General features: G+C 40.4%; 1 pseudogene; it reads left to right on the forward strand.

Moving 5' to 3' along the window:
• Nucleotides 1–10,163: 10,163 nt before the first annotated feature.
• Nucleotides 10,164–50,623, forward strand: LOC147449879 (uncharacterized; annotated as a pseudogene).
• The last annotated feature ends 21,466 nt before the right edge of the window (nucleotides 50,624–72,089 follow it).

Consider the following 72,089-nt stretch of genomic DNA (forward strand, 5'->3'; position numbering starts at 1 on the left):
ATGACCATGATGCAAGATTTCGACTTAGTGTTCTTGGAGGTGAAGGCGGTCGTGATCGTGGACGTGGTAGCGGAATGGCCCGGACATGTGAAGCTCATTCTAATGCTAATGCGGGTCATGGACAAGGCAGTTTTGAACCGTAGAGAAGATTCATTCTTACTTGTTATAATTGTGGTGAACTTTGTCACATCAGCACTTATTGTTCAAGGCCAACAAGGATGGGAGGTGATATGTTCCCACTCCCCCAGCAGATTCCTAATAGGGCTAATGATTATGCATTGGATATACGGGGAGATCAGGGTACTGAGCAGCAAGAAAATCAGGCCTCAACCTCTGGTGGTCATGTGGGTATTGTGCGGGTTGAAAAGAAAGAAGCAGATGTGCTGCCCGTGGGCAAAAGAGAGGGGGAAGGCTATGCCGCGCTTGGGCCTAGAAAAAATAAAGGGAAAGAGAAAGAGGGTGAAGATGCAAAATCCAAGAGGAAGAGAAGACCTCATAGACGGTTTGAAGTGGTAGATTTACCTTTGGGAGAAGGCCAAACAGCTTACAATTTAAAGAAAGACCTGATTGGGAGGAAAGTAGATTGTACTTTTGGACAGTTGATGAGTATGGTGCCCAAACTCAAGAGACAGTGGAAGTCATTAGTGAATCCAGAGAAAGAGCCAAATCATGGACAAGTTAGAGTGTTGGCTATGGGAGAGTTACCCGATATTTTTCTTGTGGTGGTGACCGCTTGGCATGTGGGAATGGGAGAATCCTACATTGATGGAGGTGGTCAAGTTTGTGTTATCACACAGTTATGTGTCGAGAGACTGGGTCTCATTACATGCGGAAGCTCTGGGTTGCGAACTTGACTAGCAAACCATGCCAAAGTGAAGTGTTTGGGGATGATTAAGAATTTGGAAGTTGAAGTCTTTAATGTGAAGGTTATAGTAAACTTTCATGCTATGCAAAATGGTCTGGGAGCTTTTCCTCTCATTTTGGGATGACCTTGGTTGAGAACTATTGGTGTTGTGCAAGTTTGGGGCAAGGGCACAATCTGTGTGTATGGCTGAAAGGCAAAAAGAGGGTGTTTGATATGACTACCAAGCAATCTATGGCACTAGAATATGTGAGTGAGAATGATGAATCCGAAGTTACCAATGAAGATAGTTCTGAAGATTCAGAAAGTAGCTCTGTTTTCAGTTCTAGTGATGAAGGTGAAGTGTCATTCTTGTTATTGGACGAGGAGAAGAGGGAAGTGGGTGAAATACTAAAGTGCCAAGGAATGTAAATGCTTCAAGCCGTTTAGAGAAACTTGAAGAGTTGATGCAACCTAAACAGGAATTGCCAGTGAAGAGAGAGTTTATTCAAAATATGTTGAGTACTGATTTGACACAAAGAGAAAGAAGGGAGTACTTAGCAATGTTGGACAGGTTTCCAAATCTTTTCATCATTTCATAAGGGGTTTTGTTGAAGCTCCTGTGAAGATCAAGCTAGTTGAAGGAGCAAAACCAATACGATAAAAATTAAGAAGGATAGGTAAGGAGCAAATGAATGCTTTAAAGGAAGAAGTGGATAAACTTTTGGATACAGGCTTCATTGTGCGGATGGATAATGCTGAATGGTGAGCCCTATAGTGGTCACTCCAAAGAAAGATGGACGTTGGAGAGTTTGTGTTGATTACAAGCCATTAAATGTAGTGACCAAGAAAGGTCCTTACCCTTTGCCTTTCATCGATCAACTTTTAGATATAGTGGCAGGTTTTGTAAAATACACTGTCTTTGATGGTTATTCATGATATTTTCAGCTTATCATTGCTCGTGAAGACCGGAAAAAGACTACTTTTATCATATCATGGGGTTGTTTTTGCTTTTGCTGCCTTCCTTTTGGGTTAACAAATGGACTTGGAGATTTTGAAAGAAACATGGATTGGGTCCTTACCCCGTTTTTTGGGAAGTTTGACAAAGGATTCATATATGATTTCTGTGTATACAGTTCAAGGAAAGAGCATGTTCAAAAGCTTGAAATGACTTTTGCAAGATATGATGAATGCGGGGGTATGTTGAACCCTAAGAAATGTCATTTGGCGCAGCCACCCACGGGTAAAGCTTCTTGGACATGTGATTTCAGAAAATGGGATCAAAGCAGGTCCAGAGAAAGTGGAGGCTATTTTGTTGCTGTCATCTCCAAAGGATACTAGATAGTTGGCCACCTTCATATAGAAGGTTAAATATCTGTCTCATTTCATACCTTTGGCATCACAACTATTGTTTCCATTGCAGCAAACAGTTAAGAATTATCCCTTGGAGTGGTCTCGTGATTGTGACAATGTTTTTGACAGAGTCAAAGAGGTTTTGAGTACACTACCCATTATGCAAGCTCCTGACTGGGAAAAGGAATTTTATGTTAACCCATCAATGGAAGATGCTGCCATTGGGGCCATGTTGTTGCAAAAAGGGAAAGAATCTCAGTATATGAAGCCTGTTCATTATGCTAGCAGAAGATTCAGACACTACTTGCTACAAAAAGTCATTCACCTTTCTCACCAGTTATTCATTGCTTCCCCAGTTGTTTAATAATTTAAATATATAAAAAACAGTGATGAGATGGGTTATTGAACTTCAAGAGTTTCAGTTCACCTTTTTGGTGGAAGAGAGTACTCGGGCTACCCTAGTAGATTTACTCACGTATAAAGACACTCCAATTTTGTTTAAAGAAGAGGTGGTGCGAAAGTAGAAATGTGAGACTCTTGCCATCTCTAATGCTTCACTGTTATAATTTGATGGTTCTTATCGAAGAAGTCATGATGTTGCTTTAGGATGCATTGTTATTTATGATGCACAAGGGAAGCTTATAAGAAAGCAAGGACTAAAACTTGATGCAAAAAGCAACAATGAAGCATAATACATGGCTCTTGAAGGTGGTTTGTATATCTGTTTGCAGTTGGGGATTAGACACTTACAGATCGAAGGAGATTCCTTGTTGGTCGTGAAGCAAGTATTGGGAGTATGGAAGAATAAGAATCCTAAATTGAAGAATTTATGCTTCAAGGTGAAATCATTGCTCAAATAGTTTGAAGCATGGAGTTTGCAGCATATTGAGAGGTCTCAAAATGAAGAATCTCATGATGCTACACAAGAGATGATCACTTGTGTGTTTGTGATGAAGGCAAATGCCCCTTTTATTTGGTTCAACTCCCGGTCTTCTGGCAGTTGGTCCTGTTCCGAGTCCTTCAAACTAGTCTGGTACTAGAATCTATGACTTCAACTTTGTCGGATAGATCTTTGAGGTCTCTTGGGATTGGTTCTACGATGTTAAAATGGGAGGGAAGTCTTATCAAAGGAGATGGATTTCCTATTTGACAGGTGTCCTACCTGAAGGTTTACCATCTTTCAAAAAGTATGCATTTATAAGAAAAGCCAGGAAATAAAAAATGCTTGATGATGTGTTTTACATGAAAGGAAGTGATTTAGTTTTGCGTCGTGTGTCCTGGAAAGAGGAAATTTACAAAATCTTGGAAGAAAATCATGAGGGATCTTGTGGAGGCCATTTTTCCATGAAGATCATGTTGCATAAAATTTTGCAAGAAGTCTATGTATGGCCAAGCATTCATCGGGATGTTAACCATTGGTGCAAGTCGTGTTTGCCTTGCTAGAAGATGGGAACAAAAATTTTGAAACCCGAATTGCGACAAACAATTCTAGCTTTTGATGTTTTTGAAAAATGGGGTCTTGATGCTATTCGGCCCTTACCTATGACTAGCAAAAGAAATGCTTAAAATTTGACAGCAGTGGATTATTTGTCACGATGGGCAAAAGCCAAGGTTGTCAAGTAAGGAGATGGGGAAATTTGTTTATGAGCATATATGCTGAAAATTTGGTGTGCCCCTAGAGTACTTTCTGATAGAGGACCAGGATTTAGAGGAGAACTCTCTGATTTCTTATGCAAGAAGCTCAATATACAGCATAGGTACAGTTCTCCTTATTATCCATATTGCAATGGTCTCAATGAGAGGTTCAATGGAGAGTTAATAAAGATCTTGACAAAGATGACCTAGACACATGGGAAGACTTGGGATTCATAGTTGCTTTGTGCATTATGGGCCTACAAAACTGCTATCAAAACGAGCACAATATTTTCTCCTTACCACTTGGTTTATGGCAAAAAAGCTTTGTTTCCAATTGAAGTGGAGATTCATGCACTCAAGTTATTGTCATTGGGAGATAAAAAGAAAACAAATGCTTAGCAGAAAAGGTTGTTGGATATAAAAATGTTTGCAATTGGACAGAGTTTTAGCTTTGAGCTACTATGAGGAAGTGTCAAAGAAGGCTCAGCTAAAAGTCAATCAATGCGTGGAGGATAAGAAAATTGAAAAGGGTGATGTGGTGTTGCAATATAATAGTAAGTTGGACAATATCTTTTAGAAGAAGTTTCAAATCAAATGGGAAGGTATTTTTATTGTTGTGAACAAATTTGATAATGGCACATATCAGTTGGCCGATTTGAGTGGTGCACAACATAAATATTGTGTTAATGGTTATAGACTAAAGAAATACTTGGCACGTTTGATGACAATTGTGACAGATAAGATGCTATCAATAGAGGAAGACACTGTGGAAACATCTAAGGATGTAGGTGAGGTTTCTGGGGATGAGATGCAACAATTGTTCACCATAGGAACCTTTGCTTGTCATGAATGATCAAGCAGGCTCGGAGGGGTTGGCAAGCTATGTCAAGAATTTTTTGAACGAGCTTAAAGTCACTAGGTCATGCCAGGAAGCTTGCCCACTAGTCTCATGTATATACATGTACATAGCCTTGCAAGTCTTGCATGTGACCATGTAAAAATTCATGTACAAAGGTGTGATTTTTCCAAGCTTGAATTCTGATGTCTTCAGTTGTTCAAGACTCCAAAACATGGTTTTTAATAATAAAAAAATCAGCCATTCTTTATAGCTTGTGAATCAGACTTGTACATAATGAGTTATGAGCATCCAAAGCAGGCGGTCTCAACTTAGAAGGTGATTGCGGGTGCACGTGACGAGGGAAACTGGGCCAACTTGAGAGTCTAAGATTAGAAATGCTGAATTTTTATATTTTTGGAGATAGTCAAGATGATGGACCTCGAGCCGTGTGTTACGGTGCATCATTCGGTGACCGGAGCAGTAAGTTATGCCTTGGGGAAAGTTGTCAGAGAGGTCCTCCTGCTTGGGGGAGAAGATGGGAATTGGTTGGGCTTGAGGGAGTTGGGAGGAAGTTTCCATGTGGCATGGGGATTACCCCACATGAGAAGAGGAAAGGGAAAGTGGAGGGTACATACGGAACTTTGGGAGCCCACTATAGGTGTATCAAAGGTGAGAGGAGCTCTCTCAAGGCTTGGCTATGGGGGCTCGTGGGCTCATAAGGAAGGAGATGGCGCATTTTTCTGTCCACACTCAGCTACCCAACTGCATAGCTTCATTTTTAGTCCTCTGGCCACTTTCCCCCATTCCCTGGAACAGCAAGTCATGAAAAATGACCAAAAAAACATGCAAACGATTACTCAAGTCCAATGTTCCAAAACACATGATAAAAGGGCCACATTTTGAAGATTATTTGAAAAAATATCATATTATTTTATGACTTACTTCAATGTTTTTAAAAAAATACCCACTTTCAGACATTATAAAATTCACTTAAGGAACAAAATAAAAAAACTTTAAAAAAATCACTACATTAAAGGGATTACAAAACCTTCACACTTCATTAATGATTCCAAGACAAAATAAATTACAATAATTGAAAAGGAGAAAAATTCCCCTTGTAATGTCTAGGAGAGATCTTTGACCTTTTGCTTCAACATCTCAATGGTTGTTCTGCGTAAGTGACCAGATTTCTTTAAGTCAAACCCATACACAAGTATTTCCACATCCTCTAGATTAAGTGTATCCACACGACGAGAACTTCCTGGTTTTTTTCCCTTTTTGCTTGGTTTCACCATCTCGGGATCATATTTTCCTTTCAATGGATCTTCTGCAGTTGTTTGGTACCAATGCACTTCCATGCCATTCAATACATCATGCTCTCTGAAAACTTTTGTGACTTTTGCAAGCCAAAAGGGATGATCATTTTCATCGTTTGTGGCAAGAATTGCAATCATTGTGCCCTCTTTTATCTCATATACAACAAATTTGCTGAAATCTGCACATTGTTTACACCACTAGCCACAACATTACCACTCCTTTTGCAAAGACCACCATGGTGCCACACAAATGCATGTTCAAGTTGAAATGTGTCATCCTTGAGCTCTTCAACCAGCTTCACCTACTTTGTAAAAAAACTCTCCCACCATTCTAGAGAGCTTGCTGGGAACCATGTATTGTCTCCTTGATCTCATTTAGGCATTGTAGAGGATCAATAGGGCGGTTTTCCCTCTCAGCTTTTTGTGTCTCACTTGTTGTAAAGAGCAACATGTACTTTTCTCGTTGAATTTCACAATCGAGAACAAACAATAAGAACTTCAATCCCTCCACTGGCAACCAATCTTTAGAGTTTGAGTATTTTTTACACCACATGAGAGTCTGCTCCTCTACCTGCTTGATTCTAAATTGACGTTGAAAACTATGATCATTGAGATGTGAAAATGATGGCATGTTAGTGGCGGCACCAATCGAAAAAGACCTAAAATCATATGTTTCTTCCACAATTTTAATGGAGGGCTTGGGAACATAGGCATCTTCCAGCAAGACACACATTTGTGAAAGGTCAAATGCTATTTTCTTTGCCAACTTAATCGAGAACCTGCTAAACATTTGGTCAATTTGGTCATGTGTGTGTCCCACTAGTAAAAATTAAACCCAAGCTTCACTTTTTTGAATATCTTCGTATGCAAGGAGAACTTGGTTTTTATTTTCTCTACTAGTGTTATCAAGTTGTAAGTAGAGGATAGGTGGTAGTTCACCTTGCCATTCTTCAATGATTTTTTGAATGATGGTGATTGTCAAATTAGGATCATTATGAATATTTGGAAAATTAATAAAGATCCTTGATGACATGACACCATTGAAAACTAAGGCTCCAACAACATGAAGCTGGATGAATTTTTCCTCTTTGAGATTCTTTGGAGGATGCATAAAATGTGGCAACAATGTTTTCTTTTGATACATGCCATCGATGACTAGGCCTAGATATTTGTCTTTCTTCTCTAAACACTTTTTCCTGTGCTTTGCTAGCTTTTGGCGCTCTGTACTTTGCTTCTCCCTGTGAATTTTCAATGCTTGTAGAATGGGCACTGTAAAAGAGTTTGAAGAGTGTTAGATTTTTGAAATTTTTGAGAGAAGTAATTTAATTTAACTAACCAAAATAAAATAACTTACATTTCTCCTCCGTAGTCTTTGCTGTGTCTCGCTTTGCTTTTAACTCTGCACATATCTGGCAAACACCCATCCTGCTCTTCTTGGGAATTTTAACATGATGAAATTCTTGTCTCCAAATTTGCAAGAAAGATGGTAGCAAAAGAGTGGAGTTTAGACTATCTTTTTGTGACTCCACATATAAATTGTATACCTCTTGCTTAGTAAATTTGTCGGGTAGATGTGTGAATTTTGAGTTAGGTACCACTTCTCCATTAAAGGTGATGAAATTTCCCAACCATTGTTTGAGGAAACAATATTGGGGGGTTTCATGTGTGCTAAATGCTAAAGAAACACTTTCTTGGCTCACATTTGATATGATTTCTTAAATTGCTTATGCCAAATACCTTCAGGAAACTCGCTCTGCAAACAGCAACATCTGATACAACATATTTTGTTGAGGAGGTGGAGCAACGTATACATGACCTCAAGAATACATTTTGTGGACCCCTCTTTAAGTTGAAAAAGTTGCTACGCTCTTGTTGGATTTTCTGAAACCCTAAGCTTCTCAAACAGTTTTTGGCACAACAAAACTCTCTAGATGTTGCTCGAACTTCTCGCCTTGAAAGAAGTCGTTGTTTTCTCTGACCTCTTACCCCTTGAGTTCGTCGTTGCTCATGGTATGTGTTTTTAACTGCTTCATTCCCATGAAGATGCTGTAGTTCTTCTTCCACCACATCAAAAGAAACTCTTCTTGAGCACCTTTTAGAAATTGGAGTTCCCTCACTAGCAAGAAAAGTTGTGTTTATAGAACGTGTTAGTGACATAGAAGGACAAAAAGGTTCTACATTACTAGGACTACTTAGAAGCTCCATTTGGTAGAGTGTGACAAATAAAATGAACCAACTTGCATGATAATAGCTCTAAAGGGGGACTTAATAAAGGATTTTTAATAATATTTATTTTTTAAAATAATAAAAGTATATTATATTAAAAAATAAGAGGCTTTAAAAGGGGACGGAGGTCTCATTTTTCACATGCAAAAGTTGTATTCCAAGCTCTAGAGCACTCATCGCACTCGCTTGCAATTGTGCTTCTTTTTAACAATTCCTTTTTCAAGGTAAGCAAGAATTTTTGGATTATTCAATATTTGGAGTATTAATTCAAAGGTTTTAGTATTTTTAAGTTTTTAAAATTCTGAATTTTAGAAATTGACGTTTTTAGGTTAAATTGTAGAAAATGTGAAAAACAACTAGGTCACTTAAAATTTTTTAGTGCTAAAACAAACTGCGTTTTTTCATAAGTAATTTTTTCAAAAAGTGAAGCACAATATAATGACTAAAATCTAAAGTGGAACAAAAATTTGGATTCCAGGATCCTATTGTTTATTTTCATAAAATAACAAACTTTTAGAATATTTTCAGTTAAAAAAACTAAATTGTACAAAAAGACATGTCTTATTGGTTCAATATTTTTCAAGAAAGACAAGAGTAGTATAACTTCTTTTAGAATTGGAGCCTATGATAAAGTTGTATTCTAGAATCCAACTTTTAAGGCCAATATTGCATGTGAAATGCAACTTGACAATCAAAGTGGATTCTGGAATCCAACTTTGTGCAATCTTAAGTGTTATGATTGCAAATTTTTAGAAACATGGATTTTAGAATCCAATTTTGTTAAAAAGAGGGATTCCAAAAGCCAATGTTGTCAAAAACTGGATTCTGGAATCCAACTAAGAGGATTCTAGAATTTAAGTCCATGGACTTTGGAATCCAATTTTTTGCAAAAGTGGATTTCAGAATCCGGTTTTATGAATGAAGTAGATTCTGGAATCCAATTTTTTGTAAAACTGGATTCCAGAATCCGTTGTTACAGAGATTCTGGATTCTAGAATCCGTTTTTACGTAGATTGTGGATTCCAGAATCCGTTTTTACAGAGGCTGTGGATTCCAAAATCCGTTTTTACCGAGACTTTGGTCTCCAAAAATCGTTTTTACGAAAATTGTGGATTTCAGAATCCGTTTTTACAGAGACTGTGGATTCTATAATTCGATTTTCAAAAATAAAAGGATTCTGAAATCCAAAAACTACAACGTTTAAGGCAAAGAACGTACAAAGACACACCCCTCTAGCAAACGTGACAAGACAAGAGAAGCAATAGCGTCTAGAGCCACAAACAGGAAAAAAGGTACGCAATTGGTTTTTTTCAGTAAAAGCCATGCACAGATGATGAAAAAGAGAGCGCTTTGGTGGTGCAAAAGGAGAAAAAACAACAACAGGACAACGGTGAGGGCATGTTGTCTCAAATATTTTTTCCAGAATGAACATGCACATGTCAGATCCATCATGCCATCAAAACACTGTCGGCCTCGACACACGCCACAGCCACAAAATCGCGCAGTATGCACTCACCGTCGTCCTGTTGTCATTTTTTCTCTTCTAACATTGACCAATATGCTCCATTGTTATGTCCCCTTCGTGCTTCTTTGGTATTCCAAATGGATTCTACAATCCACTTGAGTCTAGACGTGTTTGTAAAAATATTTGTTTATTTATCCTTACCATAGATACTATGAAGTTCCAAACCATCGTTTTTGTTACTTTCTACTAAGTTCTAGATAGCACACAACACTTTCCTGTGTGGGGAGATTCCACAATCCTAAACTCTTATCTTGTTGCATCTCATGGATTCTAAATTACATTTCACTCTTGATATGACTAAAAGAGGCTCTTTATAAACCCAGATTCTACACCTTTTATTTCATTGCTTGGCATCATAACGCATTCTTATACTTTATTTTGCCTATATGCTAATCTTTCTTTGTCATGATTGTGTCTTTTTTGAAGGTCATGGCATCTCACTCACAACAATTTCAAGCAAGTAAAAGGCTTAAAGTGACTTCAAAGCGGAAAACTTCCGGTCAACCTCAGCTAGGTTCAAGCTCAGGGGGGCACTCAGGTACATTAATGTCTTCTCAGCAATTTCCTGCACCACGAAGCCCATGCCTTCAAGCAACACAGCTTTTTAGAAGTCCTCCTCGTTCTTCTCATCAGGAGATTCTTGCTGCAGAACAATTTCTTCGTGAGCCGTCGACTAAGCTCACTAGAGAGAATCACCAGAAGGAGCCAAAGGATAAGAGTATAGAACCCACACCTTCAGGAAAAGCAATAACCCTTCAAAGCTCAAAAGAAACACATATTTAGGGTAATGTTCCTGCAAAACCCAAATATGAGCACGCTTGGGCATTTTGCATTGTTACCATATACATGTGGTAGTGATGTGTGTGAGCACACTAGGACCACCGGGGCATTTTTTCCCTCTTTAGGAGGTTTTTTCCCCCGAGCATTGTATATACTCCCATCACTCTAGGGCTATCTATCTTTCCATTGCACACTAAGTAATACACTCTCCAGTGTGTGCCTTGAGCTTCCTTCGTCTTCTCCAAGCTGTGTGTGTTTCTCTGCAACCCTAATTCCAACAATTGGTATCAGAGCAGGTTGCGTCCTCTTGGGCTTAGTCGCTAGTTGCTCCAATACATGCCTGCTCACTTTCTCCGATTTCAGTGAGCTTTGGCGAGCGTTCGCAGGTCGACAAGTACTTCAGGCAAGCTCGTAGAGCTTGGTCTGCTCAGATTTTCGATTTGGGCTCATTTCGGCCTCCGTTTCCACTACAGGCAGTACTGCATAGGCTATTTCGTCATTTTGTGCAGAATTTCTGCCAGTGCCGTTTTCTGCATAACAGTTGCCTTATAGTCTTCTACAGTTTGTGCTATATAGCACAGGTTGTTCCCGTTCCGTTTCTCCTATTTTCGGGCAGTTCTCACATCATGTGCAGCATTTACCATGGCTGACAACAACAACACAAATGTGTTCAATATGTTTGCTGCTGAGGAAAAGTTGGATGGGGACAACTACCCTATTTGGGCTTATATGATGCAACATGTTCTTGTGTCAAAGGGCGTCTGGAACATTGTGCAGGGCATTGATGTACGTCCTGGTTCTGAGGATGTAGGCAATGTTGAGGATGTTGCAGGTCTTGCTGCAAAGATTGCTGCTGTTAGAGTTGTTTTGCCTACCACAGAACAAGCTTGTTGGGATATAAAGGATGTGCAGGCTCATGCATTGATTGCGTTGTCTGTGAAGCGCACCATTGTTCCTCACATCCGTTCAGCAAAATCTGCAAAACAGGCTTGGGATATTCTAGCAGGTCTTTATGCAAGCCGCAATGAGGCTAAAATTTCTTTGTTGCGTAAAGAGCTGGAGTCGAAGATTATGCATGAGGAAGATGATATGGACACTTTCCTTGCTAATGTTAAGGATATCAATGAGCAAATTATTTCTGCAGGTGAAGTCATTTCAGACAGTTCCCTTGTGCAGACTGTTCTTGATGCCTTACCAAATTCCTACCAGACTTTTGCTAGTACTTGGATATTGATGACCCAAGGAAATCCTGAAGTTGTCAAGTTTGATGCATTATGCACATTGCTGTTGCAAGAGTCACTTTCTAGAAAAAACAGGACTAGGCAGCGTGCAGTTGAACAGGATTTTATTGCTTCTCAAAGAAAGGGTGGTAACAGTAATGCAGCCATTTCTTATGGTTCTGCTGCGAGTGGAAAAAATTATGTTCCTAATGCTTCTGCTGGCAGCAATTCGTCTGGAAAGTCTGGTGATAAGGGCAAAAAGAAGATGCGTTGCCATTATTGTAAAGCTAATGATCACTTGATCAAGTCGTGTCCTAAGTTGAAGGCCAAAGAGGCTAAGAAGAAAGAAGGTGGTTCCACTGCAAATGTTGGTTCCACTACAAATGCATCCATTGTTGAGTCTTCTGTGAAAGGAGACTGTGATGTTGATGTTGATGCAAAATGGGCTTTTAGTGTAGAGTGCACTTACAATCCTGATGTCCATGATGCATGCTTGTCAGTTTTGCTGCAAATTCACGTGTGTGGTATTTCGACAGTGGTGCTACAAAGAACATTACCTCACATCGTGAATTGTTTACCTCTCTCGAGTCTGTCCCTCAAATGAATTCTGTCACTTGTGCCAACAATGCCTCTTATCCAGTTCAGGGAGTTGGAAAGATTGTGCTTACTGCTGCTAATGGCACTTCTTTCACACTTGTTGATGCACTTTATGTACCTACAATCAAGAAGCATCTCTTGTCTGTATCCGCACTTGCTAGACTTGGAATTGTAGTCAAATTTGTGGATGACAGATGTACAGTTCATGATCTCAGTTTTGGTGATGAAATTGTTGCATCTGGCCTTTTGTGTCGTGGGCTGTATAAGCTCACTTTGTATGACAAGTGTGGACAAAATTTTTCAAATGCTGTTGCAGATTTGAGGGCTATTTCAGATGCAAAACTTTGGCATGCACGTTTTGGTCATCTGAATTTTGCCAGTTTGCTACGTTTGCAAAAATCAGATATGGTTGCTTCTTTGCCGCCTCTTGAAGCACCTGTCAAACATGTTTGTGAAGGCTATATTTTGGGTAAGATGCAACGTTTTAAGTTTCCAAAGGATGGTTCAGTTCAGGCTACATGCAGGTTGCAGCTTGTGCATAGTGATGTTTGTGGGCCCATGCAAACTCCCTCCTTGGGCAATTACCTGTACTTCGTGACTTTCATTGATGATTACTCCAGGCATGCATGGGTATTTCCGCTTAAAGCGAAGTCCGAAGTTTTTATGTGCTTCAAAAAATTTCTGGCTATGGTTGAAAATGTCTCGAAATGTACTATGGGCACCCTCCGTTCTGATCGAGGGGGGGAGTATATGTCTCATGAATTTAATGCATTTTGGCTAGTCGAGGGATAAAAAACCAATGTACATTGACTTATACACCTCAGCAAAATGGTGTTGCTGAGAGGAAAAACAGGTCACTCACGGAAATGGCACGATGTATGGTCAAAAGTCAAGCTTTGTCGCATTCTTTTTGGCTTGAGGCCATCGTGTGCCACTTATGTACTTAACAGGTGTCCTACGAAAGCTTTGTAGTCTATTACTCCATATGAAGCATGGCATGATAGAAAGCCTTCTATTGAGCACATGCGTGTTTTTGGCTGTTTGGCATATGCTTTGGTGCCACAAGTGCAACGCATAAAATTGGATGATAAGGCTCTCAAATGTATTTTTGTTGGTTATAGTGCTGAAAGCAAAGGTAAGAGGTTGTATCATCCACAAACAAAACGTATTCTGGTTTCTCGGGATGTAGTGTTTGTGGAAGATTGTGTTCAGCCCTTGCTATCATGTACTAGAGACAGTAATGTAAGCTCACAGGACATTTATGACACTTTGTTGCGTCTTTTCAGTGGTGGAAATACGAATGTAAGTTCCAATGAGGCAAATGTACAGCCTATGGGGGTTTCTAAAAAATTTCTAGATCAGCCTATTACTGATGCAGATGTACATGATGTACTTGATGAGGAAAGGGCTGAAAATGAGCAGGCTAGAGGTATGCCAAAATGGTTGGTGCACACTTTGCGTGACAGTAAATTGGATGCACCTTTGTCTAGTCGTACCTGTTTAGGCTCTCGCCATGCATCTTATGCATCAGATTGTTATGCTTTGGCTGTGTCTAGCTTACATGATGTTGAGGGGCCTCTGTCTTTTGATGAAGCACAGAATTCAGAAAATTGGATGGCTGCCATGCAATCAAAATATGATGCACTCATAGAAAATGACACATGGACTTTATGTGATCTGCCTCCTGGCAAAAAGGCCATTGGTACAAAGTGGGTTTACAAGTTGAAACGCAAGCCGGATGGTGAGATTGATCCCCATAAGGCTCGACTTGTTGCAAAGGGTTATGCACAGCAAAAAGGCATAGATTATGAAGAGACTTTTGCTCCCACTTGTCGTATGACTACTTTGCGTTTTCTATGTGCATTGGCAGCTCATTTTGGTTGGGATGTACATCAATCAGACATTGTTACTGCTTTCTTGAATGGTGACATATTTGAGGAAGTTTTTGTAACGAAACCTCGCGGTCTTGTCATAAAAGGACAAGAGGAAAAAGTGTACAAATGTAACAAGGCTTTGTATGGGTTGAAGCAATCTCCTCGTGCTTGGTATGAGAAAGCTGACACTCATTTGGTCAAACAAGTCTTTCGTAACAGTCCAACAGAAAGCACATTGTATGTAAAGCGTGAGGGTGATGTACTTCTCATTGTGGTTCTTTATGTTGATGATTTGCTGATCACTGGACCAAATGAGAGACATATTTCTGAATTTAAGGCTATTTTGAATGCTACTTTCAAGATGAAAGATTTGGGGCTGTTGCATCATTACTTGGGTATACAGTTTAAGCAGTGTGATGGTGGTATTGCCTTGTGTCAGAAAAGTTACATAGAGACATTTCTATGTAAGTTTGGACTTGAGGATTGCATACCTATTGCCACTCCCATGGAAACAGGTTTGAAGTTGAGTCTACATGATGCTGGTGATCTTGCTGATGTCACTCTTTATCAAACTATTGTTTGCTGCCTCATTTATGTATGCAACACGAGGTCGGATATTCAGTTTGCAATCTCACAGGTCAGCAAATCTATGCATAGCCCAAGGTCTAAGCATTGGCAGGCTGTCAAGAGGATTTTCCGCTACCTTAGTGGCACTTTACATCTTTGCTTGTTTTATCCCAAGGGGGGATCATTGCCGCAAGACTTACATGCTTTTTCGGACTCAAATTGGGCTGGTTGTTTTGACACGAGAGTGTCCACAAGTGGTTTTTGTTTCATGCTTGGCAGTTCATGTATATCATGGTTGAGCAAGAAGCAACCTACTGTGGCCACTTTGAGTTGTGAGGTTGAGTACAGGGAAGTCTTCACAGCTACGGTTGAGTGTGTATGGCTCAGACGCCTTATGGTTGATTTGGGTGTTGGACAGGACACTGCCAACACTATCTACATTGACAATCAGAGCGCATTGGAAGTTGCGAGGAACCCAATTTTTCATGATTGCACAAATCACATTGAGGTGCATTACCACTATGTGACGGAGAGGCTCTAAGCAGGAGAGATCAGCTTGGCTTATGTGCCAACACAGAACAACCTTGCAAATCTTTTCACAAAGGCATTGTCTCGTGAGAAGCTTGAAGCTTTCCGCAAAGCTTTGGGCTTACTCCCCTTTGTGGACTGATCATGTCCTTAGGGCATGGCACTTCCCTTTACTCATGTGCCAGCTCTCGTTCACCGCATCACTCCAGGGGCGATTTGTTACCATATACATGTGGTAGTGATGTGTGTGAACACACTAGGACCGCCGGGGCATTTTTTCCCTCTTTAGGAGGTTTTTTCCCCCGAGCATTGTATATACGCCCATCACTCTAGGGCTATCTATCTTTCCATTGCACACTAAGTAATACACTCTCCAGTGTGTGCCTTGAGATTCCTTCGTCTTCTCCAAGCTGTGTGTGTTTCTCTACAACTCTAATTCGAACATGCATTGGGTGTCATGGGGATCAAAAGCACTTGATTGATTCAACAACTGCCTTTTTTAATTGTTACGAAACATAAAGGACCTTCAAGTGATGTCAATAAGTTTAATCTTGCTAGGCGCATCGATAAAGTACAAGAGCAGAAAGGAAACAACAGGATCTATTTTCTTGTTCAGTGTAAAGACTCAAGTCTCCTTGCTGTTCTTATTCTATTGAAAGACTTTGAGATCACTGAAGTGAATTCTGTAAGCACAAGAGACTTGATGATTGATGCCATGCAAACACGAGGCTTGGTAAGAATTAAATTTTTATTGTTTCTTTTTTATCTTTTGTGTTTTAGCTTGAAATATTCAAGGAACTTCATTGTTTATGGTTGTAGACATTTGGGAGAGCCTATACTGAAGTGATGGAGAGCTTTTTTGGCTTAGAGAAGACATCTTCAAGCGACTACATAGAAGAAGAGGAGAGGAGGAAGAAGATTCAAGCTCTTCTAGTGATGAAGAGGTTCAAAGGGACATGCCCCCCTCAACAATGATGCAAACCCTTGCTACAAGAAATAAACAAAGCAAAAAGTCAGGTAAACCAAAAGAGTTTAAGTTTCTTCCTGAATCAGAGATTGTTCCATCTGGTCCTGGTGTCTCTTCACCTGATACAAGAGGTTCAAGCTCTTTAAATGTTTTGAGAGAAAGGGTTAAACAAAATAACATGGTAGATCCTTTGTCCATATTTATGCCCATAAGTGTAATTGAACGTCCACCTGCGGATTCTTCCACAGGAAAACGACCCTTAGATGTTCGTGCAAGCCAAATTAAAAACAAGCCAAATGCCATTGTGTTACCTTTGCTTGCTTTGGTGGATAGACAACAGTGTCCTACAAAACATTATTGGGTAAAGGCCAATGCTGAGTCCCATACATATTGGGTTCTTGGGGGCACTCACTCTTTGATTGCGAAGCAAGAGCTTGTGTTAAGGCGGTTACGCCGCTAGCGGAAGCTAAATAGCGAGAACTCAACCAACAACAGAATTTGTCAGACGAGGACGAAGCTTGACCCGCAGGCGCATGGAAACAACTAGGTGGGTGTCAAATCACCTACTCGACCTTCTAATGACAATCACTACTAAGGAAATCAAATCTAAGTTCTAAAACACGCAAGTGACTGAAATCCGTACTACGAACGAATGCTATACGAAACAGGATCTAGAATCATTGAATCGATCTCAAACTCAAGGGGAAGTCTATACACTAGGTAAGAACAACACCCTAAAGACTTGAACTGTAAAATCAACCTATAACCACTCCGTGCGGTAAACGCGTATGAAGACAGGTCGAAAAATACAGGTGACCGAAACTTGACCCCGATGATACTAATGTGTAGCTCTACTCGTTGTGGTTCTATAGATATGTTGCACGCTCTATTCCGACACACGAGTTGGAAGAAAACTCACACCGAAGCTCGTAGGAACTTACCACATGTAGAAGCCGATAGCGCGCACTCTTGGTATCTGTGCGTAGCTCTCACCGTTGCTAACACAATGGCGGTGTCGCTTCTCCAATGGCGGTCCCGTAGCTCGCGTAGCAAGGAGATAAGACTCTCTCTCTCTCTCTCTCTCTCTCTCTCTCTCTCTCTCTCTCTCAGACACAGTCACGGCGCTCAAAAACTCACTTTGATTAATAATTGAATTCTCTTAGGTTACAAAACTTTGGCTTATATACCTCCGCTTTGGAGGTGAGAACATCTCTAATTATTTACATCAACAGGTGAAATTACTTCGGGATTACAAGCTGGAAACTCAATTGAGTCCCGTTACTTAATGAATGGCTCAAATCAAAATTAATGTCGGAAAGACATTTATTACAATCAATGGTTACAAAATGATGGGTGTGAGCAAAAATGCGGGTGTGATCCTCTGCTGGCTTAACACTCCCCCCCTCCGCGTTCATGTCGTCCCTGACATGACTTTTAGGCTTGATCAATAGAGTCCTGTCGTCTTGAGCATCTGCAAATGTGATTCGTAGCGTAGGTTGCCGATGGTCAAGGTTGGGCCAAATATTTTGCTTTCGTGAGTGAAAAAGCCGGTGTAGAAAGCTTCTTCGAATGTTTGCATGTGGAAGCTAGGTAAAAACATAATTCTTTGGTACAAGAGATGTAACACCTTTGGTGATGGTTGCAATGAAAGATCATACATCATATCCGTCACTGTGTCGGCCGTCGATAGTAGACTCGAGGTCGTGGCTTTATCTGGCGCGAACACTTCAATGCATGCTAAGAGAGTCCTGCAGATTTTCTTTAGCATCTGACACGAAAGGTCAGGAGAGCCAGTAAAGAGTTTGATGGTGCCCGTTAGGGTTTTCACCATGTAGGCTTTACCTATTCTCTCTCCTTCCTTTGGTCCTGGCATCCTTGGGTAATTAAGCCAATTTGGCTTCTTTTCTGCAATCCTGCCATGCTCTTTCCAGCTTCTGACTCTTGGCACCAGGCAGAAGGTTGCATCCTCCCGAATCTCCTTTGGAGCCTCTACCAAGTAGATGAGGTAGGCTGGGTATTTGTTCAGCCAACCTTTCCTCCATCTAGGTTGAGAATCTACAATCTTCTTTGATTGTTCATCCTTTGTGATGGCGCCTTCGTAAAGAGCGACATACTGCTCCTCCTCTATTCTCTTTTTCGTCTTTATCACTTCAAATTTCATCAGAGGGAAAGGCAGGCTGGGTTGCATCCACTCTTCATGGAGCACTTTTGTGTCTAAACCTTGAAGTCTAATGGAGATGAGGAGTCTCCTTTCCCATTCCATTTCCGCCTTGGCACTTTCCTCTGTTGACTTTTCTATTTGGTCCTGGAGCCTTTGTTCTTCTTCTTCAGAGATTCCTGAAGTCGAGGCCACTTCTTGAACTGGGGCTGGATCTTCAATTGTGGTTGCCTCTCCAGTTTCAGGTAGCTCTATGGCTGCTCCCCCTGCTTCTTCTTGTGGTGGCTCTGTTTCTCTTCTTTGTTGCTCTTGGAGGTCTTGGAGCTGTTTGCGGAGGGTCTCATTTTCTGTCCTTAGTGTTTGGTTTTCTGATGTGAACCTCTCCTCTGCAGCCAATGATCCCTCCGCCATGTGCAATCTTTGTACTTGCTCTAACCTCAGCTCTCTTTGCAAACTTCTGACCTGCTCTTCCAGAGCTGGTACGAGGTTTCCCTCTTGTTCTGTTCCTGCTCTGCTAGCTCTAGGGGTGGTCCTGAGTCTCGTGATTGTCCTTTCTTGAAGTTCGACTCTTTCCCTTAGCTCAATGAGCTCATCCTTGGCTGCCTCCAGCTCATCTTCTATTCTCTCCTTTGCTTCCTGTGAACTTGTTACCTCTCTTGAAGCTTCGGCTAGTTGGAGTATCAAGCCGTCTCTCTCGTTTTCGGCGTCGTAGAGTGATGCTTTATGACTTTCAGATTCAGTCATAGCATTCTCTAACTTCTTCTGCAACTCTGCTTCCTTTTGTTTTGCTGTCTCAAGTGCTACTTCCTTTGCTCTGGATCTTTCTTTAATCTTGCTGAGCAGTTCATGCACCATGTGCATGTCTTTTTCATCTTCATCTGTCAACTTGACAGCTCTTTCTGCCACCACCTCCAATGGCTTCGGCTCGTCCATTTTCTCTTTACTCTCCATTGTACCCTTTGTCTTTTCCTTCGTCCCTTTCCGATCATCTTGTTTCCGTAGGGATATCCCATAAACTGCCTCCAGGGCCTCTTCTTCACTGTATCCGATCGCTACCAGATCCTCATAATCATCTTTCTTTTGCTGAACTAGATCTATCTCCTTTTCCTTGGTCCTGGCCTCTGGCTTTTCCATAATTTCTGTTTCTATTTCTATTGTGGTTTCCTCCACAATAATTTCCATCTTCTTCGGGCTTGGTACAACAGTAGAAGAGGGCTGATTGTCCTCAGTCATCTTGGCTTTCCCTTTGTTTGCTTGCCCGTCTTTCTCTTGAGGTTCAGTAGACTCATCTACTTTCTTCTTCCCCTTGTCGTCCTTTTTCAGCTCAGCTTTTAAAAGTTGTACTTCCTCTTCAGTATAAGGCTCGACAGGTTGCTGCTCAATTATGGCCTCCGACTCCTCATAAGCTCTAATATATTGATCATATTGATCAACATGTGGCCTGGCTGAGCTGGTTCCGACTTTACTGGGGTCCGGCACCCACATTTCTTCGAAGTCCCCCTTTAGAGCTCTTTCCGCTCTAAATTGCTCTACCAGCCTTTCCATTCTTGCGGCTTTTTGACTTTTGGTTTGCTTGGGATCGGCCTTCTTCTTCGCTTTCTTCTTGAGCGGCTCGTCCACAGCCTCTTCATGTTCTGAAACTATTTCTAGTTTTCGGCGTGCTCTTGTGGACGCCCTCTTGGATACTTCTTGCTGTTCTTCCTCCTCATCGGCTTCTCTAAGCCACTCATTCTGGGAGGGAATCCGTGGCCCTTGATCTCTAGCTCCAATAGCTTCATAAGCTATTCTTGTTAGGATTTCTCCTCCTCCTATGTACTTTGGTTTCTGGTTGTGCATGGCGATTACTTGCTCGTGGATGTATTGAGCATAATTCACCTCTTTTGGCACGTTGCTCTTCAGTGCCCATGTGATGGTTGTCGCAATGGCATGGGGTGGTGTAGTATACTTCTGTGGTCTTTTACTGCACACATGGAAAAACTGGTTGTATAATCGGCAAAGGGTTGCAGCTCGTTGATCTGCCATATCTCCGTAGGTTGTATTTTGTTTCTTTGATCCATAGACCTCTATGGCCTCCCTTCTTTCTCTGACAGAACTCCCTTTGTTGTGCAGCTTCAATGCATCTGCAATGAGCTGTGGAGTGATCTGTACTTCAACTGTTTCTCCATCCATGGCTGTCAACGTGGCTTTCCCATCCTTCTGAATGGATGTTGCCAACTCATACACTCTTCTTGTGTCTACACCCGATGGTCTCGAGGTGAAGAACCTGTGTAAGTCAGCCTTTTCCAGGTATCTGCTGATGTTCTCTGATCTGCTATAATCCACTAATTCTCGTGGGATCATAGGCACATCGACCGATTGCCCTTGAGGATCTTTGAAAGTCCCCTGGTAGATCTTTATTCCCTCTTTTTCTAGTACTGCTTCCTCCACCCAAGTCTTGGTTGGCTTGAGGGTTTCTGTTGGAATATCAAAAGGTTCTGCTTCTGCAAGAGCATCCTTGATGGTTGGTCTTTTTCTCTTAGTTGCCGATGACTTAGCGGAATCCATGGATCCTGTAACTCCAATTTCAGAAGTTAGCGCCTTTTTAGTACTGAAAGCCGAAATGAAGCTTTTAACTATTCAAATGACTTGAAAATTGAAACATGAGCTATTCAGGGCCTAAGGATGCAATGTAGGTGAAAAAATATGCCAACTGGGCTAAAAAACATGCTTGAGACATCATACGTGTATGATGTCTTTTGTGTCAGAATGACTTCATATTGGTTGTGCTTGTAGCTGATAGTGTATACATGAGTGTCATATGCTTGGATTTGAGTTTGGATCCCATTTGGTCAAGTTTTGGCCAGTTTAGTCCAATTCAGGCTCTTGGCAAAATTTTGAAAGGGAAATGGATTTTATGATCCAAATTGGATAAAACTTGGTGGATTACTTTCAAATGGCATGTAGAACACTTCTGTTTGGTGGTTGAAGCCCTGAGGTGCCAAAATCACATAGTGAGACATCATACGCTGATAGTCGTTTTTTCGGCTCTTTGTAATTGCCACAGTGAGTTACCTCACCCTACCAAAATCACCCAAACACTGTGGCTATCCCTACCATTTCACTGTACATAGGCGTGCGTGAGTCACGTGACTTTTCCCATATCTTCTTAAAAACCCTCAGCTAGCTAGTCACTGGGCTAAGTGAGCCAAAAAAAAAATTAAAAAAATAAATAAAAATAAAAGTATACTATGGCCTCTTTGTGTGTAAATATTTCATTGTATATATGGCCTAAATATAGGGATTTTTTATAATTATTTTGGTATTTTATTTAAATATTTCTACTTAGGTGTGTGTTTTATTAAACCTATGTACACCTTCTTTCATCCTCTTACACCATAATTTTATTTTTTTGCCAATATGTACATACTCTAACCTCATATTTTTCCTTTATACAAATCACTCCCACATTTTCACCCTCACCCTCGTGAAAACAAAAAATTGATTTCTACTCATTGGTTACTTTTATTATATTATTTACTTGCATACATTTTCCTCTTTTACCCAAAATAATTCAAGGAGGGACCATATCATATGATTCCAATATCTTTCCATATCCATAACTCCTCCATATTTTTATTATTATTTTTACTCATTATTCTAACACCATGTGCTCATTGAGCTAAAGTCCATGAATAGTCCATACACTAGTCCCACCATGTATATATTTCTTATTTCACCAATAATCCTCCTCCATGCATGGGTCAAGGGCAACTTGAATGCTTTGTATTATAATATGACAAAGGAGGGGCTCACTCTTGGATGCATTGTACAAATTCAACAAAGGAGGGGACCACTAAAAGACTTTTGCAGGCCTAAAATACAGGCTTTTTGGTGAGAATTTTGGCACCTATTTCCACTCTGAATTTGGAGTGGTGGTGAAAAGAGAAAATGTAGCCCACGCTCTGAATAATCACCCCAAATTTTTTCATGATTTTTGGAGCTACCAGATGTGAGCTATGATTTTTTTAGTGGACCCCAGTTTTCCCATGCTATGCAGCCACACTCTCTCTTCCACTTTATCATTTTCCTCTTTCACACACACTTCTCCACTCATCATCCCCATCTCTCTCACCACTCCTCTCTGCACACTACTCACCTTCTCCTCAACCTTGAAGAATAAGAGAAACCATGGTGAACTCATACCTCCCACACACAATTCCATTCCAAAATTGACCACCTAGTCTCATTTTTCCTCCTCCAAATTACCCATATCTATCAAAAAACCACAAAATTCAGCCTCTTCTCTTAAAAGACAGCATCATGGTGGTTGATTACTCAGCTTCAATTACCTTGTCTCTCAAGGAAGGTCAAGAGTGGAGAAAAAATGTACCGTCAAAGCTAGTGGACCGTCAACAAGCGTCAAAATTGGCCCTACTCAAGACACTTGGAGCATCAACCTTGTAAGAAATCCACCTTTTCTTACCTCTTAAGAGTTTTTCTTCCTTATTTGTATCCTACATGGATACTCCCATTGTAAATATTCAATTCCATTTGTAAATTAATACTAACTCTACTAACACTAACCCACTATGAAAAGTCCTATCACCTCCATTTCTCTCCTCTCTCTTTCCCCACCAACTTCTTGATAATTCCAAGCAAAAGAAATTAGATAAATTGCTGAAAATCTAACCCAACCATGGTTAGAGGAGTAACCCTAGCCTTCAAAATTGCTATAAAAGGAGGGTGTAGCTAGCATAAAAGGGGGGAGCCATAAGCAAGAGCACTATGCTATAGCTTGAGAAGCCAAGCTCAACCTCTCTAGAAGGAGCTCTTGAGTGGAAGCTCATTGTCTTATGCATGTGTTGTAATAGGGGATTAGCAAGGGAAATCTATGCCATTGTAAGAGAGAGAGTGATCATTCAATTGAGAGTAGGAAATCTATCATTTCTCCTACTAGTGTAAGCCCAACATTCGCTGAATCAAGGAGGGTGGATTTGGACTAAGCTTGGATACTTTGTCTCCCTTCCAACGTGAAGTAATGGACAACAATGATGCGTAAGTGTCTTGGTGTTTTTTTTTTGTTAAGTTCTTGATAGCTTGTCTCTGGTGTTGTCATCAATCTAGCCATAAATCCCACATACTGTAAGAGGGCGACAGGGTGGAGAGGACTCCCCTGGCCTTAAGACAGTGATTGGGGTGGCTTTTCTTGTGATGTGTTGTGGTGAAATTTATGCAAGCTATGTTGAACAAGTACTAATCTCACTTTGATTTGTCATGACAGATTTGTAAGAAGGTATTAATGCAACAAGCACCCCCTCCCCCTTTCTCTCTCTTTCTTAAATATATAATTGTGTTTGCTTGATCATCGCCGATACGTTTCAAAGCAGCCCGATCACTATCTCTCTCTCTCTCTCTCTCTCTCTCTCTCTCTCTCTCTCTCTCTCTCTCTCTCTCTCTCTCTCTCTCTCTCTCTCTCTCTCTCTCTCTCTCTCTCTCTCTCTCTCTCTCTCTCTCTCTCTCTCTCTCTCTCTCTCTCTCTCTCTCTCTCTCTCTCTCGTGTTTTAGTGTGTGAGAGTATTCCATTGGTGTTAGGGTTAGTGTAAATTCCTTGCTTGTTTGTGGGTTGCTCTAACGATTCTCCTCTTTTGCGTCCTAGTTCGCTCTTAAACTAGGTGGTGCCCTTGTGTAGTTGGGATTTGGCGGTGGGTTTGTTGTTTTGGTTTGTGTTGTGTTGTGCCCCAGCCCCATTGAGCAGCACGGGAGCCTTGAAGGGTGTCTAGAGGCCACTCTTCTTGTTGCCCGCCCCGGACCGCCTCAAATTGGTGCCCCCACTGAGGACGGCTTGTGTATTTTTGTGTAGAATCAACCTTTAGCATAGTCAAGTAGTTTGCATGAATCACGAAGATTTGTATGATCCCTTCATTCCCATTGCAAGGCAAAAGGTACACATAATTGTTAGTACTAAGTTGCAATTTCAACGTGTCATTCGTAGAATTTTAGGTCCTCTTAGGTTGGCCGAGATAAACGTTTCAGTAAATCCTTTTATTTTGCCTCTCATTAGGTACGACCTTAGTTTGCACGTCTATATTTTTGTTTTGTTTTAAGCATTAGGACATGCATAGTCCATGGATAATGGCCCAGGAATAGAGGTTTTTCCCTTTCATTTTACTCCACACATTAGAATAAACGTTGCAATTAGTAGAAAGATCCATTTTCAATAACGAATGGTGTTCATGTTTGGTGCCCAAAGAGCAGGAGAAATTCTTGCATCACCAAACCCTGTCATTCTACCTCTCATCAACTACCACACTTCTTTTGATGTACATGTGTTCATTTTATTTTAAAATGAAGTGCAGCCCGGCAAAGTAGTGTGTATGTTTGTTTTTTCTTTGTCCAAGTTGTTACAAGAAACAAAAAAACGATCATTTGTTCTAACTGGGAATGTGTGTGCAATGAAAGTTCAATCCTTAGAGATCTAGCTCTATTACCAATTGAGTTGCAGGAGCAAGTAGTAAGGCGTCTCCCTCATAACAAGAGGGTGGTGAAGTTAAGACGGAAGGTCCTACGCGTTGATTCCATTTTCCTCTTGTTGTTGGGCACTAAGGAAGACCGCGCATTCATCCAACTAGTGTGTGCCCTAAGATTGGTAAATAGAGTGAAATTTGGCGTTTGGCGAGTGCATTTCACCATTGAGGAAGACTCTTCAGGAAACTTGCAGCCAGAGTTCATGCTTCATAGACTCACATTTGGTGAATTTTTCCCTCATTTGCGTCTTATTGATAGTCTTCCTTTCGCTTTCAACAAAGAAGATAGGGAGCTATTCAGAGCTTGTCTTAATAAAGAGAGCATAGAGAAGATTGCAAATTTGTATAAATTCTCATCCTTCTCTACTTTCTATGACACTTTGTTCATAGAGACATTGTAAATCTCTTTATGCTTTTGAATGATTTAACCATAATCCTAAGGAGTTTTTGTCCAGGAATTTTGTAGCACAAGTGGAGTCTTTAAATCTTGCAAACTTGATTGGACTTGATGAGGATGTTCTTTATGAAATTGTGAGAAGGTTGCCTCACTCCGACTGTGTGGAACTCGAAGGAAAGGAGCTGGTAGTCAATTGCTACTTTCTCACGGCCTTCGACGAGCATGAAGATCTAGTTTTTATACAAACCGCTTGTGCATTGGGAATTGTAGAGCAAGTGCAATTTATCACTTGGGACGTGGTTGCTCTTTTGGATCCAGAAAATGAAGTTCTAGAGATTTCTGTTTATCGCCTTAGCTTTGAAGAATTTCAACCCTTCTTAGAGCTCATCAATAGTCTACCCTTTTGTTTTGATCAAACAAATCGAGACCTTATTGAAGCTTGGATAGCTGAAGAAGAAAACCTAGAGTGGTATTTTCTCACTTCTTCATTTGCAGGCGAGTGGTTCTAGATCTCTATTGTATCCCTTATTGTAACTCGTATTGTAATCTTTCATAATAATGGAGAGCCAACGCCAAATGTCTGGATATCCTCTTTTCTTTGGAGAGCCTGGAGAGGATGCAGAATTATTTTTAGCAAATTTCAAGATGTCTTGCCGTATCAAGAGGATAGTAACCGATCAAGAACGTGTAGAAATGTTTGAGGTGGTCCTTAGGAAAGATGCTAGTACTTGGTTTGACTCTTTGCCTGAGGAAGTTAAGGGGAATTACACAGAAGTTTTGAATCGTTTGAAGAGATACTTCTTTGATCCCCAAAACACTCAAAAACTATGGCAAGACATTGTTTCTCATAAGCAAAAAGACTTAGATGACTACTACTTGTACAAGCAAGAGTTTCTACGTCTTTGGGCTATATGGATACGAAATGTTACTAACCCTGGTGATGGTGCAGAATTTTTAAAGAAGGAGAGGTTCATAGCCGGACTCTTTCCTGACCTTAAGGTAAAAGTTGAGGCGGGTGCACCTGCTACTTTTGATGCAGCTGAAACTAGGGCTGTTGAGAAGTATAGGAAACTCAAGTGCTTAAGGGGAGAGGTTCCAATAGAAGGTCTTAGACCCAAAGGTAAGTCACAAGCATCAACATCGAGGGAGCTTCCTGAGGTAACGGCGGAAGTAATTGAGAAGTTAAACGAATCTTTAAGCAGCCTGTCAATTCACCTTGCACAAGCTGTAGGTCCAAAGGGACAAGCAAAGAAGTCTGAAGAGCGAGATCCACGACCTAGGAGAGTCTTGCAATGTTGGAATTGCGGAGAGTCTGGACAAGGGATGTATAATTGTCCTTGGCCCCGTGGGGAGCCAGGGAGGCCTAACTTGAATTACCCAGTGATGAATGCAGGTGAAGGAACTGGTCAACAACCAAGGCTTCTACAAAGGCCAAATGGACCAAGACCACCTCCACAAGGGGTAGAAGGAGTTCCACCTTTGCCAGATCCAAATGTGCATGTGGTAGAGGTGACAAATTCAAATGAGGTTGACATGGAAGCCAATGGAATTAAGCGTGGCCGAGGAAGAGGTAAAGAGAAAGAAGGAGTCACATCACAGAGTGACCATGGACAAGGCAAGAAGGCAAAGGGAACCAAGGAAACCAAGAGGACTCGACGTCGTATCAACCTCCAAGACTTCCCTCTTGGACATGGTATGGCTCCGTACAACTTGTTGGAAGACATGAGAGGTAAGGGTCCTGATATTTCATGGCCTCAATTTCTTGCATTATGTCCATAAGCTAGGAGGGATTTAACAAGGGCAGTTAGCACTAGGAGAAAGGTAAAAGAGAGTGTGCCTGTTGTAAAAATTGCACAAGATGAAATGAATGAGGACATTACACCGGTGCTAGACTGTTACATCAAAGGGAGATTGGTTAGGAAAGGTCTAGTGGATGGGGGTGCACAAATTTGCATCATGACAGAGGGACTCATGCAAAAACTAGGCATGCACATCCATGAGACACCTGAAATTAGGGTCAAGATGGCAAACAATAGCAAGGCTAGGTGCGTAGGCATTTGTAAAAATGTTTTTGTGGAGGCCTTTGGCATTAAGAAGGCAGTGGATTTCTATGTCATGTCTACCAAGGGAAATGGTTACCCATTTATCCTAGGAAGACCATGGCTAATGAAAATGCGAGCTTTTCAGGATTGGGAGAGTGGAAATCTAATTTGCAGGAATGAAAATCACAAGAAGGTTGTCTTTGACATGAAGGAGCAACGCCAAGAGGAGCTCCATGAAGAATCATCTCAAAGTGAGACGGAAGAAGGTTGGACCGATAGCACTTCAGAAGAAGAAAGTAGCGGCAGCATTACTGAAGAGGAGTCTTCCATCGAAGTCATGGGGGTAAGGTTTAAGCCAAGCAACCAAGAGACCTCTTGTCAAGGCTTGGAGGAGGTAGGTCCTCAAGAGAACGAAGGTGATCAAGATGAAGGGATGCTGGAAGGTATGCTATCAACAACACTTACAAAGGATGAAAGAGAGGAGTTCAAATGTGTGCTAAGGAAGTTTCCTAGGCTTTTTGCTAAAGACTACACCGATGTGCGTGGAGTAGATGTTGTTCAACACAAAATTGAGTTGAAGCCAGAGGCCACACCTAAGGCTCAGAAGCTACAAAGGCTAGGAGTCATCAAGGAGCAGGCTTTACTCAAGGAGGTAAGAAAGCTTCTAGCAGCAGGGTTCATTTATCCATTGGAGAATTTGGAGTGGGTCTCTCCTGTTGTTGTCACTCCTAAGAAGAACGGCAAGTGGAGGGTGTGTGTGGATTACCGTCCCCTCAATGAGGCAACAAAGAGAGATCACTTTCCCCTCCCATTCCAGGATGAGATACTGAATGAGGTAGCTGGTCATGAGAAGTACACTGTGTGCGATGGTTACTCAGGTTACTTTCAAATAGGGATTGCACTGGAGGATCAATTGAAAACAACCTTTATCACTCCTTGGGGTTGTTATGCTTTTAGAGTCATGCCATTTGGTCTGACAAATGCTCCTGCAACATTCCAACGTTTCATGAATATGGTGTTTCAAGCATTCTTTGGAAAGTCAATTAGGGTGTTCATTGATGATTTCTCTATTTATAGCTCAAAATCATTGCATCTACAAAGGGTAGAAGAAGGTTTAAAGAAGCTCTACGACATGGGAGGTCAACTCAACCCCGACAAGTGCCATATAGGTGAGGATGAAGTAATCTTGCTTGGTCATAAAGTTTCTTACAAAGGCATTGAAGTGGATCCTTCGAAGGCAAAGGCTCTTATTGAGCTACCATCACCCAAGAGTCTTAAGGAGGTCATCTCATTCATTCAAAAGGTGAAGTATATGTCACGCTTCATTCACTTAGCCTCGGAGTTACTTCACCCTTTGCAAAAGTTGACACAACAAGTAGAATTTGCATGGTCTGATGAGCTTGAAGAGTACTTTTGTAACATTAAAGTCATTTTGTCAGAGCTACCAACACTCATGCCTCCTTGTTGGGAGTACACATTCTTTGTTAGCTCTAGTGCTGGGAAAGAAACAATTGGTGCTGTGTTGCTACAACAAGATCCCCACAGTACAAGGATGCGACCCATCTACTTTGCTAGTAGGGTCATGAATGCTTTGGAGAGAGACTACACAGAAGCAGAACTCATGATGCTTTCTCTCATGTTTGCGGTGAGAAAGTTTAGATCCTACCTGCTACCAAAACCTTTTGTAATTCTCACTGCAGAAAATTTGTTCCCTTGGGTGTCATCTCAAATGAATCTTAGTACTAGGATCTCAAAGTGGATTATGGAGTTGCAAGAGTTTCAATACTCTTTCAAGGTAGAAGATAGTGTGCGTGCACAATTGGCAGGGATTCTCACTTATAGGGTGCACGAAAAGGAGATTAAGGTGCCTGAAGTAAAGACCCTACCATTGCCACCACCAAAAAGTATTCCTAATGCTTTTACTTTGTTCTTTGATGGAGCTTTTCGTCGAGCCACAGGAAAAGCAGGGGGAGGGCTAGTGTTGCTCAACCCAAGTGGAGAGGTGGTCATGAAAGAGAAGTTCAATCTACCAAGTTCAGCTAGCAACAATGAAGCAGAATATGACACTCTACTTCAAGGTTTGAAGATGTGCATTGGCCAAGGGATACAACGCCTCATGGTAAAGGGAGATGCACTTCTCATTGTTAAACAGATTTTAGGCATTTGGGCATGCAAGAATGAGAGCTTACGGACAAAAGTTCATGCCATTCGTAGATTGTTTAATCAATTTGAAGAAGTGCAACTATATCATATTCCTAGGAAACAGAATGAAGATGCTGATTTACTTGCACAACAAGCCGTTGCATGTGTAAAGAAAGAAGTGCAGGTCATCATGGTGGTGGCTGCTGTGAAGCAACCGAGGTACCAGGGATTGGAGTCATTGGCTCCCATCATTGGCTACATTTTGGAGGGTGAGTTTCCACCAGACTTCACAAAAGCTCAGAAGAGGAGACTCATGAAGAAGGCAAGCGTATATCTCTTCCTAGAAGGCTCCCTCTATCAAAGAGGGAAGGATCAAGTGTGCAGACGAGTACCAACTATCAAGGAAATTCCAGCCATTCTAAAAGGTTTGCATGAAGAGGCATGTGGTGGTCATTTTGCCCAAGAATTAACTGTGAAGAAGATTTTGTTTTCGGGGTATGTTTGGCCAAGTTTGCATGTGGATGTTCAACATTGGTGTAAAAGCTGTCACACTTGTCAGATAAATGGAAATAGAAGGTTGGTGCATGGCCCGAGGCAAATAGTGCTTGCAAATGGACCCTTTGAAAAGTGGGGCATTGATGCTATGGGTCCTCTGCCTAGGACAAAAAATGGTAAACTCTACATTCTAGTGGTTGTAGACTATATGACTAGGTGGGTGGAAGCACAAAGTGTGGCAAAGGTAAATGAGAAGACAGTGAGCAAATTCGTCTACACTCACATTTGTTGTAGATTTGGCACACCTTTGGAGATTGTTTCTGATAATGGTCCAGGGTTTAGAAAAGGATTGCTCACAGAAGTTTGTGAAGAGCTTCACATTCTACATCGTCATAGCACACCATACTACCCACAGTCAAATGGTTTGGTGGAGAAGACTAATGGTGTCATTGCAGGAATCATTAGAAAGATGGTGCAAAACAAGACAAAATTATGGGATGACTTCTTGGATGGTGCCTTGTGGGCATATCGAACCACATATAGGGAAGCCACGGAGTTCACACCATTTCACTTGGTCTATGGTCAAGAGGCTTTGCAGCCTATCGAGCTCAACATTCCAACAATGCAACTTCATGCCAAAGGAGCACAAGATGATCAAGAGGCATGGATGGATCGACTTCTTACGTTAGTGGAGCTTGAGTGGAAAAGAGAAGCAGCATATGAGTGCTACAAGAGGAAAGCCACACAAGCGAAAGAAACGCACGACAAGAAACTGAAGGACAAAGGCATCAAGGAAGGAGAGCTTGTGCTAAGGTATGACAATCGACTTGACAATCGTTTTGATGCCAAGTTTGAAACAAGATGGCAAGGGCCTTACATAGTCAAGAAGGCTTTCAATTCAAGTTACTATCAGCTTATGGACTTGAATGGTAAAGAGCACTCCAGGAAAGTAAACGGGTATCGCTTGAAGCCCTATTTGAGTCACCTTCTACCAAAGGATCTACCCAAGATCTGTCCAAAGGCCGCTGTCTTATGTAAGTATTGTTACATGAAGCATGAGTGTAACTCCAGCCAACATTCTGAGGGGCCAAACAATGAAGATCTCGTCAAGGACTCTGAAGCACTCTCTTTGGAAAAGATGCTCTATGATGGTACATGAATATACCATCATCCAGGGGGAGGGCTAATGATAGTCGTTTTTTCGGCTCTTTGTAATTGCCACAGTGAGTTACCTCACCCTACCAAAATCACCCAAACATTGTGGCTATCCCTACCATTTCACTGTACATAGGCGTGCGTGAGTCACGTGACTTTTCCCATATCTTCTTAAAAACCCTCAGCTAGCTAGTCACTGGGCTAGGTGAGCCAAAAAAAAAAAAATTAAAAATAAATAAAAATAAAAGTATACTATGGCCTCTTTGTGTGTAAATATTTCATTGTATATATGGCCTAAATATAGGGATTTTTTATAATTATTTTGGTATTTTATTTAAATATTTCTACTTAGGTGTGTGTTTTATTAAACCTATGTACACCTTCTTTCATCCTCTTACACCATAATTTTATTTTTTTGCCAATATGTACATACTCTAACCTCATATTTTTCCTTTATACAAATCACTCCCACATTTTCACCCTCACCCTCGTGAAAACAAAAAATTGATTCTACTCATTGGTTACTTTTATTATATTATTTACTTGCATACATTTTCCTCTTTCACCCAAAATAATTCAAGGAGGGACCATATCATATGATTCCAATATCTTTCCATATCCATAACTCCTCCATATTTTTATTATTATTTTTACTCATTATTCTAACACCATGTGCTCATTGAGCTAAAGTCCATGAATAGTCCATACACTAGTCCCACCATGTATATATTTTTTATTTCACCAATAATCCTCCTCCATGCATGGGTCAAGGGCAACTTGAATGCTTTGTATTATAATATGACAAAGGAGGGGCTCACTCTTGGATGCATTGTACAAATTCAACAAAGGAGGGGACCACTAAAAGACTTTTGCAGGCCTAAAAAACAGGCTTTTTGGTGAGAATTTTGGCACCTATCTCCACTCCGAATTTGGATCAATGGTCAAAAGAGAAAATGTAGCCCACGCTCTGAATAATCACCCCAAATTTTTTCATGATTTTTGGAGCTACCAGATGTGAGCTATGATTTTTTTAGTGGACCCCAGTTTTCCCATGCTATGCAGCCACACTCTCTCTTCCACTTTATCATTTTCCTCTTTCACACACACTTCTCCACTCATCATCCCCATCTCTCTCACCACTCCTCTCTGCACACTACTCACCTTCTCCTCAACCTTGAAGAATAAGAGAAACCATGGTGAACTCATACCTCCCACACACAATTCCATTCCAAAATTGACCACCTAGTCTCATTTTTCCTCCTCCAAATTACCCATATCTATCAAAAAACCACAAAATTCAGCCTCTTCTCTTAAAAGACAGCATCATGGTGGTTGATTACTCAGCTTCAATTACCTTGTCTCTCAAGGAAGGTCAAGAGTGGAGAAAAAATGTACCGTCAAAGCTAGTGGACCGTCAACAAGCGTCAAAATTGGCCCTACTCAAGACACTTGGAGCATCAACCTTGTAAGAAATCCACCTTTTCTTACCTCTTAAGAGTTTTTCTTCCTTATTTGTATCCTACATGGATACTCCCATTGTAAATATTCAATTCCATTTGTAAATTAATACTAACTCTACTAACACTAACCCACTATGAAAAGTCCTATCACCTCCATTTCTCTCCTCTCTTTTTCCCCACCAACTTCTTGATAATTCCAAGCAAAAGAAATTAGATAAATTGCTGAAAATCTAACCCAACCATGGTTAGAGGAGTAACCCTAGCCTTCAAAATTGCTATAAAAGGAGGGTGTAGCTAGCATAAAAGGGGGGAGCCATAAGCAAGAGAACTATGCTATAGCTTGAGAAGCCAAGCTCAACCTCTCTAGAAGGAGCTCTTGAGTGGAAGCTCATTATCTTATGCATGTGTTGTAATAGGGGATTAGCAAGGGAAATCTATGCCATTGTAAGAGAGAGAGTGATCATTCAATTGAGAGTAGGAAATCTATCATTTCTCCTACTAGTGTAAGCCCAACATTCGCTGAATCAAGGAGGGTGGATTTGTACTAAGCTTGGATACTTTGTCTCCCTTCCAACGTGAAGTAATGGACAACAATGATGCGTAAGTGTCTTGGTGTTTTTTTTTTGTTAAGTTCTTGATAGCTTGTCTCTGGTGTTGTCATCAATCTAGCCATAAATCCCACATACTGTAAGAGGGCGACAGGGTGGAGAGGACTCCCCTGGCCTTAAGACAGTGATTGGGGTGGCTTTTCTTGTGATGTGTTGTGGTGAAATTTACGCAAGCTATGTTGAACAAGTACTAATCTCACTTTGATTTGTCATGACAGATTTGTAAGAAGGTATTAATGCAACAAGCACCCCCTCCCCCTTTCTCTCTCTTTCTTAAATATATAATTGTGTTTGCTTGATCATCGCCGATACGTTTCAAAGCAGCCCGAGCACTATCTCTCTCTCTCTCTCTCTCTCTCTCTCTCTCTCTCTCTCTCTCTCTCTCTCTCTCTCTCTCTCTCTCTCTCTCTCTCTCTCTCTCTCTCGTGTTTTAGTGTGTGAGAGTATTCCATTGGTGTTAGGGTTAGTGTAAATTCCTTGCTTGTTTGTGGGTTGCTCTAACGATTCTCCTCTTTTGCGTCCTAGTTCGCTCTTAAACTAGGTGGTGCCCCTTGTGTAGTTGGGATTTGGCGGTGGGTTTGTTGTTTTGGTTTGTGTTGTGTTGTGCCCCAGCCCCATTGAGCAGCACGGGAGCCTTGAAGGGTGTCTAGAGGCCACTCTTCTTGTTGCCCGCCCCGGACCGCCTCAACGCGTATGATGTCTTTTATTGCATTTTTGGACCAATTTTCTCTATAAGCTTGGTTTTGGCTTTAGATAGGCTTATTCAGTGGATTTATCAAGTTTGGATAGAATTTGGGCTAAAAATGGCTCTGGAGACATCATACGCGTATGATGTCTTTTTCATCAATTTTTCATGGGATTGGTTCTGTGGACTCTCCATGTGCTAGTGAAGGACTGTTTATACTCAAATCTTGGTTTGGACTTGAATATGTTGGATTTGGGACAAAAATAGGCTTTGTATGAAGGATTTTCTCTTAATTGGGCTAATGGGGTGATCCACTTGACCAAATGGTTCCAAACTTCATATGTAGCATGTATTAGATATATATAATGGATGTATGATGACAAATGAGCATTTTTGGCTCTGTAAGTGCAAATAGACATCATACGCGTATGATGTCTTTTGTGTCAAAATGGTGCTTTTTGGTTCCAGATAGCTTGTAGATGTGTTAATCAACAATCCTACAAAGTTTCAATGAGTTTGGAGTTATTTTGACAAAATTAGGACCAAAAATCAATTTTATGGCCTACTTTGCGTCTTTTTGGTTTTCCTTGGGTTTTCTAACTCCAATTCTCATGATACTTGGTTCATAGGATGTGATTAACATGTGGAATGAGGCTATGCACTCAAATGTTGAAATGAATGTGAAAATCATGCTGTGAGACATCATACGCGTATGATGTCTTTTCTTGAAATGTTGGTCTTTTTGTGCAAAGAATGCTTTGTGCTAGTGCCCTAAGCCTTGCTAACTAGTTTTCAACTTAAAAAGTCATCAGTTTAGCTAAAAAGCCCCCTTATAGGCATTTCAGTCTCCGAAGTCGTCTTTTTGCCTTGGAGTTGAATTTCTTCAACTTTTCTTCTTGAGAGTTGCATTTCCAGCTCATTGGATATGTTGCGAAGCCATCCAGTTGGTTGGACTTGACTTTGGCTCCCCGTTCTCCATCTTTATCCATTTGGTTGCTCGAAAGCGTCTTTTTCACCATCGGTAAGTGAATCAGCTTTCTTTTGGGTTTTGCTTGCAAACATAAGTCATCCATGTATAGTTGAAACTGCTCGTGAAGTTTCATGTCATTTGGTCGTCAATTTTAGCCGTTATGCCAAAATGACGCTTTGTGTGTCCGCAGTCGAATCGGTTGTTCCGACCTACTTTTGGTGATCCAAACCCGGAGATACTCCATGGTTGCATTTCCCTCGATGTTGTTAAGCTTCCTGAGAAGTTTTGTGTCGTTCCGACAACTTTTTTCTGTTTGCCTCTTGCAGGCTCTGTTGACCTAGGGTTTTTCCAGTCATTCTTTCTCGAGCTTTGAGTGCTAGAAACTCATCTCCTATACTAGGGTAACCCACCTCTAAGTTCTTGCAAAGTTTGGTTAGGCGGTTGTGCCCCTACCTAGCGTTCTTCCCCATTCCCCGTCTGCTCTTGTTTCTTGGTTTTGGTGAGTTTTCGCGACAAAAGTTAACGATAAGCATCAAAAGCTTATGGCAACGAGTCTACCTCTCATGTCTGGTGTCCTCTGAGCTCTCGTAGCAGTCGTAGAAGGCGGTAGAAGGTCGGATGCTCCTGTGTGCTCTTTGCTCTCTCCAAGAAGGTAATAGTGGAAATGAGCTTGATAGTGAAGTGAAAAATACTTAACTTCGGGCTTCCCGGATCACTTGTTACCAAATTTGACATGTGCTCCTATCTCGTCGTGAAATGCACTTTAGGATTTGAAATTTCTCAATTTGGACTCCGTTTGACCTGTTTCTGAGAAATTTGTCCACTTTGCCAAAATTCTATCATTTCGGGCTTTCCGCAACTTTTTCAGAATTGTACCCCATTTTTACCATGGGTTGCCCTTGTCACTAGGATCATCGCCGTCTATTCTTTTCTTTTTTCCGATCTCATTTCACCTGCTTTTTTATTTTTCTTTTACTTTTATTAAGAAAATCATAAAAAATAAAGGAAAATAGTAAATTGAAGCCAAAAAATTCCAAACATACACGATAAATAGCTGGTAACCCTGTGTATATGAATATATACTTCTTTGTGATTTTTGGACTTGGATTACCACTTTTTTTCACTTTTTAGCTCCAAAAACACTCTTATTTAGTGATATTTACACATCTAGAGACCCAAATTCATCATTTGATCTCTTCTTTGTTGCAAAACAAGGTATATAAGGGCATAAATATTATCAATATCCGCAATCAACCATAAAAAATTGCAAAATCATGTAAGACACTGCCCTTGTAATATAATTTTTGTTTTTCTTTGTTTTTTCCGCTTGTAGCTGCTTTGTAGCTCCTGTATACCTCCCCCCCCTCCGAGTCTGAGTCCTCCCGGACGACTATGAAGTGTCTGTGGGTGAAGCATTGTAGTTGTTTTGGTCATAAGTTCCCAATGCAATTGTAGAGCGATGATACAACATTCTTTCCAAAAAAGCTGCTCTTTGTTTGATTGAAGGATTGGTGGTCGGGTTTTGGGTTGGTTTTGGCACTTCGGTAGTAGAATCAGTAGATGGATTCTTCGTTACCTTGTTGTCTTTTTTCACAATCCAAATCTGCTTCCGCTTTGCTTGTGCTTGCCACAAACTCTTTGCGACCCAAACCTGCTTTGTTCTGTGTGTTGATTTCCTTGGCTTGAAATACCTAGGAGTTTCCGTTGATTGTATTGAAGGGAGTTCCTTTTTACAAATCTTTGGGATCCAAATTTGCTTGCTGTAGCTTTGTGCCGTCATGAACTTCTTTGGAATCCAGATCTGTTTCACTGTCCTTGATTGTCGGGGATCACTCTGTTGTCTGGTATTGAAGACTCTGTTTGTTTTTTCTGGCACCACCTTTTTTGGTCTCCATACCAACGTTGACTCCGTTTTTTTCCAAGGTTGAGCTGTTATATTATTGCTTGTCTTCCTTATCCGCTGTTGAGAATTCCTCGTCGAAGAGTAATCCAGTTGTGTAGAAACTTTTGGTTGCCATTGCTTCTTCTTTTTCTCTGTTTGTTGTTTGACCTTGTCCGTGGATTCTTCCTTTGGAGTTGGCTCTGCTCCTTTGGTGAACTTAACTGATTGACTTTCACCTTCGTATTTGATAAGCACTGATTTAGAACTCCAGTCAATCATTGCATTGTATTGCTTCTGCCATGGTTGTCCTAACAATAATGGATGTTGTGTAGCTTGGTCTTCAACCACGTAAAACATATGAGGATACACATATTGGTTAATCTGTATATGTAAAACTGTGCATCCGACAGTTTTGATTGAATTCTCAGAGTAACTTTTTAACTCTTGCTTGGCAGTTTGTAGTTTAGTGTCATTTGTCAATTGTCTATACAAACTGAGTGACAGTAGGTTAGCTTGAACTCCTGAATCCAATAGTGCTCTGGCTTTGATTTGGTTGGTTCCTACTTTGCATTCAATGATGGGTTCTTCTTTGTCATTCCCCATTTCTGTTATACTAACTGCGTTTATTCGTATTGCTCCTTCATTGCGTTGTTTCTGACGCAGTAGTCTTCTTTTCTCCATTCTTTCCTTCGCCTCGGCTTGCGCTTCCTCCTCAATCTTTTTCTTTTTCTGGACACGCAACTTTTCTTGATGTATTTTGAGAAGCATGTCTTGGGTTAGCGGCAAAAGATACTTTTTCACTCTGCATCCACTAATCCAATTGGGCATTTCTTCTCCGTCTAATGTAGCAAGCTTGACGGCTCCACTTGGTGATAGATCTTTAATCACCAGAGGTCCCATCCCTCGCTTTTTAAGCTTCTTAGCATGCTGTTTCAGAGTGTAAACTAGGACATAGTCCCCAACCTTAAACTCTTTAGTCCGCACATGCTTATCAAAAAATTCCTTTTGTTGCCTTTTTTGAGCGTAGATGGAAGCTACTGCTTTTAGGCGAAGCTCATCTAGCTTTTCCAGGTCATCTAATCTATCAGAGAGCTCGTGCCCTGTTCATTCTAGATCCTTAGCCACCCTTAAGGTTGAAATCAAGAATTCTATTGGCAAGATAGCATTTAGCCCAAAAACCATGTTATATGGGGTCGTTCCTATTGATGTTTTATATGCTACCCTATATGCCCATAATGTTGAATGCAACTTCTGGTCCCAGTCAGTTCTCGACTTAGATACAATCTTCGTAAGGACCGTGCATATGGTTTTGTTTGTTGCTTCAGCTTGTCCGTTTGCTTGTGGATGATACGGGGCTGATTTCCTATGGATTACCATGAATTCATCTAGAAGGATCTCTATCACTTCATTTATGAAATGTGTGCCTCGATCACTCACAATTTCTATTGGCAATCCATATCGTACAAAGACGTATTCATATAGAAATTGTGCCGTGGTCCTGGCATCTGCTTTTTGAGTTGCCTTTGCTTCGACCCACTTTGTTAGATAGTCTGTAGCCACAATGATGTATTGTGCATGAGTCTTATATGCAGGAGGTGAAATGGGTCCGACATAATCAATCCCCCATTTTGCAAAAGCTCTTGCCCCCATCATTGGTCTAAGCGGCATATCATCTCTTTTAAGTGGTACTTTGGTCCGCTGACAGTCATCACACCGTTTAACGTATTCCTCAGCGTCCATATGTAATGTTGGCCACCATATTCCTGCGGCTAAGACAAGTTTTGCTGTCTTATCACCTGAGAAATGGCCTCCACCTACTCCTCCATGAGCTTGCTCCAGGATTATCACATACTCAGACTCTGATGCGCAAATCCTAAGCTGGTTGTCTTTACCTCTCTTATAGAGTTGATCTCCTATTAAAGCGTAATCTCTAGCTTCTGTCTCTACAGATTTCTGACGAGCTTTTGACGTTCCTTCTGGGAAAGTTCTATTTGTGAGATATTCAACAATATACTGACTCCATTCTGGAGCGATCATTATCTGATATAATGTTGAATACTCGGCTGGCGGTTTTGATGAACATACAATACATACTGTGACATATTCATGTACGCTTTCTTTCATTCCTGGCCAATAGACTCCCAATTGTAACAAATTCCTATATGTGTTCCTTCTTGAACAATGAAATGCACATTCCTGAACATGTGCTTCGCACAGATATATATTATATTCCTCAGGATTGATGCATAGTCGTAAAACATGATCATTTCCCAATTGATACAACCTTCCTGCAATCAATTGAAGATTCTTGGATTGCTGAATAGCAATATGTTTCAGGTTGTATTCTCTTCTATCGAACTCTCCTCCATAGGTTAATAGGTCAACGACATTTTGAGACCACTTAGGTATCATTTCTATGTTGAACAAGTACGCGTCTGGCATGTCGTCATCTACTCCTATAGGGTCTTCTCCATTCGTCAATCGCGAAAGATGATCAGCTCTAAGATGTGTTTTTCCTTTCTTTACTACTACCGTGAAGTCGAATTCCAGTAAGATAATGAACCATCTCACTATTCTCCCGGTATTGCATGGTTTATTCACTAGGTAGAGCAAGGCTTGGTGATCCGTAAAAAACACAAACTTGTTGGCTAGAAGATAATGCCGAAATTTCTTCACAGCATATATCATTCCTAATCCCTCTCGCTCTGTTGTGGTGTAATTCTTCTCTGCATGGTTGAGCTGTCGACTGGCGTAACAGATAGGAAAATCCATGTTTCCTTCTTCTGGCTGAGCCAGAATGCATCCTATTGCATATGCAGAAGCATCTATGTGCACATGGAATATCTTCTCCCAATCTGGTGATTTCAAGACTGGAGCAGTAATGAGTGCCTCTTTCAATTTCTTGAATGATTCCTCACACTCCTCTGTCCATTCAAAGTTCACTATTAGCCTGTAAAGTGGTTGGCCTATTATAGCGTACATGTAAATGAATCGTCTATAATATCCGCAATGTCCCATAAAGCTTTGTACTTGTTTCGCATTGGTTGGTCTAGGCATATCCACTATAACTTTTATCTTCTCTAAATCCGTGGATATTCCGTTTTGTGAGACAATATGTCCCAGAATTCTGCCCTGTCGGACCATAAACACACATTTCTCAGGATTGAGACAAATGCGATATGTCCTACATTTCTCAAATACTTTTCTTAGGTGTTCTAGATGCTCATCTCTCAGTAGAGAATGTACACATAAGTCATCCATGTATATTTCGAGAAACAGCCTTAAGTATTCTTTGAAAGCATGCGTCATCAGCCTCTGGAAGGTTGCGGGAGCATTGGTTAGACCAAAAGGCATAACCCGATAAGCATAAATTCCCCACTCCGTTGCAAAAGCTGTTTTATGTTGATCTTCCAGTGCTATGGCTAGCTGGTTATATCCTGAAAAACCATCAAGAAAGGAGTATGCTGTTTTCCCTGATACACGCTCTAGAACATGATCAGTTATCGGCAGGGGATAATTGTCCCTGATTGTTGCAGCATTCACTTTCTTTAAGTTGACACACACTCGGAGTTTTCCGTTCTTCTTAGGTACTACCACAATCGGAGATACCCAATCAGTGTGTTCAATCTCGTATATGAATTCAGCTTCCATTAGCTTATCTATCTCCTCCTTGATTCGCTTAGCAAAAGTATCATTATATGTGTATGGTCTCTGTCTGCTAGGCTTTGCGTCTTGTTTCAGTGGGATTGAGTGTTGGCATATCGATGGGTCAACTCCCTTTAAGTCCTTATAAGACCATGCAAACACATCCCTATACTCTCTGAGAAGACTCAAAAGTCTCTCTTCCTCGCTTGGAGACAAATCTGTGGCTATGTACACTGGTCTAGGCGTCTCACCTGGAGCTGCTAAATCAACTTTTTTTGCATCCTCCGGTCCGTCATAAGATTCGTTCTCCTTCCTCTCTCGAATAGGTGGGGTTAATATCACCTTCCTATCCTCTATTGTGAATTTCCTATAGTGAGAGGGAACATCCATGTTTTCCTTGATTTTGACGTTTTCGTCCTCTCCACTCTCAATTTCAGTCGTCCAAACTTCCTTCAGAGTTTTCTTGAGCTCTCTGTACTTGTTTCTACGTTCTAACTTGGACTCCGTGTATTCTTTGTTGCGCTTGTTCTTTTCTGATTTTTCTGTTTCAGTTTTCGTTCCATTATTTTGAACTTGATTTCTTGAGCCTCTTTTGTCTTTTCGTAAGCTCTTTTGATCACTGTCTCTCATTCTTCCAGAAATCTTATCCTTAACACAATCTTCAGCCTTTACTAGCATTAGGAATTGATTTTTTTCTCTTATTCTACGCATCGGATTGGTTTTAACCCCTTTTGTTTTTTTCTTTGCTCTATAGTGTTTCTGGCGTTGTTTAGTTTGGTTCGGAAAATCATAAAATCGGACATCCGTTATAGTTTCTTCGTTTCCGCTTGAATTGTCCGTTGACTCGTTGTCTGCTTCATTTCCCCACTCTGGATGATTGGGAATGTCGTGAAACACCTCTTCTTCATCTTCCTTTTCCAGTGTATCGTTCTTTTCAGTTTCTTTTTCGAGCACAGTTCTCATCATGAAATACGGAACCACGTCGTACCCGTCCTTGTCGCAAAATTTCATTGTGGGACCATCCGGAATTGCACAAACATCTAGGGTTTCTAGAATGTGTGTCCATTCTAATGGTTCAAACGTGTCCTCTGGAAAGGGTTCTCCTACATAAGTTTCGTCTTCGATAGCCCTTTCTAAAACACATTCTTCTCGTTTCAGACTTCCACATTTCGAAGCTCCACACATCCATAACTCCTTGGGTTTACCTAACCAAGCTGGAAATTCGGATCCCGCCAAAGTAGCTGAATCAAACTCCTCTACCGGTGTTCGGTTCACATCTTTGTAGCTATGGTCTTTCAGGTTCACACGTGTAGTGGTTTCCATATTTCTCAAGTATATGTGATCGTAGCCCCAATCTTGGACCATTTTCAATTGTCTCATGAATGGTCTTCCCAGTATGATATCATAGTTATTCTCCTTGCCAAAATCGACAATAGCAAAAGTATGTTCGTATTCAATGCCGCAAGAAGTCACTACAACTTTCTCTAATAACCCCATAGGTTTCTCCATGTGTCCATCTGCTAATTGGAGTTTCAACCTAGTCTTCCTTATTGCTGGTTTCCCCCTTTTTTTCCAGATTTCTTTTGTAGCTATGGCTACCCCAGCTCCGCTGTCTAGTATTGCCATTGTGTTCACTCCTTGGAATTCAACTGGTAAGGTTGTATTCCCCTCTTCACCTTCGCAATACTCTCCGACCTTGTTTAAGGGTACAGGCTTAGCGTTCTTTTGTGGCTTGCTCAGCTCCTCAATGCTCTCTTGCAATCTCGATGTTGGATCTTTTATCCCGAATTTCTCCAAGCATTTTCCTACAGTGGTCCACATATGTGGTCTTAGCCTCAAAAGCTCAGCTAGAGTGATAGTGCATGTCACTGGTGTTGACAAAATCTCTATCAATCCTTGCGAGTCCATGACTTTTTCTGATGAGATTTTTCGTGAGGGAAGTGCTCTAATCTCGGATTTTGCTTCATACTCTCCTAAGTATGAAGGTAAGGTTTTCAGTGAATGAGGTTTGCTCTCCATTGTTCTAACAGAGCCCCCATCTCCCCAGTAAGATTGCAGATCCAAGTCTACTTGAGATCCTGCCTCAAATTCCACTATGGGAGGATTCCTGATGTCCTTTTCCCAATTTGTCTGATTAGCTTGGCAACTTAGCTCGTTTGCAAAGTTTGCCTCTCTCACTTGTTTCCAAAATTCATTGTAATCCTCATCTTTTCCGTAAATCCTCTGTATGACTGGATGAAAACTCTCTATCTCCTGATCGGTTGTGTTCAATACTATGCGGTCATCCTTTTGTGTATTTTCAGGCTTTTGTGCACTAGGAGTCTTTTCAGCTACCCGTGAAACGATAGTCTCTTGCTGAATTGGGTTTTCCTTTCCACAATTCATTGTTTCTTTTGGTGGTTCTAATAAGGCTTGTGCAGTCTCGATCATTCTCTGGCACATTTCAAGTCTCTGCTTTTCCAATTCTGCGTTTGGGTATGTCATCCACCTCTGTTCTTGTGTTTGGTTGTTCTTTAACCTAGCTTCGTAAGCTCTCATCAGTGCGTCCAATGGTTCGTGTACCTTGTCGACTAGCACTGATCCCCCGGAGCTTAAGCTCGTTGTTTCTTTGATACTCTTTTGTTTCGTTCTTTCCGGGCTCATCTCTCGTTTCCCGTTTTGACTCTCAAGTTTTTCTAATCTAGCTTTAGTTTGCTTTAGTTCCTCAGCTAGAATAGCGTCTTCACGTTCTTTTCTCAACTTCATGCGTGCTTTTCTAGCTTTCCATGTGTTTTTCTGACTCCGCGGTCCTTGACTAACCACTTCAGTCGCTAACTTTCCATTCTCAGGTTCTCTAGTGGTTTTCTTAGCTTGAGCTCTAGTAACAACTTGCGTTGGTATCAGAGTTTCATTTTCAGACCCACTGCTGGTAGGAATAGTTTCTAACATATTCAATGTCGTCTTTTGCACTTTGTTTGGATTCCTTGAACAATCCTCAATGAAGTGAGTAACCCCACACTCAGTGCAATAAGCGTTAATTCGAATGATTTCCGTATGTGGGCAAACATTCATCAGATGGTCACCTCCACACTTGTAACAAGGTCCTAGTGCTGGTCTTGGTCCCATTTGATTCGTCCTTTGTGGATAGGATGGTCTCTGTCCTGCTAACCCTCCATGAGCTATGAACATCAAGGTTCTTGCGTCCATATTGTATCTCTCTTCATCAGAAGCACTTGTAACTGTTGGTGTTCCAACATTCCCCATCATGCCCCATGGTTCTGGTTGTTTTGGTTCTTCTGGTGGGTAATACACTGTCGGAGACATGTGTGCACCCGATTCTTCATAATAGGCTTGAACAGGCACTAAGGCTTGTTCTTCCTGATTCTCTAAGGTTGGTGCATATCTAATGCCCACTGGTCTAGCTCCTGGTAAAGGTGGTTGTTGTCCCAATACCGGTTGAGGTCTTTCTATCCCCATAGGTCCTGGTACATTTCCCGTTGGGTATCGAGGTACTGGATGTACTTGAGGTGGTGCTAATTGAGCAGGAGGTGCGTACTGGCGCTCCCTTACATACCCTTTGTTGTAATAACACTCCTCTGTTGGATGATTTGTCCATTTTTGTTCAATAGCACACCATTTCAGTGTTTTTGGCAATGGTTTTTGGTATGGTGCCATCCTTTTTAGAGCATCTTCTATCATTTGCTCTACATTTGGCATGGTTGTTGTTTGAACATTCTTTTTAGTGGTAGTCTCGCTCGCTACGGAGGAGGAGCTACTGGATGCAAAATCTGTATCCGCTGACACCTCTCCATAAACCGTACAGTTATCCACTAAGTACAATGCCTCTCTCGTTACTTGCTCGAAACTTGTACAAGCTTTCAAGTGCAAGTCCTTCTTGAGAGTGTCGTTCCTCAGTCCCTCAATAAAGAGAACAGATAGTCTGTCATCTTGTGGTCGTTCACGTACTGGACATCTCTCAATGTATTGTTTGAAGCGAAGTGAAGCTTCCTTCACTTTTTCGTGTTCTCTCTGTTTAAAAGCATATATTTGTGAGACCGTATTGTGCTTAATCCCTCGTTTTGAGAATTCCTCAGCAAACTCTCTTAGCAAATGGTCAATGTCATGGAATCCCCCAATGTTCATTGGTTAAAACCATGTCAATGCAGTACCTTCTAGAGTAAGACCAAATCCCTCGTATTGTGTATGGAAATCTGTTATCTGCTCAGCTCTTAAGACTTGCTTAAAGAGTGACACATGTGCATACGGATCTCCTGAACCACCATACTTCTTTGGCATACACTTGGCTACTTGAGATGGTCTCATACGTCTATGATCTGCTACCAATCTCATTGCTCCTGTGTCTCGGCTAAAGCTTTCTCTAGCATCATGGACTTCATGGGTTACCCTTGTCGGTTCCTCTGCCCTGAATCTACTACTGGGAGGTAAATGTGATGGTTCCGCTTCAAACCTTGGACCTGGAGTGGTATAGGTGGGGATTGGAACTGCACTACCTCGATTCGTCTCCATTGACTCTCTGGAATGTAATGATCCCATTGGTCCGAGCTTCGAGTCCCAAGGTTGACTGAAAGAGTCAGCAACCTGAGTTCTTTGTCCTCCTGTTGTCATTGAGTTTCGCACTCCATTTGTTGGTGCTGGTCTATGTGAGCTAGAAGTAACATAATACTGATGTAGTGGTCCCCCAAAGTATGTATATCCTTCTAATTCTTTCTTGCCCATTGTTGAGTATTGCCTGCCATACTTATCGTAAGCGGCAATTTTCACTTCCGATCCCTCTGTGTAGGTAAAGACATAAAGTCTTTTTTGGTCTGTCAAATCTCCGGTGTAGGGTTCTTCACATCTATAATAGAGATCTTGCTCTCCATTATTATATTTGTACAGCCCCACATAGATGTTATCAGTGTTGATCCTTGTAGTTTCATTCTCTCTTCTTGACCTCGCATTAGGGAAGTTCATTATTGGTGCTTTCTCCTCGAGTTCTTCATCTATTTTGGCTTTGGTGCCCATCAATCCCCACTTGTCCACAATGTTAGGGTTTAGGACTACCAAGTACATGGTACCCTCGTCATCTAGATATCTATCTCCGCTATAGCTCACAGGCACTAAGTCCTTGAACTCACTAGGTCTATCTTCTATCTTTACACAATAGCGGTCCATTCCATCTTTGTAGATCTTGGCACCTTGCTCATTGTCGTACTGGTATTTTATGAACAATAGCTTCATGGTGGCGGAAGGGTTTGATGATCCTGCTGCCATATTTTCTCTGTTGTTCAGGTTCAAGTGTTTCAAGTTTTCGGTGAAAATCTCGTAAGATCTCTCCGAAGAAGTATCAGAAACACTTCCTTCAAAGATCGGCTCTAATGGTTGCACCCAACTTTGGTTTACACTTCCCTCGGTTGATATGACACTTGTTGGTTCCCCTTGTTTTGGTTGATTATTCCGGAGATTCCTGCCCGATCTCAAATTCATCAATTCCCCTAAAGGACTGTAGCTTTTCCGTCTCGGCAATTTGTTTTCCCCAAGTTTTTGTGGTCAGAATTGATCCAAACTGATTGATACTTGGTCAATTGTTTAATCTTGTCAGTCGGACAACTTCTGTTTCATCAAGTGAGAATTTTGTTGCAGTTATGCTGAAAAAGACATTATACGCGTATGATGTCTTTTTTCACAGATTTTGACTATTTTGGTTATGCTCACTCTCAGTGGCCCCTTTATGCTCTGTTCACTCACAAAATTCAGTTTGAACTCTGTTTGAGCAAGTTATGGCTAGTTTAGGCTTTTCTTGGCAATTTCCCGCTTTTGACTTGTTTTTTGGGTCAATTGTGATCCAAATGGGATGAAACTTGAAATATAACCTCTAGACAGCTATTACAATGGATCTGTGTTAGCAAAGTATCAAAATATGTCCAAAATTAGGTCAAAGACATCATACGCGTATGATGTCTTTTTCATCAATTTGGGTCCAAACTTGATATTTATGCTTTCTACAGTGTTTGTGACAATCTTGTCAGGTCAGATTTCAAAAATAAGTAGTGGATGTGCCAAAAGACATTATATGCGTATGATGTCTTTTGTCCCAGATTTTGACTATTTTTGGTTTTAAGCCTTCTCCAATGTTTATAATTGAGTTTCAAGTGTTTTTGTCAGGTTTGAATGTAAAAACAAGATTTGAATCCAAAATTTCCTATTCTTCTTGGACTCCGACTTGTCTTTTTTGGGTTTCTTTGAGTGTTAATGCTCTTGTTTTAAGTTGATCTTAGGGTAAAACCCCCCTTCTAAACACTCTGGCAATGTCAAATTTTCAATTTTAGTCTCTGTTTAGGTCCTAAGACATCATACGCGTATGATGTCTAAAGTTGCAGATTTCCAGTTTTTCAGCACAGAACTCTTCCAATAGCTCTTTTAAGTGCTCAGCAACAATCAGTTACACAGAAAATTTTTCTGAACTTTGTTTATTGCATATTTCACTACCAAAGAGACTTTTTTTCAGTGATCTAACATGCAATCAAACACATCAAGCAAATAGAACACCAATTGATAGCTCTAGATCAGGATCAAATCAGGCCCTACCTAAGCTACTTCTAATCATAAAATGGATTTTTTGCAATTGAAAATATAAAGAGATTTACTACCACACAAGGAGTAGCAAATGCTTTTTATGTCAACAACCACTTAAACACCATCAAAAACAATCTAATCTAAGCTAAACTAAAAATACTGTCAACGCGGAAGACCCAGGAATACCCCACTTCCTAGTATCTCTCGAGACCTTCGGAGTCCACCACTCCTAGATCTTTTCTAACTAAAGTATACAAAGTAGTTTATACGACTCACCTCGTAGGATTAGTCTAAGGTCACCTACTTAGGGCTCTCGTCCCCGGCAACGGCGCCAAATGTTAAGGCGGTTACGCCGCTAGCGGAAGCTAAATAGCGAGAACTCAACCAACAACAGAATTTGTCAGACGAGGACGAAGCTTGACCCGCAGGCGCATGGAAACAACTAGGTGGGTGTCAAATCACCTACTCGACCTTCTAATGACAATCACTACTAAGGAAATCAAATCTAAGTTCTAAAACACGCAAGTGACTGAAATCCGTACTACGAACGAATGCTATACGAAACAGGATCTAGAATCATTGAATCGATCTCAAACTCAAGGGGAAGTCTATACACTAGGTAAGAACAACACCCTAAAGACTTGAACTGTAAAATCAACCTATAACCACTCCGTGCGGTAAACGCGTATGAAGACAGGTCGAAAAATACAGGTGACCGAAACTTGACCCCGATGATACTAATGTGTAGCTCTACTCGTTGTGGTTCTATAGATATGCTGCACGCTCTATTCCAACACACGAGTTGGAAGAAAACTCACACCGAAGCTCGTAGGAACTTACCACACGTAGAAGCCGATAGCGCGCACTCTTGGTATCTGTGCGTAGCTCTCACCGTTGCTAACACAATGGCGGTGTCGCTTCTCCAATGGCGGTCCCGTAGCTCGCGTAGCAAGGAGATAAGACTCTCTCTCTCTCTCTCTCTCTCTCTCTCTCTCTCTCTCTCTCTCTCTCTCTCTCTCTCTCTCTCTCTCAGACACAGTCACGGCGCTCAAAAACTCACTTTGATTAATAATTGAATCCTCTTAGGTTACAAAACTTTGGCTTATATACCTCCGCTTTGGAGGTGAGAACATCTCTAATTATTTACATCAACAGGTGAAATTACTTCGGGATTACAAGCTGGAAACTCAATTGAGTCCCGTTACTTAATGAATGGCTCAAATCAAAATTAATGTCGGAAAGACATTTATTACAATCAATGGTTACAAAATGATGGGTGTGAGCAAAAATGCGGGTGTGATCCTCTGCTGGCTCAACAGCTTGCTGCAGAGTATGAGCATGTGGACACATACAAAATGGCCATGTGCTGGGTGTATGCTGGCTTAACAGATGAGGAGGCAAAGGTTCTTGCCATTGACCATAACATTGACTCAGAATTTTGTTTGGAGATGTCTTTCATTCAAAAAATAATATTCTTTCATAATGAGCGGGTTGATACCATAAAGCGTGGTGGAAAAGTCGATGAAAATTTTTGAGTAGCACGTTGTGAAAAGTGTGGCCTTGAAGTGAAAAAGAAAGGTGGTCGTGGAGCAAGTCAAAAGCCTAATACTAAACAATATGACAACTATTTTCAACTTGATGGAGAAGTTTGGGACTTACAAGAGGAGATCTTCAAGCTACATGAGCAGGGAAAGCTAAAGGGTCAAAAGCTAAGCAAGTCACATGCATCTTTCAAAGGAAAAGGTGTCTCAAAAGAGGATTCACCAAAGCCCATCCCCGAAGATATAAAAATAACACCATGGAGACAATTACAAGGAATACGTGAAAAATCATTGATTATTGCTATACTCTCATGTATGAAGGGTGGAAGCATCTCTCTAGAGCAAATGGGAGAAGAATTTGAAAGGTTTGTAATTATATTAATATGAAATATTCATTGATGTTTTTCTTTCTAACATGAATAATATTTCTCTTTGTTTATCATCAGACAAAAGACCACGTTGCACATGCAAAGAATAAAGATAGAAAATTTGAATTGCTCTAATTCGGACGAGGTGGTGCAGTACCATCCAGACTCAAGCAAACCCCATGTGTTGGAGAAGTACATGTTGCTATTTTCTAACACAGTGAGTTGTTCCCCTTGGTTATAATTTCTTGTTATTTAAAATATGTCTAAAATACCTTGGTATTTGGCCAAAAATGATTTTGAATATCTTCTAGTATTGCTTTTGATTATTTTGGAATCTTGTGATAGCCTTCTTACATTACATTTATGTGGCTTTGGATTCCAGAATCCTAAGGTGACCCTTTAGTTTTTAAAATCTTAAATCAATATCCCATTTGCTGGTTTTGGATTTGGATTCTAGAATCCCAAGAAAACCATTTGGATTCTGAAATCCAAAGTTCAAGTCTTTTTATTTTTGCATTTGGTTGGATTCTAGAATCCCATGGATTATTTAATTTGTGATTTATTTCATGGGTTTTAAATATTATTCTTTGAGGATTCTAGAATCCGCTTACAAATTATAAAATCAACTCTAGTTAGACTTCAAACTTATCTTGGTTTAATTAAGTCTTTTCCTTTTCTCTTATATCTTTGTTGTGTTCTAGAACAAAGATCCACGGGTTGCCATCAAGCAGATTCCTCTCGACTTTGAACAGTTCTTGTCACGGTGTCGTCTTGAGAGGCGAAGGAGACAACAAACCCAAAGCTTTGAAATCACTCCTGGTCTCTCACTTTATATTCCGGATAATGTAGATGAGTCTCCATCTCATTGGTGTGTTCATGAAGGCAGGGGTGAAGAAATGAACACATTTGTTACCTCACGGTCTTATACACTAGCCATTGTGGATGCTCCTTATGGTTTTACTGCCCCAAACTCTATCAATGATGATGTAAAGTATGGAGTATCTGCCTATAAAAAAGTTATAGAGGCTTTTGGAAAAATAACTACTTGTGACTCTTGGTCACTAGTATTGTTTCATGCCCATTATCAAATTACTGCAGCGCAAAAAGCTTTTCCTGACTCAAACATGGCATGTCAAATGCTAACATGGTAAGTGAAACCTTTGAGGTTTTATACTAGCAGTAAGGTGTTATTTTTTGCTTTCTTCTTACAGCTAAGCTATTTTTCTGCAAGATAAAGCCAAACATTCATGGATATAAGCTTTATCGCCTTTCTTGGGCTTGTGAGTTTGGTACCATTGGATTTTGCTCATCTCTAGGTGTGCAGAGTAAAGGATCATATAATTTTGCAGTGAAACCAAATCGCACAAATGTTTTTGAACGACCAGGAGTCTGCAAAAAGTTCAAACATACAGGTGCAGATGTACAAGGAGTCATAAATCCATATCAAAAGCCTCAACTTTTGATGATGGGTTTGATTGATTTACTCTCATTGAGAGGAGAATGGGTAATGGACCTCTTTGCGGGGACAAGCATTACAAATGTTAGTGCATTAAAGAGAGGCCGAAATGTGGTTGTTGTGGAATGTGATCCACTCAAGTTAAATTTATTGAGCAACGAGTCATAGCTCTTAAGGAGTTGTCAGATGAGTTCCAAGAGGTGGGAATGAAAATCATGGCATATGATCATCGCTTCTTTGATGCATCTGGAGAGCCATAACCTCGAATTGGTAGTGAGAAAGTTGGGGAGATAGTTGATCTTGTTGATATTGAACCAGATAATGTAGAGGTTGAGGAGCAAGCTAGTGACACTCCTCTTCAAATAACTTCAATGGGAGAGGAGACAAGGAAAGAGGAGGAAGAAGATCTTCCCATTCAAGCATAGTTTTTATGACTTTAAACTCATCGAACTATGTTTATGTTAGAAAACTTGACATTTTGATGTGAAGATACTTAATTTGATTTGTGCTTTTTGTTATTCGCTTAAATTCTCAATGTTTTCAAGTTTATATGGCATGTGATGGAGTTTCATTGTAAGAATAAAGCTTTTTTGAGCTTGCTTGGAGAAAATCCATGCATGCAAGCCCAATATCATTTCACATTTATCTTGAATTTTCTTTGTATATCTATTGCTTATGTAGTTATGAAAGCACCATGTCTATGAAATTTGATATGTAGAGTGACAATGTTGGTTAAGGACTACATTAAGATCAAAAAAAAAAAATTTATGGCCAATTTTAGAAACTAGAGAATTGTAGGCTGTGCCTATGTTGTCTTTTTATTAAAATAGTTAGCTTTTTTTTAAGCTCAAGAATCCATGAGGTAGAGCTGTAATATAGTAGTATGACAAACTAGCTTTTTATTAAAAGAAAAAACACTTTTTTCTGTAATGCATTTTTTCTACTTAGAAAGTGCTCTTTTTAATGTTGTTGTGAAATTTTGGATGCACCCTTGCGAATGAAAACTCACGACTCGTGCTACTTTTTTATGACTCGCTGTTTTGGTCAAAAGGTGACTATCGATAGCTCATTTTTCACCCAAAAAGGCCAAAATTGAACCAATTAAAAGGTGCCTTGAGAGAGAGCCTTGTTGGCTAAGAAGAAAGAGCGAAATCTTGGGGATAAAAGATAAGAAAGCCCCCATTTTAATAGCTGCAACACGTGCACAACAACTACCAAAGAGCTCATTTTTTAGCAAGAAAAAGAACACCTCCATGTTCGCACGGCCATAACTTCTTTATTTCTTCTTGGTTTTTTGTCTATGGATACTCTACGGACATCTCCATGAGACGAGATTTGTCATGATGTCCTTTGTTTCTCCTGATTTTGAGTGTGTTCCATGATTGGAGGTTTTTCATAAATCTCTACACGTGTTTACCTCGTGTGTTTTCGGTCGTGCAATAATTCTTCCTTCCGACGGTGTGGCTCATGCAATGCTATAGAGTCATTTATTTTCCTTCTCGTTTACATGCTAACAATGCACAAGAAAACAAAGAACCAAATAAGCAAATTTTGATTCATGCTTTTCTTCATCAAAAAGACCGAATTCAAAGCTCCATTGTCTCTATTTTGTATGATGATGGTAGCTCACACGATTTTAATTTTGAAAAATTGGTACCAAAACTAAGTTTAACCACCACACCATCTGCATATAAAGTGAAATGTGTTTTTCAAGGAAACTATGTACTATGGAACATATGAAATAGAATCACTTGAAATTACTATAGGTAATTATAGAGAAAAGAGTGATTTCTTAATCACACCTTTACAATCCACTGATATTATTTTGGGCATGAATTCTCATCACCAACATAGCCCCCATAATGATTATCACACACATACAATGCGTTTTACTTTCAAAATCCAAAATATTCTCTCCGCTGACACATCTCTTACCATGTTCCCTCTCATATCACACACACAAGCAAAGCATACACTCTATAAAGATGACAGAGCATATATGGTATTTGTCACTGAATTTGAGAACAAGCAACCACCTTCCACACATACATAAATTGACTTCATTTCACAATATGTTGATTGTTTTTTTGATGACTACCCCCCTTTGTCCCACCCTTGCAAGGCGAATTAGACCACAAAACTGAGATATTTCTCAGATCACAACCCCCATAGAGAGCACCATATAGAAATAGTCCTCTACACCAGTATGAAATCCAAACACAAATGAGTGAACTTTTAGATAAAGGTATTATTCTTCCTAGTTCATCCTTAAATGCTATCTTCATTTGATTATAGTCAATGTATCCATTCATTAAACTATACATTTCATCTTCAATATTTACCATGTAGGTGAAAAATGAATACACGGTAATCCATTGAATATAAGTACATCATCATCAACATATATCAACCATAATGTTTAGTACAAGTGATCTCCATAAACTATCATCTATAAGCACACAAAAGGTGTGGTACAAGTGGATTTCATAAACTAGAACATGGCGACTACAATCATAAAGACATATCATCAAACATGTGGTATAAGTAGACTACGTAAGCTATAACATGGCGACTAAAATTATAAAGAAACTGCAACAAACCCTAAAATATACACAAGAAAATCATTATAAATAAAAATTCTTAAGCTACATGCTTTATGTATGGTGTTGGCTCTATACCCTAGTGGGGAGGGCTCCACTACTCTCTGTGTTATGGTGTGTTGAGTGCCATGCACTGCAGTTAGCTCAACACCGGTCTTAATTGCACATTTGAAGACTCCCCACCAACCTTTGCTCGAGCTCTCTCATGTTGTAATTAAATGAGCACCATCTCCTTTGGCTAGCGTGTGATGGGCCTATCTTCCCATCTCCCATATCCACAAATCTGCATGTACTTGCAAGGTAATCTTTGAGCGAGTACCATCCTCTACTACCTAGAAATCTGCAACAAGTGTTGGGTCTCCAAAGTGTACCTCAATGCTCTCTCTCTTTGGACTACTCTAAGAGGATGTCTCACTATCGAAAGCACTCTTGTCTCACCTCCCCTGCTATGTAACCATTGGCCCCATTGTACCCACATACTTTGCCATCTCTAATGAATGATCCTTTGGTACACCATCCCCTAGAAACACTTCTACCTATCTGCCTTTTCACTCACCCTAAGTGGGCATCGAGTAATGATGTTTATTGTATGACCTTGAGATGGAAAGGATTGTCCATTCCCACTGGTGGTAAAGGGAAATTGGATCTATCAATGTCACATCAGGAAATCTAAATGCAAGCACATGTTGTGGATGAGGCAGTAAAGGTGGGAATGGTGGTCACAGCCCAAAGTGTAGAAGCCTCCATCGTCAAACAAATCTATGAAAATATGGCACTCTATGTGGTCTCTCCATGTAGACTATACACCCATCAAAAGCTCTTGCCTACCTAGGCATGTAAGGGTATAGTGGTACCAAAGGTTGTACTTTGTGTATGGTAGGAGAGCAACTAAGGTTGGCATGCCAGCATGCAAAATGCTCTACTCCTTTCGGTACGAAACCACTAACACTGACCACACCAAACCTCCACATTACACTAGAAGTGGACCAGGGGCTCTTCATAGTAGGGCAACACATTTCTAGAGTCAAAGATGCAGAATGTTTTAGAAAAACTTACCTAGTATCTTCGGCATGCCGAAGATACAGAACCCAAATCTGGATCAAATTTCACATATCTACTGGGACTATCATGCTAGAGAACTTTGGAGATTTAAGGGTGCATTTGAGGCCCAATCATCGACGGGCGGCAAAATGACCACATTCTTACTGCAAAGCGACATTTTGCACCACAATGCAAAATATTGATCCGTTTAACCTCAAACTCCAAGGGGGCACTGTATACCTTACATTGGAGCTTTACCAGTCTTTAGTGGGCATACATGTTGGAGTTTTTTTTGGACTGAGCAAGAGCATGACTACATGAGCAATGCACTTGAAAAGAGCTCATTTGTTTACTATTTGTTAGCGATATTTGCACTTGATTAGCCAATTGGAGTTGTTTTGCAGATAGACAAAGAAGAAAAGCGAAAGACAAATTGCTAGAGACCAAGTTTGCATTCAACTTGTTGTAGTTTAAATCACAAAGGAAATGAATATTGATCATTAGCAGATGCGATTGGGTGATCTAATCACTTAGAAATTGTTTTTTAGTATGCCCACATGCATATTTGGTTTGGCGAGAGCTTGTATAAAGTGGCATCATATATATATATATATATATATATATATATATATATATATATATATATATATATATATATATATATATATATATATATATATATATATATATATATATATATAGGGAGTCGTCTATATGAGCAAGAGAAGGAAATGATCCTCGGGAAAGAGGCCGTGAAGTTGCTTGTGCAAAACCGGAGTTGGGAGGGTGTGAACGAGACCATGAGGAGGCTTTGTGAAATGGAAAAAAAGGGTGTTTTAAGGTTTTTTTAACGAGCTAAAGATGGGGTGGCGGGCCCTCGTCACTATATCGCACGGCTCTAACCAAGGGGGATCTAGGGCCCAGATTTGGGGACGCGAGGTGGCTTTGATCTCAATCGTTGGATCACGCAGTGAACTGGGGGTGAACTCGAGGTGAACTCGAGGTGAACTAGGGGTGACTCGGGGAAAAAATGGCGCCTCGAGTTCACTCCTAGTTCACCTCTAGTTCACCCGCCTCGCGGGGTGTGGGTCGAACCTGGGACGTCTTCGTTGCCACACGAATGTTCTACCACCATGCTAGCGCGCGCTGCTATCCATGTTGGCATGGCACATGATCATACCCTAGTTTAGGCGCCCCTAGTTCACCCTTAGTTCATCCACCCCTAGCTTACCCGCCCGTAGTTCACCGTTAGTTCACCCCCAGTTCACTCACCCCTAGTTCACCCCTAGTTCACTGCGTGATCCAACAACTGAGATTAAAGCCGCCTCGCGCCCCCAAATTTGGGCCCTAAATCCCCTCTGACCCAGAGCCGTGCCCTATAGTGACGAGGGTGGCGGGCTAGAGAGTGCCGATTGGAAGCAGTAGCCGTTGTTTTGCAGGCCGAGGATGAGCGAATAAGGGGGTGTGAACACACACTTGGACTTTTTTCTTTCCCTTCTAAATTGAATTAACAATCTTAATTATCATTTTTTTTGCATGGTCCAAATTTTACGAGGGGGTGTTGGTTGATTGTGAGACTACGACTATGAACATCATGCACGATCGAGCGAGAGGGCCGATCATTTTTTGGCAAGCCCAAGTGGAGCGTGAGAGAGCTTTACCATGCTAAGAGGGAGTGCTAAGTAGAGAGAGCGTGAGAGGGTCTCCATGAAGGGCCATGCGAGCACTTGAGCTGGAGAGAGGGCGCCGACGTTTGGGTGCCGGGCCAGTAGGAGGGAGCCATGGGTTTTGCAAGCTGCGGTATGCAGGAGGGGGCATTAGTTTCAGGAGCAAGGGCTGCGGTATGCAGGCCATGCAAGGTTTGATGATGCCGAGAGCCTATGGAGAGGCGAGCAGTATGACAACATATGGTGAGGATGGTAGCACTGCCTGAACGCAGCATTCTAGGGAGAGAAAGAAGTCATCAAGGCTGTCGGGAGGGGATGAAGACTGGGCGAGATTACGAGGATCGAGATAGAAAGAGAGAACTACGCGAGGAGGAGGAGAGTGAGGAGCTCTTTGTTTTGGCCAAGAAAGGGCGAATATAGGGGTTTCACCAGGGCCAGGAGTAGAAGAGAGAAGTCACCAAGGCCGCGAGTGTAGGGAACAACTGTTTTGCATGCCATGCGGGAGACTGAGCTGGAATGAGAGAGGGTGAGAGTGGGGGGCGCACTTTATGGGCCACCCTGCACAATCGAGAAGGGGAGAGAAAGAGAAAATCTATGAACGGAATTTGAGCAAAGGAGAGTATTCTTCGAGACTACGATGACAAGCAACACCGTTTTGATGCATACATGAAGAAAAGTTTCGGCAAGATTCAGAGTTGAATTCTGAGCTACGGATAGGTCTCTCCTCTATATTTTTGTAAACATTGATAAAAATTTGAGGATAATAATAAATAAAAAATTCACACATTTGTACTATCTTTTGCTCTACATATTGATATTGATAATAGACATACCATTGTGTTCATAATTGCATTTGGAGAAGTATTCTTGAGTATATGCAGCTCAAGCACTTTGTGGGGGTTTGAGGGAGACTGTTTGACATCCTCTCACACCAAAAGTGAAGCTCACAAAGCGGTTGGTACGCCTAAGTCTCTCCACATGCATAGAGTATTGGGTGCTATGTGAGATCTTAGAGGCTTTTTGCAAGAAGGAGAGGGACCTATTTATAGGTTGGAGACCTCTCATTACGATTATTGAAAATCCTAATTTATAAGCTAACAAATCAGGATTATGATTTTTCCTGAATATCAAAACATTGCGGGCCTTCTTTGTCTGCTTGAGTCATGTATGTGGGCTCAAAAGAGAGCATTATTGATGGTAGATAAGGTAAAAGTAGAATTTTAAGGAAGGGGAGAGAGAGAGAGAGAGAGAGAGAGAGAGAGAGAGAGAGAGAGAGTGAGTTACTATGCACATGTAGGCTTGAGGTGAGGTGTATTTTATGGTTAGGTCAATGGCTATTTTTGTGTTAGTATGTTTGGTTAGAATTCATAGTTTGTAGTTAGTAGAATGGAGTAAAATTACATAGCATATGCACTCAAGGTGCATTACTTGATTTATACAATGACAAAAGTAAGAGAAGGATAAGAATATACACAATTTGATGGAAACCACAAGATCGAAATTCCACATATCTCCTTCAGTGAATGAACCGGTTGTAGAACTCTGTTGATGTAGTTCTTCTGACCATGGAAAAGTTGAATTTTCCATGATCAAACTCCTCCTTTTGCAGAGCTTGAGCTTTGTTATTTGTTGATTTTTTCTCTTTTTGTGAAAGGATAAAGAGGTTATGGTAATATGAGTTTGATTCTAGAGGGAGAAATTGAGCTATACGTGTGTAGAGATGGAAATGGTGAAGATAATGAAAGAAGCCATGAAAGTTGTAGGTTTGAGTGAGGGATGGAGAAGAATGAGTGTGCGTGTTGGTGGAAGTAGGAAAGGAGTTGAGAGAAGACTATGGGTTACTTTGTGAGAAAAGTGGGCATACAGGGGTCCACTAAAAAATTCATATCTCACCGATGGTAGCTTCAAAAATTATACAAAAACTTGAGGTGATTATATAGCTCATGGTCTACATTTTGTCTTTTGGGCACTTCTTCAAATTCTGAGAGAAGATAGGCGCCAAAAATCTAACCAAAAAGCCTATTTTTTATGCTTGCAAAGTTTTTTAGTGGCCCCCTCCTTTGTTGAATTTGCACAATGCATCCAAGAGTGAACCTCTCCTTTGTCATATCATGATAAAAAGCATCCAAGCTACCTTTACACACGCATGGAGGAGGATTATTGGTGAATAAAGAAATATATACATGGTGGGACTAATGTATGGACTATTCACGGATTTTAGCTCTATGAGAACATGGTGTTAGAATAATGAGTATGTAATTAAAAAAATATGAAAAAGATATTGGAATCATATGATATGGTCTCTCTTTTGTATTATTTTGGGTAAAGAGGAAAAGGTATGTAAGTAAATGAAAATAATATAATAAATGTGACTAAGGAAGTAGAAATCAATTTTTTGTTTTCACAAAGGTGAGGATGAAAATGTAGGGGTGGTTTGTATAAAAGAAAAATATGAGGTTAGAGTATGTACACATTGGCAAAAAAATATACTTATGGTGCAAGAGGATAAAAGAAGGCGTACATAGGTTTAATAAAACACACACCTAGGTATAAATATTTAAATAAAATACCAAATAATTATAAAAAATCCCTATATTTAGGTCCTTTATACAATGAAATATTTACACACAAAGAGACCATAATATACTTTTTTTAAAATTTTATTTATTTTTATTGGCTCAACTAGCCTGATGACTAGCTAATTGAGGGTTTTAAAGAGATATGGAAAAAATTTCCTAACTCACACATGCATATGTACAGTGAAAGGGTGAGGATAACGACAGTTTTGGAGTGATTTTGATAGGGTGAGGTAGCTCACTATGGCAATTTTGGATAGCCAAAAAAGGGCTATCATTAGCCCCCCCTAGATAATGGTACATTCATGTATCGTTATCCAATTGATCAAAGTAACAAACACTACAAGAGGTTGTGTGCACTTGTGACGTTTTTAGCGACAAAAATACATTGGGTTTTTATACTCTCCGGAGTCGCTAAAAGCGTCGCTACGGGAATGTTGCTATCTGCGTCGCTATTAGCATCGCTATATGCATCGCTCTGTAGTGACGCACATAGCGATGCATATAGCGACGCTTGCAGGCTTCTAACTTAATTTTAAATCTAACCTTACTCTAAATTTTAATCTAACCTAATTTTAAATGTAATTTTAAATCTAACCTAACTCTATATCTTAATATAACATCTCATTTTATATTTTCTCTACTTTTTTTTCTATCTCTCTCTCTCTCTTTGTTTTCTCCCCTAACCTCTCTCTTTTCGTCTTCTCTTTCTCTCAATCTCTCTCTTTGGGTTTTTTTTTCTCTCTCTCCCTCTTTCTCTTTCTCTTTGTTTTCTCCTCTCTCTCTCTCTCTCTCTCTCTCATTACTTTATCTCTCTCTCTCTCTCTCTCTTTGGGTTTTTTTCTCTCTCTCTCTCTCCCTCTTTCTCTTTCTCTTTGTTTTCTCCTATCTCTCTCTCTCTCTCTCTCTCTCTCTCTCTCTCTCTCTCTCTCTCTCACACACACACACTCACAATGTGTGTGTGTATATTCTTTGTTTATGCATGTGTGTGTGTATGTGTTCTCTCTCTCTCTCTCTCTCTCTCTCTCTCTCTCTCTCTCTCAGTCTCTCTCTCTCTCTCTCTCTCTCTCTCTCAAAGACACAATGTGTGTGTGTGTGTGTGTGTGAGAGAGAGAGAGAGGGAGAGAGAGAAAGAGGGGAAGGGAACATGAGAGAGAGGAGAAGGAAGGAGCATACCTAGCTCTCCTTCCTCTCCTCGTGTGTGTGTGTGTGTGTGTGTGTGTGTGTGTGTGTGTGTGTGTGTGTGTGTGTGTGTGTGTGTGTGTGTGTGTGTGTGTAAGAAAGCGAGAGACAGAGAGAGAGAGAGAGAGAGAGAGGGAGGGAGAGCGTGGGTTTACCTCTTTCGATTAAGCGTCGAAAACTCAGATCTCTCGGTTTATTTTTTACCCCTGTCGGCGTCGCTATTTTTTTTGTTAAATAGCGACGCTCAATACGACGCCATGGATTTTCACTTTTGAGCGTTGCAGTTCGAGCGTCGCTATTGTGAAGTACCTCTTGTAGTGGAAGATACATCTTGTAAGGCTTGTAACGTCTGTCTTTGTCAACTTTTATCTTTCTTGAAGCACATGTGTTGTATCATTAGAAAACCTTGTGCGCTATGAAAGATTGTCTCCAAATCCAACAGCATGATGCAATAAAGTGGTTGAGTAAACTGCCTCCATTAAAAAAATTCATAAGCACCTCCAAGGATCAAATATCTTGAAGTTTGTTTCCCAGAGAAAGATGTATGGTATGGAATCAGTTATTGAATTTGGTTCAAGAAACCTGTAGCTCATATTGTTGTCCATCATTGCCTCCACCACTATGAATGTGATATAAAAGATAGGTTGCTCTTCCTCCTATGTAAAGTTGATTTATCTGCTACGATCTTCAAGAGCTTGTATGTGAAAATCTTTGAACTGTAGCTCATAAAATTTATTCAACCTAGGTAGGCTCATCAATTCAAAAATTCTATGAACTTCATGAATTAGGAAAACTTGATCTATGCTTCCAACTGCTATTGGAAGATATTACAAATAGTTTATCACATAAGTAGATAGTAGATGAAGGTTCCTATTGCTTCCAACACATTGGAACAGAATAGATTTTGGTACGAATTGATGAAATATAAACTGCCAGATAAAGAGACCCTCCTAGACCCCATTCTCTTCCTAATGTACGAATGACATCATGGCATCATGATACAAGTCCGATCCATGGAAGAATAATCATATCAAGAAAATGAACGATCAATACAAACAACTTGTGATCATCATGAAAACACATCATATCATCATGTAGCAACTCCATGGAGTAATAACCATCTCAATACGAACGACTTGTAATCATCACATGAAAATGCATCATGGCATCATGGAATAACTCCATGGAATAATAACCATATCAATAAAATGAACGATCAATACGAATGATGTGGTATCATAATGGTAATGCATCATGGCATCATGAAACATATCCATGGAATAATAACCATATCAATAATAGAACGATCATTACAAATGACTACGTGTGATCATCATGGAAACGGATCATGGCATCATGGAGAAAATCCACGGAATAATAACTATATCATAATAGAGCGATCATTATGAATGACTTGTAATCTTCACGAAAACGCATCATGGCATCATGGAACAACTTCATGGAATAATAACCATCTCAATACGAATAACTTGTAATTATCATGGAAACGTATCATGGCATCATGGAATAACTCCATGGAATAATAACTAATAGTATAAACAACTTCTAATTATCATGAATAATAATAATTTCTTCAATGAGCGATTAGTAAGAATGACTTCTAAGCATTAAAATGTTTTATGACCTCATGGAATAACTACATGGAACAACAATAATAATCATCTCAATAATGAATGGTCCATACATATAGCTTGTAGTCCTAAAAACCTTAAGAGAATAATCATCTCAATAAGAAACTATCAATACAAATGATTTGTAAATACTTTTAAATGAGAAATAATTTGTACGAACTATTTGTTATCACCACGAAATGCATCATGGAGTCATGAAATAACTCTATGGAATAATAATCATCTCAATGATAAACGATTAGTATCAATGACTTCTAGTCATAGAAACATAGCATGGAATCATGAAACAACTCCATAAATAAATATCATCTGAGTTACAAGTAATCAGTATGAATGACTTCTAATCATCACATGAAAGTATAAATCTCAATAGCAAACGATCATAAAAACTAATGATGAGAAAAAATATAAGTTTTTCATGTTTTGGGTGAAAATAAGTTGCTAAAATATAGCTCTTTGATAAATCATCAAAATTGTAACTCTTCAATACCTATATATAAAGAATTGATATGAATCAATAAATCATAGCGGTTTGATGTGAGTTATCGATGATATCAAATCACTAAAGTTGTAACTCTTTGATTATTTTCCATCAAAAGAGAAAATAAATCATCAAAATATAACTCTTTGATAAATCATCAAAATCATAACCATTGAGATTCACACGGATGAGAAATAATGTGAATTATCAAAGCATAAGTGTCAATATCGACAGAAGATTATAAAATTATTATCAAAATTGTAAGTATTTAGAACTACGTAAATCATTGAAACATGACACTTTAATATTCACATGGAAAGAATAAAAAAATTTATCCAAAATAATTCTTTACCTTGAATCTTTGAATATACTACAAATTTTCAAGATTGTATAACTCTCAGTAGTTTCAATAAAAAGATATTGATTTCAGCTTTATCATAAATTATACACAATCTAAACAAAAAAGAAAAAGAAAAATATTTCAAGTGATATGACTTTGATGTAGCTCAATATACATGCATCAAAATATATGGGATATATATAAAGAGTAATTATAGTGATCGATCAATTTATCTACTTCTTTCAATATATAAATCAAATTGAAGACGATATAAATTTAATATACATAACTTTTACTTTAATTTCATATACATAAACTGAATTGCATATGATCCATAAAACGAAAATCCAAGAAATATGCAACAAGAAGAATTGAAAACGATGTAAATTTAATCAAGGTTGAAAGTTTCTATAAGTCTTGTAAGTCAAAAGGGTAGCAAAATCTAGTGTTGAATCTTGTATTTAGTATATCTTTGTCCTTGATTCATATTTGATAATAGCCAGATGTTGGAAAGGGGAACACATCCGTCACACAAATAATTGCCTCTCTATAGCCCAAGATACTCATTGCACCCTAATCCACTAGAGCTTCAAAACTCAACACCTTTGCATACAGATCATTGTATGTACGCATATCAACTCACACACACTTTGCACAATCAATTGATAGCACACCACACCAGTCTTTTCCCATTTACAACAATCACACAACACACGCCACTCTCTCTTTCTCTCTTGCATGCACAGAGGCCCGGGGAGGCATATGCATCTCACACACCAACATCCAATTGTTGGAAAAGAGCAAAGACGATAAGGTGGGCAAGGGGGAAGAAACGGCACAAAAATTGACTATCGTTAACTCCAATTGTGACAAAAAACCATCTTTAATAGCACAATGAAACCTGCTAGCATCCCGCTCCGTCATACAAGCACAACATGCACAAAAAAAACACTTCGGTAGTCTTCATCTCCTTTGTGAATCTCTCCTCGCTTAGAGCTTGAGCCAAACTTCCACCATTGGTTCCCTCATTGGCTCCCTCCTTCTTATTCAAAAACTTCTTCAAGAGCTTCCTTCTCTACAATACGAGCTCCTCCTTGAGCTCGCTCCGAGAACCCCTAGACTAATTGCCCTCGAATCTACCAAAAATTGGCCTTTTGGGACGTGTGTCACTACCAATTTTAGTCAACCACTTTTCCTTTTTTTAGCTAGGGCTTGCATGCACCTCTGCTTCTATTTTTGACAACCCTTTCTCACCGAGTCATGTGGGAGGCCCTCTGTTGTCATGGCATTGTGAAAAGGGTGGGAGACCCCCCCTTTTTTCTCAACAAAATACCGAGCACCCGAGGGCACTACATGAAACCATAGCCTATATGGGCTGCCATGTTGGCAACTACATCACGAACCAATTCTGCCCGGCTCCGCCCATAGGTGCCACCAACAACACCACAGTAGCGTTGTCGTGCATGGCCATAGCCAAGAGCACTCTAGCTCGCTTGCCTCATTTCATGCCCCAATGAGGCACTCATTGGGCCCATATATGGCAAACCATCTTCACCTATTAGCGCATGTGGGTTAATGGGGTAGCCATGTGGAACCTCCAGGTTCAGTGTCCCTCCAAGGTACTCAAAAACACTTAAAAATTTCAAAAGAATTGAATTTTTTTCCCCTGCTTCCAAGCTTGCCTATTGATGCACAAGGGTCCGATGCTCAAGCCGGAAATCGCTACTGAAATTCCATCTCACCAGCTTTGAAATCGCTCCTCCGTGTTGCATCCCAACTCCTTTGAGGCTTCAAATTGAGTGTACCAAAATGACCAAAAACACCAGATCCTCCATGATCATCCCCAACTGTCCACTTTGACCAACAATAACTTCATGCTCCGGGCTTCGATTGACATGTAGTCTCCTCTTGTTAGCTCCCTACACTGCATCATGTTGATCTCAAAAGATCAACATGCTCCACATGATGATCTCTTTGCATCTATTTGCTGAGACCAAATTTGACCACTTGTCTCCACCTGTCCTGTTCGTCTCAAATCTGCAATGCACTGCATGTTCAAACTCAAATATCTCGCACTCTATAGCTTTGTTTGATGAGCTATCTAGTCCAACTTGTTTGGCACTTCAAGCTCTTCATCACCAAGTAAAAATCCAACACTTTGGACATCCTTCACATGCCATCCCATATGGCCCCGTATGGAGCCATCTGGTCTAAGAAACCACATAAAGCATACATCTCTATTGCCACCTACCTGCTTAGGTTATCCACATCTACTCTAGACCTTATCCATGCATCTATTAGCATACACATCACTACTTGTGACCTCTGCTAGGGTCAACACACTTTGGTTGCACCAACTTAAGATCATTTTTTTGTGAAAATAGAGGCTCTATGTAATCAATCAAGGAACTCGTTGATCCTAGGTATTGCATATATATTCTTGATATTTACCTAATTCAATCCATGAAGGTGTAGATTACAATTTTTCTTTTTATTAAAAAGAACAAGAGAATGGAGAAACACTAGGTTGAATGAAGCCTTGGTCAAGAAGTTGAGTAAGTTACTCCTTGAGTTTTGCAAACTCAGGTACCGACATTTGGTATGGTCTTTGAGCAACTAGTTGAGCTCCTAGAATAACCCCTATTCCATGATCAAGTTTACGCTTGGGTGTAACTCTAAAAGTCCTTTAGGCAATACATCACTTCTTCTCTACTGGATTAATCTTTATTGCATAAACCATTGCATTATTTTTTTAGGTTTTTCATTAGTGTAGTGAGGTTCACAAGTTAAAGTTTAGGTTATCCTTGCTTCTCGGTAATGGTAACCCTAGAGCTATACTCATTTACAAAAGTTAATGAAGTATTTTTACAATGTAAGTAAGCATTATTCACCTTAAGCAAATACATCCCAAAAATATTGTCATATACTATTATGGATAACACCCTAAAGTAAGCTGCAGTGTTGTGGCCATTCAAAAAAAATTCAAATCACCCACTAAAGTAAAAGATTTAACTTTTCTATCCATAGCTAATTCCATTGTGAGGTTAGTATCAAGATTTTTAGACTAAATGAGGGTTCTAATGCATCTAGGAGAGATGAAAGGATGTGTACTTTGAGAATCAATCAATGAGGTAAAATGCTTACCTTGATACTCTCCTACATTCATAATAACTAAAAGTTGTTCATTAACTCTTTAATATTTGATTGCAACATGAACACGTGCATTTGCTTGATTTTCATTGCCACTAGAACCTTGAGCTCTATTGACTTGAGCTCTTCTTTGAGGCTGTTGTTTTTGTCCTTCTATGGGAAAATGTTGTTGATTGGAGTTATTTCCATTGTTATTGTTGTTGGGGTCCTCACAAAAGGTGAACTCCCTAGTCTAGAATTTCTTTAACTTTGAGGTGGTCTCTGATTCTAATTGAAGTTCTACTAAGCTACAGGTGGCTTGGGTCTAAAATTTTTGAGATTTTTATTTGGGTTCTAGTTCCTTGGCTCATAACTATTCGCTAATCCTATAAAGTTTGAGTAATAGACAATTTTTGGACTGATGATCAAGGTCAAGGCAAGTGTAACAAAGATGATCTCACCTAGCCTTCATACACAATAAGTTTTCTCTTCTTTGTTGTGAATTCTCGAGTCTTCGTTCATGTTTAGGTTGAGATCTCTTGATCTCATGATCAAGGATTTCATTCACGTCCTTAAGTGAAGTGTGAAGTGGTAATAACTCATGTTATTAACACCCCATGGGAGTGTTAATAACATCAAGTTCACATTAACCTGTTAAGATTGAGAGTTCCCATTTGCCTGGCGGGATATTTGACTTTCCCGACGAGCCCCGACGGGCCCCCTTCCTAGCCCAATGGGCTCGAAATTGCCTCTAAATTTCAAAGAGGCACCAAGTTTGGGTAGGAGGGGCCTATATAAACAATTGCCCATCCTCACAGACCCCCCTTTTGGCACACTCTCTAGAGTCCTCACTATAGCTACTATCCTTGAGCTTTATCATGTCAATTTTTTGTGTCTTTTGAGAGACATAGTTGGCCACCACACCCTTAATGTTTCCCCTCATGACTAGAGTGAGTAAGATCCAAAAAACAGATAATGGGAGAGCATGGAAGGTCGCATAAATCCACAACTTGGAGCTCGCTCTCTCTCTCTCTCTCTCTCTCTCTCTCTCTCTCTCTCTCTCTCTCTCTCTCTCTCTCTCTCTCTCTCTCTCTCTCTCTCTCTCGCTCTCTCTCTCTAAAGGCTGGAATGTAAATGAGAGGGAAAATGGCCCACGTGACTATATATACCTGGACTTTTTAGAACACTCCTTGTCCAATGCCTACCCAATGAGCCTAATAGGCTTAGAGTGTACTCCCAAATCAAAAATCTCTACAAGCTGATATCCATGGACCTTTTTGTCACAATCTGTTCCAGATGATTAGTGAGTCGGAGTGGCCGCCGAGTTTTTTGATCAAAATTGCTTCAAATTGTTTTTGGCTTTCCCCTTGAGCTTCGAGATTTGGCATTTGAAGTTGGAATCCAATTTTGACATTCTTGCTTATTATTTTTTATTTATTTATCTTCTATTAGCTTTTATTAGCAAAATTAAAGGAAAACTAATCGGACGGCTGAAAAAGATCCATCCTATATGCAAAAATAGTAAAACACCTCTAAATTTAGTATTTGACCATATTTTTGTGGACTGCCTCCATTTTCATAATGATTTTGGCCAGAAACACACAATATAAGTAAAAATTGCATTATTTATGGCTATTGGTAGTTATGTATAATATATACACACACCAAGAGATTAACTTATTGCATTCCCCAATCATCATGTTATGAGGGAAATCGGCTTATTTATTCAAGAAAGATCATATGTTAACACACGATTACTTCAAAACATTTCCCTTATCTTTTCCAAATTCATATGCCTTGTCCATTTTCAAATTGTCTCCTCCCTTCCTGGCTTCAGTCCGTCAAAATGGCATAGTATTCTGGTTGTGCAGTGTGTAGGTTATAAAGTCGTGCCTATGCATGGCCCTCATCGGCCCTATAATGCTATTGATGTCAATGCAATTAAACACACTATGATGTGCAAGAGGTGGGTCTTGAATATTGTACTCAAGGGTTTTTGATGGCAAGGTATGTTGTGATTGAACTCTTTTGGCCTCCAACTTCTACTTGATTCTCCTCCTTTTGGCTACCATTATTTTGGTTAGGGACCGCTTTCCCATATTCATTAAGTCTTTGAGCTTTCCATTCTTTCTCTCTGGCAATGGCGACTACCTCCTCGAAGGTGGTAGGCCTTTTCAACTCTACTTTGAACTTCAACCTTTCTTTTAGGTTTGCCACAAAACGGTCCTTCTTTAACATGGATGGAGGGATCTCATTCCCAAAGCCCAGGCCCATTTATCCCATAAACGGGTGAACTACATGACAAAATCATCAACACTCTGATTAGCCCTCTTAGTGTACCCCAGAATTTCATGCCAAACTTCATCAGGTACTTCGATGGATTGGTATTGTGCCAGGAAAGCTTGATTCACATGATTGTAGTCCAAAACCACCCCTGGATTTTGTGCTTGCATCAACTCCTCAAAATTGTGTAACCAAACCTTTGCCTCATCCTGTAAACTATATTGCAGCAGCCGCAACAATATAGCTTGGTCTAGTATATTTCACATTAAGCAATTGACTTCCAACTTTTCAATAAACGTTTGTGCATTTTCATTAGGCAATCCATGAAACTGTGGGAACTCGTCTGCCATGTTTGATTGCCACAAAAACACTTACATGTGACATCGAAAGCTCAAGGGATGTTGATGGATCGCTGCAGTACCTAATCCACCTCACACTGGGTAACCCGGTCCCCAATGCTTGGCTTCACAAAACCTCACGAGCCTCCAAAGGCTGCAATCCAATTATACGACCACCTCAAGTTATGTCCACAATTTGCACATACACAGGCGGTTGTCCATAAGGACCCACATCCCTTTTACATTCACTGCCTGCAGAATAGATATATTTCATCGGAATTGGAGCATAGGAGCACTTGCTCCTCAATGGGGGCACCAAAACAATTTTAGCATGCAAACAAGAAGGAAAATGAGAACCCCTATAGCCTTACACACACCACACCGTCAGAGAGAAACACCACAAAGATGCGGAAAACACCTATGTTGAACACCTGTAGAGTCGAGCGGAAAACAGTCGTAACCCAAACCATGATTAAAATTGATAAAAAAAAAGACCATAAAGATGAATATTGTGTTGTGTAGACCTCCGTAGAGTATCCATATGCTTGATTCCGACACCAGACGAGAGAGTTACAAGCTTTCGAAGTTGGGGTATCTCTCAAAAGCTCCAAAAAAGCTAGTCTCTATTAGGAAAAAGGGTATGCAGAGAATTGCAGCTATTAAAAGGAAATTTTTTGGCTCTTATCCCAAGGGATTTTCTCTCTCTTTTTAGCCGACATGGTTCTCTCCTTGGGCACCATTTAATTGGTCCAATTTTGGCTTTTTTTGGGTCAAAAATGAGTTGTCGACCACTTTTTGACCAAGGCAAGTGGGGAAAGGGGATGTCCGGTGGACCAAAAACGTGGCCAAGCGCCTGGGCAGCTGGTGTGGACTGAAAATGGCGCCCCCTCTCTCCCCCAACAACCATGAGCCCTCACAAGCAAGGCAAGGAAGCTCCTTTGATACACCATTAGGGGGTACCCACTCCCCCCCTTATACCCTCCAATTTCCACTTGCTCCCCTCCATGTGGGATTACTCCATTGCCACTTGGCACCATCCTCCCACCTTGCCACTTAAGCCAATGAATTTTCCAACAAAGATTATGAGTGGCCGTTCAAACATCTAGAAAGTCGCTAGTCGTACATTGCAAACTTACCTTGGTCGCACAACCCTGAGAGTACTCCCACTCCTCTCCTCAGTCACTTCTTCACCGCACTATTACACGCTTTTTAATTGGTTGTGTAACCATCTTAAGCTCATGAATGTTGGTAGGCTCTCCAGACCCGTCGGATAATGCATCGGCGGTCATCTTCCCCGTCTCCACTCGATTCGTGCCCTTTGTCGCTCTTGCTTTGCATCTTCGTATTGTGAAATCCACTTTTGCATCACTAGATTGTGAAGCATGCAAAATCGCTTGATTTTAGCCTCTAGATCTTCTGTCATCTTTTTCTCAACACTGAGATTGCACATGACAAGCCCAGATATGCGCTCATCATGTATGGTTCGCCAAAGCATGTCCCGGGCTTTATCAAATCCGTCTAGCCACTCTCCAATGTAAACTAGGGACTCTGATACCAGCCAACCTTCTGCCATGCTACCCTTCGAACGTGCCTTTTGATGCACATATCCTTTGAGCATTTTTATGAAACGTTCTAAAAAGAACATCCATCTGGAATGTACTTGTGTAAGTAATCTATCATATCATTATAATAAGTAATCTCGAATGTACTTGTGTAAGTCATCTATCATATCATTATACATATAGAGTTTTTTATTGAAGTAAACACATTGTAATAGATCACTTCAAAATCGTTGTGACGCTAGTGTCACTCCATCCAAACTTTTCCTGCATGTTGAGAAGAACCAGTAGCGCCTTCAATCTACACACACGTGCTCCATCATACAATGGCGTATCGGCTTCACTTTTCATATCATCATAGATAAGCCTTTCTGAATCCATGATCGTCTCGATCATTTCATCGATCTCGGGCTCAAACATTACCTCATTGGGAATGTGGTGTACATGATCATCCTACGAGCTGTCAGAGGCTACATCTTGTGGCCTCACGTATGCTGCTTGACCGAAGCGCCTGTGAACATGTTTATTGGGTTACAAGATTGCTGTCTGTTGGCCAGTGTCAGAGTCCGACGAGTTATAATTGGCAACAACTCGATCTATAATAGATGGATCAAACTCGCAAAATTCACGAACGTGCTGCAAAGAAACCCGTCTTGTCTGTCGCATAGCATGCTTGCATTGATTACAAGGACATAAGATCCTTGTTGAGAGATAGGTGTTTCGGTTGGATGGCCCCACATCCTCGTCACTACTCATAATGAATGTAAAAACCTTATAAATTGGACATAAATTTAATCTTCTATTGGCATCCTCTCTCTCTCTCTCTCTCTCTCTCTCTCTCTCTCTCTCCTCTCTCTCTCTCTCTCCCCCCCTCTTCGCACACCTCGATCTAGAGGTGCATGGAGATTAGAACCACGGGGTTATAATCTCATCTTTATTGGTCAATGCCTATATTTGTGGGTACGAGAAATCTACACACCCACGTCTACATGATAGTGCATGTAGTGGACAAAACCCCTTTTCCTCTTCTCTAGCTGTAGCAATTCACAGTATCTTAACATCTCTTCAGAGCAGATCCTTGTTCGAGGGATTACTTAGCACATTACATGTTGGCCTCCAATCTGAGTATCATACCGTTGAAAGATTTCCAACTTAAGGTCGTATCCGTAGAGAGGAAGAGAGGGATCACCGTTCGCCTAACTTTATTTTTCTTTCGCAATCCCAAAGGTAGACTTTAATATAAAAACTAAATCCAAAATCTAATCTTAAATCTAACCTAATTGAACATATGGTGATTCTGAGCTAATTGAACATGGTTAGTGGGTGAGTTAATAGGTGTCAGATTCTGATGAGAATATACATATTGTTGTGTACCTAGTGTTTGCTCTTTGGGCAAAGCCACATGCCCTAAAATCTAACATAAATCTAATCTAATCTTATCTAACATAAATCTAGATCTAATCTAATCTTAAACTCAACATAAACCAAAATCTAATCTAATCTTAAATCTAACCTAAAGCTAAATGTTAAATTTAAATCTAATCTAATCTTAAACTCGATCAACATAAACCTAAATCTAATCCAATCTTAAATCTTAAACTTAAATGTAATATAACTTAAATCTTGCCCTAATTTTAAATCTAACGTAAATCTAAATCTAACCTAATCTTAAACTCAACATAAACCTAAATCAAACCTAAAACTCAATGTAATCTAACATAATCTTAAATCTAATTTAAATCTTAACATAAGCTTCAGTCTAACCTAGTTTTAAATTTAGCGTTAATTTTAAATATAAGTTAAATGTAATCTAACTTAATCTTAGATCTTAATCTAACTTAATTTTAAATGTAATTTTAAATATAACGTAACCCTAAATCTTAATATAACATTTCATTTCATATTTTCTCTACTTTTTATCTCTCTCTCTCTCTCTCTCTCTCTCTCTCTCTCTTTGTTTTCTCCCCTTACCTCTCTCTTTTCATCTTCTCCTCCCTCTCTCTCTTTGGTTTCTCTCTCTCTCTCTCTCTCTCTCTCTCTCTCTCTCTCTCTCTCTCTCTCTCTCAAAAACACAATGTGTGTGTGTGTGTGTGTGTGTGTGTGTGTGAGAGAGAGAGAGAGAGAGAGAGAGAGAGGTAAAGAGGGGAAGGGAACATGAGAGAGAGAAGAGGGAAGGAGCATACCTGGCTCTCCTTCCTCTCCTCGTGTGTGTGTGTGTGTGTGTGTGGGGGGGGGGGGGGGGGGGGGGGGGAGGAGAGGGGGAGCGCGGGGTTTACCTCTTTTGCTTGAGCATCAAAACTCAGATCTGAGATCCGAGTTTTGGGCACTCTGTGTTTATTTTTTACCCCTGCCAGCGTCGCTATGAGGTCGCTATGGGCGTCATTGTACAACAAACAAAATAGCGACGCCGTGGATTTTCACTTTTGAGAGTCGTAGTGTGAGCGTCGCTAATGTGAAGTACCTCTTGTAGTGGGTCCTGAAAAAGCCTATCGTCTTCATGTCAAGACCCAACATCCAAAAACTTTGGAAGAAGCCGTCGCTCATGCCCAAACGTATGATGATGACCAATAGAGGAAGGAAAATGTTCCCTACTCTAAGAATACTTTTGCTAAGAGTGATACGGCTAAGAGCCAATGGTGAGGTAGGTCTCCCACACGTTCAAGAGGAACACAAGACATTCTACCTCTCCGCACCCTCAAGAGGCTAAGAAGCCTAAGAAATCACGAGATACTCAACGTGGGTCTCTCAGCACTGTCGATTTTGAGCGTGCAAAGAAACACAATTTGTGTTTTGGATGTCTTTTGAACTAGCATAACAAGAAGTATTGTCCTCTTTTGCAAGGCAAAGAAAAGGCCATGTGCATGGTGCAAGGCCTCACATTAGATTCATCTCCTAAATATTGTGTTGTAGAG

Source organism: Adiantum capillus-veneris, chromosome 10, assembly GCF_014529385.1.
Source record: "Adiantum capillus-veneris isolate H3 chromosome 10, ASM1452938v2, whole genome shotgun sequence".
NCBI lineage: Eukaryota > Viridiplantae > Streptophyta > Polypodiopsida > Polypodiales > Pteridaceae > Adiantum > Adiantum capillus-veneris.